Raw genomic sequence first — 60,948 nt, forward strand, 5'->3', positions numbered from 1 at the left:
AATCTAAATCAATAATAAAAAATAACAAATAAGATTATTATTAAGCATCAATTATAAAATTAAGAAATATAAAATGAATAATAGCTTTATTTTGTATATTATTATAGCTTTTGACTTTAATCAATAATTCGAGTAATATAAAGTAGAATTTGAATATAAGGAATAATAATAAAAGGAGTATCTTGTTGATAAAAGCAAAGCTATTTACTTTGGAATCTATAAGAGATTGAATATTATATGAATATCCATTCTTCGAAATATGCATAATAGGTTTATAAAATCATTTTCCATTAGTTTTATCAAATCGAGGAATCTTATATCCCGGATTGTACTTAGAAAGAAATTTCTATCTAAACGTGTTGATTTAAATGTTAATTTTCGATAATACAAGCGAACTCGACAATTTTCGTTTACACTTCTTGATTTATATCCTTTTTAGTATTCTTTTCTATATTATAAAACTCTTTGTCTTTTCCAATCTCTTGAATCTCGATTATAGTATTTACATTACCCATGTATAATATGAAACTATAATTCACTCCTGATGCGGGGGCGGTAGTACTACGATTGAAATTGTTTCCTGAAGATAGAATATTGTTTAGCTTAAAGGTTTCTGTATAGCTAATAGGAATACAAGGAGGATATTAGATATAAAACTGAGTAAATGGATTTGAATTATTTAATAAGCAGAGAGTACTTTTAGGGGTAGTTAACGAATTGATACTATTAGATAGTTTTCTAAAAGATATTTTTTAGTTATTCTATAATAATTGTATTCTCAAAGTGTAACTTCAAATTTGTCAATCTTTGTAAGCTTTTCAGTTAGATTCTTAGCAATATAATATTCTTTAATGTAAAGATTAATAGCTTATTAAAGAAAATCGGATATTTTTCTTTCTAAATTATGAAAAAGAGTTTTTTGATTAGTGATTTTCGTTTATATAGCTAATAATCTAAATTTGTAATATTATATTAGAAAGTTTTCTTGTTAAGTATTATTAAATATAATCTAGTATTCGTACTCAGTTTATGCATAATCGGTTTTGATTGGATTTTTATAAATGATTATAAGCTGATCAATCAATTACTGTTCTGTTAAGCAGAGGATTTGAATGTATAACGAGAATATATATTCTTATATCTCTTTTTTTGTTTGATTTATTATATAAAATCGCCATTGTGTTTTCGAGATAAACGAATTTTTGTAAAGTTCGAATCGTTTAATAACCAATAGTTATCAGAGGCTTGCTTTCAGTTTTATACTATCTTTAAGTTTAAATAAAAGATTAATAGGTTTTAGAATATATGAATATTCTACTATAATACTATATAAAAGAAAATAAAGTATTTAATGAATTTGTAGGTTGTAAGAAATTGCGATTAATAGCAAACAGGATTTATTACCAATATTCGAAAAAGATTTTTGTAAAGATTGGTTTTGTGATTATAGGGTTTTTTTATTCTTTCTTTTCCTGGTAGTAGGAAATATTCTTTCGATAAAATCGATAAAAACATCAAGAATTCGGATTTTACAATTCGCAAGGGAATCTATGTAATATTGTTGTTGGTGTTTTGAAGATTGAAATAGATAAATAATATTAAGACTATACTATAACAATTCGTTTTTGAATCTTGCAATTTCGTTTTGTAAATTCCTGAAATCTTTAAGGATTGATATTTGTTCTTCTTGTAATAGGAAAGTATACATCGGTATACTATTCTCAAAAATTAATGTTTCAATTAAGGAATCGTTTTGTCACGGCGCCAACTACATGATCTGTAGTTGCCTTCGTGCCTTAGGCACAGCATACTAGTGCGCCCTACTTCCTATAAATAGGGCTTCACTTTTTCATAGCTCTTCTACCCTTATGGTATAATATAAGTCTTTACCCGTACCTTGATAGTTTATACCATTTTCAAATAAGCTATCACAGCTTTATTTCTTATTTTATTTCCAAAGCCTCATCAATATCTTGTCCCGATCGCGTTGATTGTATTCACCGTTGATCCATTATACACCCTGTCGCCGATATTTTGAGCCTCAAAAAGTGCTGAAGATAGGTAAATAAGTATCTACATCAGAAGCGCCTGCATCTGGCTTATCTCCGCAATTCCTTTTCTTGAACCACATTCTCAACTCTGCTGAAACCAATATCTCTCCCTTTACAAATCTATTTAATAATCTAAATGCTATATACTTCATTGTTGCTCAAGCTGTGTTTGAATTGATCAAATCGATTGTAGGCTTATTACAAACTCAAGCTACTATTGTTCAGACCCAAGCCATTGATATTCAATTAAAGATTGTTGAATTGAAAGATACAATTGAAATATTGAAAATTGCTATTCGCAATAATTCGCAAGCTTCACCTTATCACAAATATCTCACTACTCCCGAAAAGTTCAGTGGTGATGAGTAAGATATCGTAAAGCGCTAAGATCAGTATATGACTTTTCGTAGCACAGTCAATTGCTGTTTGATCACAAATTACAAAAATAAATCAGAGTTTCAGAAAATCATATTTCTTGCTAGCCTACTTTCTGACCCTGCTTATACAAATAATCAGATACACTTTGATATAATCACAGATAATGCGTATGATTCCGACCTTTAGCCCTTTGGATAGTGTATTGTAGCAGGTATCTAGTGTGAATTAAACAAGCAATACCAGACTCTAGATCTCTCACACAAAGCTTTCATGGATTACAATAAATGTAAAATGAAGAAGACCCTATTTAGTAACTTTATTACTGAATTTAAGCAGCTTGCTATTAAATGCAAGAAGACTACCAAACAACAAATCGCTGATCTTAAACTCAAAGTCTCACAAAAACTAATTAATGCTTCAGTTAACCGCTCCAATAAATCTTCTGCCACCAACATCGACGCGTGGGTAGTCTAGTGGCAAAGTATCTACAATAACTTAGAGGAAAAGATTCATCTTGATAATCAATGTAAGAACTAAGGTATTAATTTTAGTGATTAGAAAAAACCTAATGAAAAAAAGCCTGCTATTGTTGTTGTAATACCTACGCCTGATCTCTCTGGAGATTCTATATAACTGGATGCTGCTCGCCAAGGCTAGCAACCCTTATTACGTTATAATAGAGAATAATGTCTAGATCTTGGCCTCTGTCTTTATTACAAAAAGCCTGATTATATCAAATTCAATTGCAAAGAAAAGCAATATAACAATGCAAAATATAATATCAATTCAGGAACTATACAATATCCCGATCGTCCCCCTGCTATAAACCAACACGCTTTGAATATCCACCGTTTTCCCGTTATCGATCATTATTACAACCCCGGACCCTATTGCAATGCTTATAGCCCTATTTATTAGAATATATTTCCGCCTACTAATTGTTTTTCGACTGCTGCGGTACTATTTCGATATGCCTTTTTAATCCCCATTGGCAATAGAAATCTGAGCGGATTCGTTGAAGGCTCCATATATTCAAATAATAGCGGAAATTCAATTCCCTAGTTAAACATATTAAAAGACTAACTTCGATTTATAATCACAAATCAAGATTTGTTGTGGAAAGTTTGCCTTTGTGGATTAAGAGATTGGTTATGTTTAGAGATCCTTTGTATCTTAGAATAATAAATAACAAATCTTTTAAAATCTCAATGGAAATTTTCCTTGCGCCTAACGTAATTATCCCATTTATTGGTTTAATAGATAGTGGAGCCGCGGGATATGGGTTTATAAATAGAACCCTTATATCCAAGCTTGGTATCCCTATATGTCCTCTTTTTACTACCCGCAACCTATTATTTGTAGACAGAAGGACTTCTGATATCCTATTTCAGTATGTATTATTAGATCTACGAATTAATAATTATAAAGAAATTGGCTTATTCTATATTACTAATCTTTCCAACGCGGACCCTATAATCCTTAGTCTTCCATAGCTTCAGCATTATAACTCTATTATTAATTGGGTAACAATGACTCTTAAGTTCACATCCATATACTGCTCCAGATATTGCTATTTAGTTAATTCTACTACAACTATCGTTCCTGATTATAACGATGTGCCGATCCCAGTAGATATAGCGCTTAATTCAATATTATATACATCTGTTAGGAAGTCTATTTTAAAATCTATTTTGAAGAAATCTATCTCAATCCTATATTATGCCTTTGCTGAAGAAGTTATTGATAAAAGTCTTCAGATTTTCTTTTTCTCATCTCAAGATTAATTGATACTTTTGGAATACAATTCTCCGACTTTAATTGTAGAGAAGAATACTAATAGAAACCTTTATAATATAAATCCTGCTGATCTAATATCACCCAACTCAAATCGCCATTACACTTATCGAATCAATAGAAAAACAGAAACTTGTATCAAGATGATATCAAATCGGCTAATCCTGAAATCAGCCCCAGCGCGGATTATTGCAGGCTCTAGGATATACAAAAAACCACTACGAAACCAAAATGTTTTACCTCTATTGAATCTTCTATTGTTATAGAAGCCCTTTGAGGAATTGATTGATGTTTTATGAAATATCCGATAGAAAATGAATGATATAAAGTTTCTCATAGCTAATAGCTTTGTTCAATTCTGTAAAGATCAGGAAGCTTATATTACAAAAATAATCTGGGATGAATTAGATAGAGCTTGTGAGTTACACTGTATAATAATAAATGATTTTATTCAATTATGTTGCAATATTATGGAAAGTAATATTAAGAAGTTTATGGAAAAGATTGACCAACCTGTACTATCTATAACAGAGATTTAGAGTAAGCTATTATTCTGGCTTTGCGATCTGTTTGCTAAATTCTTATTCTTTCTTATCAACAAGCTTCTGCCACAATGTTCTTGGGATTACAAGATCGAGATTATGCCAGGCAAAGAGTTTCTGTATAATAAAGGTTACCCAATATCCTCAGCCAAACTTTAAGTCGTTTGTAAATAGCTTGATAATAACCTAAATAAAGGATTTATTTGCAAATCCCGCTTCCGATCAGCCGCCCCACTCCTTCTAACTGCAAAGCCCAAGGAAAGCATTCGAATTTACCAGGATTACCATAAACTGAACAATATTACTATTAAAAATCGTTATCCGTTGTTATTAATCAAAGAAACCCTTGATACTTTATGTTATACTAAAGTTTATATTAAATTGAATATCATTACCATATTCAATAAACTATGGATCACGAAAGGTCATGAATGGAAGACTGCTTTTACAACTCGTTTCGGCTTATTCGAATTCCTGGTGATATCTTTCGGCCTTTGTAATACTCCTGTCTTGTTTCAGAACTATATTAATTATATTCTTTTTGATCTCCTGAATAAGAATTGTATAGCGTACCTAAACGATATCTTAATCTATTTTGAGAATGTTACAGATTATTGAAAACAAGTTCGCGAAGTTGTGCAGAGACTTATTGATACTGGATTACAAATTGATATTAATAAATACGAGTTCGAAACAAAAAGAATGAAATACCTCGGCCTAATTATTACTCCTAATAATATCGAGATGGACCCCGACAAGATTAAAACTATTCTCGAATAAAAATCATTAACTAAACTAAAAAATCTCCAACACTTTTTAGAATTCACTAATTTCTATTGACACTTCATTCACAACTTTTCTAAAATCACGAAACCTTTAAACCACCTATTGAAAAAAGAGAATATATAGAATTAGATTACTAATTAAAAGAATGCCTTTAAAAACCTAAAGTATACCTTTGCCTCCACTTCAATCCTTGCAATATTTGATTATCACCGCTACATAGTTATCGAGATAAATACTTCCAACTAGGCTACAGGCGGAGTACTCTCTCAGTATAACAATGAAAGCCGACTACACCCGATTACATACTTCTCCTCAAAACACAACGCTGCCGAATGCAACTACAAAATCTATAATAAGAAACTACTAGCTATCATCAAGTCCTTAAAAGAATAGAAACCCGAATTATATAAAACTCAAAAGCCGTTCAAGATTATTACTGATTATAAAAATCTAGAGTATTTCATATCAATAAAGATATTGAATTAAAGATAAGCTAAATAAACTAAATTTCTGGCTGATTTCAATTTTTGTATTATATATAGACTAGGTCTTAAAGTAGTTTATCTTAATGTATTGAATAGGAAAGCAGAAGATCGCCTTGTACACACCAACCCTAATAACAATTAAATTAAGAATCGCTTATAAATAATCCTCTCGAAAAGAGTATTCAATATTACTATATTCAAAAACCTCATTTAACAAACAAATAATAATATCAACCTTACTGTAACGCCTATAAATATGATTATCCCCAATATTGAGAAGCCAATTAACAATCTTATCAATAAAGCATACAAATCATCCAAATTAATTATTACTATGTATAAAACACTTCAGAACCCAACTACTCGCCATTAGCCACTATCAATCCGAAAAGACCTCTGAATTGCTTTTTAAGACTATAGATTAATCAATAATAAAATTTTCTATTGCGATCACCTCTTTGTTCCTTTTTCCACTAAGCTTTGCACCCAGATCATATACTAAACACATTTTACTAATCCGGCAGGACATTCCGATCGAATTAAAACTATTGATCTCGTTTCCTGCACATACTGGTAACCTAATATATCAAGGGAAATCGAAACTTACATACAAGCCTGTTAACTCTACTTTTGAATTAAAGCCTCCTGTCTTGCTGCACTCGGATTCCTAGAACCCTTACCAATATTATTCCGCCCCTAGTCCGATATCTCCATTGATTATATTACACTGCTATCAATCAGCAAATGCTATAGCAAAAAGCATTAACATATCGTTATAGTTGTTTGCCGCCTAACGAAAATACATTATTTCATCCCGATTATAGGATTATCCGCAAAGGAGCTTGCCAATCGATTTATCGAAAAAGTCTACTGTCTATACAGTGCACCTAACAATATAATATCCGATAGAGATTCACAATTTATATCAGAATTCTGAAAGTATTTATTCAAATGTTTATCGATCACTTTGAAATAATCCTTCTTATTCCACCCCGAATTCAATGGATAAATAGAGAGGATCAATATTATGGTAAAATAATATCTTCGGGCTTTTATAAACTTCTATTAAGATGACTAGTATAATTGGCTTTTTACTCACGGAGTTTGTGTTTAATAATACTATCTCAGAGACTATTGGCATATCCCCATTCTTTGCTAACTATGGTTTTCACCCATATCTCGGCGTTGAGCTCTCTTTATCTATTCCTTTAAATCTATTATATCAACGCAAACACGAATTCCTAAAGGCCAACAAGATTGCGGATCGATTTGATATTATCCTAATAAAATTGAAAGCCCTAGCCACTCAATTCATTCAGAGATATAAAGATTACGCTAACAAGACTTGCACCGACACCTTTTTATATAAAGAAGGTAACAAAATATAGGTTAGTACTAAGAATATGAAAATCAATTATCTAATAAAGAAAGGTAATAACAAATAAGATAGTCCCTATAAGATTCTAAAAGTTTATAAACAAGCCTGTCTACTTCAGCTCCCCATTAGTTTTAAGATCTTTCTAGTATTCCATAACTTATTACTCCGATCACTCCACCGCTCACCTAGACTAGCTAGTTAAGAAGTGATTAATGAAGCCGAATCCTATTGAAATCAAGGCTGTATCCTAAAAAGAGATAATAAAACGAATGAGGAAACTAAGTGGTAGAAATTCGATAAACTACTTAACTATTATAACAAGAACGGATTTCATTATCAAGTCAAATAGAAATATCACCCAGTATCTTAACAATTCGCTGAAGACCTTCGCGGTTAAGAAGATATAATCATCGCTTTTCATTTAGCAAATCCAGATAAGCTAGAACCATCTGCTTGGATAGGCTTCAAAAGATCTATTACTTCTGATCCCTTGTTAATACTTATACTAAACGCATCCCCAAATCGAGGCCGAGGTAGATCTAAAAAGCTTCAGTAATTGATTACTACTCCCAAGAAAGTTCATTTTAATTTAATAGTAGAAATTAGAGTATTTTAGTGTTATTTTGTTTTCTAAAAGGTTAATTGGTATTGCGATCGTAGACTGATCGCCTTGAGCAAAGGATACTGTCATGGTGCTAACTATATGATCTATAGTTGTCTTCGTGTCTCAGGTATAGTATACTAGCGCGTCTTACTTTCTATAAGTAGGGCTTCACTTTTCCATAGCTCTTCTACCCTTATGGTACAATATAAGTCTTTACCCGTACCTTGACACGTTTTCAGATTGTTTATTCTTTCTATATCTACCAGTATTTATATTAAAACTATAAGGATTATAATTATTACTCTATTGAGATTGATTATTGTTGGCTGGGGGTACTCGGCTAGTAAGAGGAAAAAAGCAATGGAATCTCTTTGAGGTAAATGGATTGAATATGATAACAGTACTTATAACTCTGTATATTGGGGGTTTGTTGTCTTTTATCAAATAAATTTATTCAAAATCAGCTTTCTTTCTATAAATAATATCGAATATTCTTGATATATCTAAGAAGATATTATAGTTATAAGGTATTATTTAATCGGCTACCAGATGGCTATGCGATTGTATAATGAGTTATAGATAATGTGATATTTTGCCTTAGAAGAACTACAAGAGTAGGGTATAATTTATTCTTAGAATCTACAATTACAGAATTGGGAGCAAAGCGCTTGTAAAGCGCTCCTATATACTAGCTATATACACATGATTGTATATATGCACAAGCACGCACGTGAGCGATCGCAGCTGCGATTGGGTGCGATCCGTGACACTGGGAGGTCGTAGCGAGCCCCTGCGGCTTGCCCCCTGGATGTAAATTAATATAAATAAATAAATAAATAAATAAATAAATAAATAAATAAATAAATAAATAAATAAATAAATAAATAAATAAATAAATAAATAAATAATAAATAAATAAATAATAAATAAATAAATAAATAAATAAATAAATAAATAAATAAATAAATAAATAAATAAATAAATAAATAAATAAATAAATAAATAAATAAATAAATAAATAAAATAAGAAAGTGAATATTAATATATAGATTCATACATATTACATGTTTTTATTGCTTTTTCGTTATTAAACTGAGCCAGCTTCCCATAATAGACTAATACTAGTCTATTCCCTCTTATATTCTATTTATACTAAATACTCATATACTAGCTCATGACCTACGATAGATTTAAAAGATTTAAAAGATTTAAAGATTTAAAAGATTTAAAAGATTTTAAAAGATTTAAAAGATTTAAAAGATTTAAAAGATTAAAAGATTTAAAAGATTTAAAGATTTAAAAGATTTAAAAGATTTAAAAGATTTAAAAGATTTAAAAATTTAAAGATTTAAAAGATTTAAAAGATTTAAAAAATTTAAAAGATTTAAAAGATTTAAAAGATTTAAAAATTTAAAAGATTTAAAAGATTTAAAAGATTTAAAAAATTTAAAAGATTTAAAGATTTAAAAGATTAGATTGTTATAGTATAGTCTTATAAAAGCTATTTGATATAAATATAAAACTAAATAATACTAAGAATAGATTATATTAAAGAATTAGAAAATGAATTTCAGATTCAAAAACGTTTTGGGTTGAAAAATCCGTATGAAGTGCTATAGGGTATACATTTGAATCGATGTAGCATATAGTACATCGTCAGATTAGAACGCACAGACGAAAGACTCTTCCTCCAACTCGACAAACAAATCAAGATAGAGTTGTCCTTATGGAGGATCAGATAGATGCTAGTAAAAGCAGTCCCAGAGATTACTATTCTAGGGGCTAAAGCTATTACAGCAATAACAATCATCCGAACTGGGTGGGCAATTACAGCTTTTCTAGAAGTCTGTATAATCCTTCTTGCGAATAAGCAACAGGCTATAGTAGCTATTAAAACTACAGATTTTGTGATTAGTAAGTTATAATATATATATATAGCATCAGGAATCCTGATAATCATTATTGATTTTCTGGAAATATTCACAGAGATTGGGGAAAAAACAAATGAGGAAAGAAATCTGGTATCAGATGGAACTATGTTCAGTACAGATAGCAAAATCTAAGTTCGAAGCAGATGAACAGAATTGGATTATTTGGATACTATCCTTCCAGAAGCAGTTATCTCGTTATAATCTATTCAATGAGATCCGAATGTTTCTAGCAAGTAAAAGACAAGCCTTAGGAAGATATGATCTAGGATATCAGTAATATTGTGAAAGCTGGAAATACAAAAGAGAAGCAGTATACAGAAAGTATATATATTTGTTATCTACTCATAAGTCAATTGGGGATTATAATCACCCAATACAATATGTAGGATACCGCGGGCCTTTCCCAATAGATTATGATAACTGCTTTATCAAATCTCAACAGATGAACAGTAAGATAGTGCGTTTGGATCGAAAGCAGATTCAGATTATTCAATGAGCAGGGGAGATCAGTATTATTATTGCTTCAGTATTAGTAGTAACAATTCAAATATTAGTGATAGTGCAAGGAAGGAAAAGGAAATCTAGAATAGATACAGTCTCCCGATACAAAGATGATAATAATTTGGAAAGCAATATTGAAAGAAAGTAAGTGAACAATATCTTAGGGAACTCAATGGATGAAGAGTGGAATATATAAGGCTAATGTATTATCTGTAGTAGGGTAGTAAAGATTAATAAGAATTTCAATTTTGAAGTTCTGAGTAATCAGGTTATGACTGGGGGATATGATATAATAATGGAAGATTTATATGAATAAATCAAAGCCGCTATCTATTGTTTGGATAAATATATGGAAAAGCCTTGTATTGTATACAGCAGTATTGTAGCGAGCGTTTGAGGAAAAGATTGATGTAATATGTATACAAGAGCTCTGGGTATTTAATATATATATTCAAATATATAATGGTATCACGGGGGCAGGCGGGCGGGATAGGGTTCTAGTAACTTTACCCTAATCTGGCAAAGTTATACTGATTCGGGTAATAGGTTCAGATTGAGGATTAAGACGTAGCTCAAAGAGCTACAATACAGGATCTTCTGAGTTGAAGATATACGGAATTTTCACAGCGAGCTAACCCGATCGGGCCCTAGCTCGCTTGCGCTCCGGTGTGAGCGCTCCTTTCGGTCCTCTCCGATAGGACTAGCATATCACGTGAGCTCACACCGTGACATTACCCCCCTCCTAAGGGTCGAGCTCCGTCGAGGCGGCACGTCACGGTTTACAATCTACAGGCAGGCGGGGCCCGGTCAAGCGGGACCGGGTTTGTCAGGGTATCTACGGTGGAAGTTGCGGATCAGTTCTTGTGCGTCTTCCAGGTAGCTCGCAGGTTCTTCGGTCGGCGTATCGTAGCCGACCCAACGGACAGTGTATTTCAGGCGAGGTCCTCCACGACCTCTTCTTTCCCAGCGGGAGTTCAGGATTTCGGCAACCTCAAAACGCTCGAGGCCGTCTACTTCTACAGGGGGTGGTGGCGGATTACGCTGCCCAGGAACAGGATCATCGTGTGCAGGATATAGCAGGTTGACATGGAAAACAGGATGAATCTTCATCGAGGCCGGGAGCTCCAGTTTATAGGCATAGGGGCCTACCGGATTCAAGATTTTGAAGGGCCCGAGGTTCTTCCAATCGAGCTTCTTTTGTGGGCGCAGGGTCTTGATATTTCTGGCGTTCAGCCAGACCAGGTCGCCGGGCAGGTATCTACGGGCAGGGGAACGGTGGGCGTCGGCATTCTTCGAATATCGAGCTTGACTAGCGGTCAGTTCGGTCTGTAAGTGCGAGGAGATGGTTTCCATTTTAGCAACGAATTCTTCGGCGTCTCGCACGGCAGGACGGTTACTCTGGGACGGTGCGGGCTCGAAGCCCAGGCGGGGGTGGAACCCGTAGTTCGAGAAGAACGGGGTCATCCGGGTGCTTTCGGACCAGGCGTTGTTGATGGAGAATTCGGCAAGTGGGAGCCACTCTGCCCAATCATCCTGTAGATATGCTACGTACGATCGGAGGTACTGCTCTAGCATCGCATTAGCCCTCTCGGTTTGTCCATCAGTTTCGGGGTGGTAAGCGGTCGAGAGCTTGGCGGCTACGCCCAAGCGCTTGCAGATATGTTTCCAGAATTCAGAGACAAATTGAGCTCCACGATCAGATATAATGGACAAGGGTAAGCCGTGGAGCTTCCAGATATTCTTCCGGAACAGGCGGGCGACCTCTTCGGAGTTGCAGGTACCATAGCAGGGCAAGAAATGTTTCATTTTTGTCAATCGGTCGACTACTACCATGATAGCATCGAAACCGGTACTTTCGGGCAGGTGTGTAATGAAATCTATCGAGATATCTTGCCAAGCTCTCTGCGGGATCGGGAGCGGGCGGAGAACTCCCTCCTGGCCTCTACGATTCGGGGCAGCGCGGTGGCAACTATGGCAGTTACGGACCCACTGCGTAACATAATCGTAGTATCCAGGCCAGTAGTAGTTTCGGGACAGTAATTCGAAGGTTCGGGTACGGTGCGGGTGACCGGCGGCGGGCGATTCGTGGTACAGGCGGAGCAGATAGGTTTTCAGGGGGTCGTGGTCGGGAACGTATAGTTTCCCTCGGTAATACAGCAGGTTGTTGTTTTCGGTACACTCGGCAAGAGTGATTTTCGGGTGTTTCGGGGATCCCTCTCGTAGGGATTTCAGGACAGATTCGGGTACAGGGTCGGCTTGGTAGCCTTCGTGGAACAGGGTAAGCAGGTCGGCAGGAAGGTTTAGAAGGGTTTCTGAGTCTTCTAGTCGTATCGCGGGGTCGGGTACAGATATAGCAAGTGGAATTGCAGGCTCTATAACTTTGCCATTTTCTGGCAAAGTTACGGTGTCGTCGGAATCTAAATGGTCGGTGGTGTCGGTAGGATCGGGGTTTCTCTGGCTGCGGGTGGTTACAGCGAAGCGTACTTTCTTGGCAATCTTGGGTTCGGTTAGAGTAACAGCGGCGGGAAACAGGTCGGGATCCAGGTTCTCTCGTTTCAGGATAGTACGGCTTTGGTGCAGGAGGCGTTCATCCCCCTCCTTAGGGAGATCTTCTGACCTCCTGGTCAGCGCGTCGGGTTTGGCACCTAGCTTCCCGGGGCGATAGGTGATTCGGAAATTAAATCGAGACAGAAATTCGGACCAGCGGGCTTGACGACGGTTCAGTAGCTTTGTAGTGGTGAAATACTCCAGATTTCGGTGGTCGGTGATGACTTGAATTGGGGAGGCGGCGCCTTCCAGCTCCGGGCGCCACTCTTCGAAACAGCGAATGATAGCTAACAGTTCTTTGTCGTAAATCTCGTAGTTACATTCAGCTGCCGAATGTTTTTTAGAGAAAAACGCAACAGGTCTCAGTACTCCCTCATCGTCGTATTGGGAGAGTACTCCGGCAGATACATAGTCGGAGGCATCAGTTTCTAAGATGACTTCCTTTTCCCAATCGAAGGAAGCCAGGACAGGGGCTTCGATGAACGCTCGCTTCAATCGGTCGAACGCTTTTTGACAGGCAGGGCTCCACAGGAACGGGGCATTCTTTCTGGTCAGGTCTACCATCGGGCTGATAATCTTCGAGAAATCTCTAATAAATCGTCGATAGAAGTTCGCAAACCCGATGAACGCTTGGACGTCAGTTACAGTAGCAGGCGGTTTCCAATCCATGATGGTTCTGATTTTCTCTGGGTCCATTCGGATACCATCCCTTCCTACAATAAGGCCTAGGAACTTGGTTTCGGATTTCAGGAATTCGCACTTTTCGAATTTAGCGAACAAACCGGCTTCCCGCAGTGCTTGCAGGACCTTCTGGACATGACGGACGTGTTCCTCTCGGGTTCGGCTGTATATCAGAATGTCATCCAGGTAAGCGGTGCAAAATACGTCCAAGTATCCTCGCAGGGAATCGTTGATAAACCTCTGAAAGGTTGCGGGTGCTCCTGTCAGCCCGAACGGCATAACCAGGGATTCAAACAGTCCAAATCGGGTACGGAACGCGGTCAGATACTCCTGCCCTTCTTTCACTCTTATATTGTTGAAGGCAGAGATGATATCAATCTTACTGAAATACTTCATTCCCTTCAGGTTGTTTAGAGATTCCTTTGTTAACGGCAAAGGGTATCGGTCCTTGACCGAAAGGTTGTTCAGAGCGCGGTAATCTACACAAAACCGGAGGCCTCCATCGGCCTTCTTGACAAACAGAACAGGGGAAGCGGCAGGGGAAGAGCTCGGCCGGATGAACCCTTTTCTAAGATTCTCTTCCAGCCATTCTTTCAGGGCTTCTAATTCGGGGCGGGACATGGAGTACAAGGCGCCGAAAGGAGGAACAGCTCCTTCTTTGAGACGGATCTCATGGTCGTACGGTCGATGAGGGGGTAGCTTCTCTGCGTTCTTTGGGGAGAAGACATCTTTCCAATTTCGGAACTCGGGTAATAGGTCTTTGGGGTCGAATACCTTCTTCTTCTTATTTAGAATATCATCGATTTGTTCGATCGATATCTGGAACATTTCATATTTCCGGCGGGCGTAAGCCGAACAGGCTCTCAGGGAGATCGCGGCTATATCCTTATTCTTTAACCCTTCGGGGCGGGCAGGCAGGTGTACAGGTCGGGCTTTTGGAGGAACATCTGGCAGAGCTTTTATGCGGGACGGGCGGGACGGAGTGTTACAAAATTCGTAGCAAAACGAGCTATCGAACTGGAACGAGTTTGTCGCGAAGTCGACACGGGGGTTGTGTTTCTTAAGCCAAGCTATCCCCAGCACAATAGGATAGTGGGCTAGCTCGGTTACATACAAAACGATCTTCTTCTCGATATGATCGTTGATTCTGAGTCCTACTCGGATGTAGGAGGTAACTCGATTGTCGGGCAGGGTGTTTCCATCGAATCCTATGACTTCGAACGCCGTAGACAGTTGGTGTACTGGTATTTTCTGGGAAGACACCCAGCTTCGATCTGCGAAGGCAATTCCTTCGCATCCGCTATCGACCATAGCGTATGTCGGGAGGGTGTCTTTTTCCAAGAGCAGGGTGACGGGTAGAATCATCAGATCCGCACGATTGTTTAGTTCATCTTCCAAAGGAAGGCCATGAGTAGCAGCAGTAGATAAGCGGAGGGTACGCGGAGGATCGTCCTGATCGCGGTTTAGGTCAGGCGTATCCCGTTTCCCGAATTGACTGAGCTGGTCGGCGAGCGGGGAGGAGAGCGAGGTGGGGAACGGATAGGGACTCGGCCCCTCGGAGGACTGTTCGGTACAGGGCTGGTTCTCGTAGGGCTGGTTGTAGTAGTGGTAACTCGGAGTTGAACAGGACGGGTATCGGGGTGCGGGCAGTCTCGTATCAGGTGGCTGGCAGAGCCGCAGCGATAGCATTCGCCGCGTTCCCGCCGCGAACCCAGGTTCCTAGCGGTGTATTCCTTTTTTCCTAAGCTCAGGTCCATTGGGTCTCCAGGAGTAGACTTCGGGCTAGCGAGTCGTAGAGGCGGAGCAGCGATTATTCTCCGGGGTGAAGTTTCGGAAGCGACAGGACGAATACGGTGGACTTGTTGTTGGTGTTGACGGAATCGGTTATCGAGTTGTTGTAGGTGGTTAGCGTATTGACGAAATTCACGGGTCGGAGCGGGGTTATGCAACAGCATGTCTTGTAGTTCGCGAGAGATTCCTTGAAATAGGAGCGGGGTTAGAGCATCATCAGGCATCTCTCCTTCTAGGGCGAGTCTCTGGAATTCCGCGAAGAAGGTGCTAAAATCGAGGTGTCTTTGCTTCAGTACATATAGTTTATTCTGTGCGTTTTGTGTTCGATCAGGATCCCCAAAGGCGTTTTCGAGATATTCGAGGAGTGCGGTATAGTCGGTGAACTGAGGAATTCCACGGGAGATCTTAGGTAGTATAAGCTCGTATGCCTTTCCAGTAAGTCTTCCAGCAGTGTAAGTCAAGCGGGCAGAAGTCGTCGGGAATCTATCATTATTCGCATTCAATTTTCCATGTATCTGTTGAACGAATCTACGCAGGTCGGAGCGGGTGCCATCAAACTCTTTCGGATCGGGGATGCGCTCACTCAATCGAGTGGTCGGAGCAGGTACAGTGGGTTCAGGGACAGAGTCAGCGGGAGTTTCGGGAGATACGGTTTCCAAACGAGCAGGTATAGTAGGCGTGGATTCGGCAAGGCGATCGAGTAGACGGGCGTTTTGAGTAGCAACCTGCTCGTGCAGAGCGGCTTGAATACGTTCGCGGACTAGGGATTCGGAAATTTCGCGTTCGAGCGATCTGTTGGTCTCCTCCAGCTCGGCATAATACGCAGATGCCGACTGGAGGTATTGGTACCAAACCTGGGGGTCCTCCGATACAGAAGCGCTAAATTCTGAGGAGTCCCCAGGCCGGCCAGGCGGGTGCGGAGCAGTCATCGCGAAAGCGATATTTTAATGGGTAGGAGCTACGTAGTATCACGGGGGCAGGCGGGCGGGATAGGGTTCTAGTAACTTTACCCTAATCTGGCAAAGTTATACTGATTCGGGTAATAGGTTCAGATTGAGGATTAAGACGTAGCTCAAAGAGCTACAATACAGGATCTTCTGAGTTGAAGATATACGGAATTTTCACAGCGAGCTAACCCGATCGGGCCCTAGCTCGCTTGCGCTCCGGTGTGAGCGCTCCTTTCGGTCCTCTCCGATAGGACTAGCATATCACGTGAGCTCACACCGTGACAAATGGATACTAATATCTATCCCCAATAATCTTCTGAAAAGAGAGCGGGATATACAAGAAAGGGTAGGGATACTCATGAGTAATAATATATATCAAAACTAAAACTAGATTATAAGTGTTATAATTAATAGGAAAGGAGTATAAAGATTATATATAGCTTTCTATAAATGAAATTAAATTATTAAATCTATATAAGGAATCGAATACCTTAGGAGTCCTGGAGATAATCCTTAATCTAATATCAACTAGGAATACGATTATTAGAAAAAACTTCAATGCTCACTATACACTATTCAAGCTAGGTATGAATACAGCGTATAATAATAATCAGCTTGTGGAATAATCTAGTAATAGAAATCTCAAGTTTATGAATATCCTGGGGCAAGCGATATATAGAATAGGATACATAATCAATCTAATCTTTTCCAATATTCCAAAAATATATATAAAAATCAGGGCTGATATGCATTACGGATCTAATCACAATACCCTCCTTATTATTATATAAAGAGCAAGCTTAGCATTAAGATTCTAATATATATATTGCATTAAGAAGAAAAATCTATCTTTATTTCAAAGAATAGTATCAGTTAATATAGTGGGAATCAAATAGGAGATATAGATAGCAGTTACAAGTATAGCCCTAGATTAAGCTATTGAAAATATGTAGAAAGTATTATAACAAGTAATCAGAACAATAGGAAGACTGGATCGGAAGACAGGAAAATCGGCCTCCTAGTGAATATCCGATTGTATGATTGCTTGAGATGTATATCTCCGGAGCTATACAACCAATAACGATTACTTTATAGAATGCAGAGCATTCTTATTGTGTATATGATAGGCCAAAAGAGGGTACTAAAGGAAATTCCTTAATAAAATAAAATCAGATCGAGATTTGTATAGAGTGATTGAATAGTATAATCTGAGCTCTATATATTGCTTTCCATTGATTATAGTAGGCAAACACATTATTATATCGAATAAAGAAAAGGCCGAGTTGCTATACTTGGAGATTCTGTAGCACTTCAAAGCTATCAATAATCTCCTGGATTCCGGATATAATCAAAATAAGAAAAAACTATTTTAAAAAGAGTTTATCTCTATAAAGGAAATAGAATATAATATTATAGGAATCTCGAATATATCCTTAGAGACAGATCGAATTATAATGAGATTACTAAAGACTATCTGAATGAAAATAGGCCTAATTCTATATATCATTTTCAATAAGTATTTATAGCTCAATCACTTTCCTATAGTATAGAAGTAAGCAGAAATAGTTATATTACCAAAAATAGGAAAAACAAACCGAATATCCCTACGATCATAGTGGTCTATCACTCTCCTCTCCTGTATTAGAAAGGGTCTTGAAAGGATTATAGCAAGATGTCTAGTGTGAATAGCCCTAATACAAGAAATACTCAGTCCATAATACTACAATACCCTTCCGAAATAATTGGCTATAGACTTAGTAGTATTGTTTGTTTACAATACAGAAATAGCGCTTAACAAAGACCACAAGATTATAATAATTATACTAGATATATAAGGAGCATTCAATACTCTACTTAAAAACAGACTCCTAAAACGAATAAAAGGATAAGAGTTCCTATAAAACCTAATTACTCTAATCAACTCCTTTTTAACCCAAAGGCAACTTAAGGTTAGACTTAACAAAGCAATAACTGATTATAATATAATAAAATATAATATCTCATAAAACTTATCCCTTTTGCTAGTTCTATATATACTTTATCTTATAGAACTACTCCAGTAAGATTCTAAACTCCGATTCGGGTATACAGATAATATCTGTCTATATCGATCATCGGCAAGCATTCAACAAAACATTATAATGCTAGTAAGAAATATAAAAAGTATATTCCGCTAAGAAGCTAGAAACAAAATAATCTTTGTATTCGAAAAAATGGAGATGATCTATATAATACGATACAAGTATTTTATCAATCCGATATGCGAAATAAATTGCGATTGTATCATTTCATTAATTGTATTAGGATCAGCTTTATAATAGCTAGATGTATAATTTGATCACAAGCTTATATTCAAATAGCATATCGAAATACGAGCAGCCAAAAACCGGAAATTGGCTTATCATATTTAAGGGCTAGCCCGAATCACAAACGGACCTCTAATAGCATCCTTACAGAAAGCAGTGATCACTTGCTTATACTTAGTTTTATTCTATAGGGTAAAAATATAATATACAGGATAAACAAAAATCATTGGATAGCATCAAGATGGGACACTAGTAATAATAAATGCCCGATTAGAAGAAGCGATTCTAACTATTAATAAGATCCTATAAATAACAATTAGAGGAGTCCTCCCAATCTAGCGAACAATCCCGAATATAGTGATAATAAGGGATAGCGCTTTCCCATTAATAGAAGTAATATTAAAATAAATAAAATGGAAAGCAGCTTTCTATACTCAAACTATTAATCCAAAACACTTGCTTTATTATTGAGGGATAAGAGCTATCTACTCTTTTAATAATAGGAAAGGCCAATTGCAGTCAGTTAGAATAAAGGTTCAGGTAATTAGTTAATGTTTTCTCTGAATCAAGGAGACAACTTTAGCAGAACCTTATTATATACTAGGATGTTAAACGGATCCTATTAGAGGCTTTACAAAAGAGATAGTGGCAGAGCAATTTCAGGAATAATAAAATAAGTGTATATATAATCAGATCATTATATTCTCTGATAGATTGGAACAGACCGATAAGGATGGTAGGCAAATAGAATATGGATATATTATATATAAAGGATAGATAGTAATATATAAAGGAAATAATGGATTGCATTATAACTCTCATATATTCGATACAAAAGCGATTAGGGTATATCGAGGTTTTTAAGTAGCGATTAGAAATATTATTGGTATAAAACAAATGGAAATCTGTATGTATATTGATAATATATTGGTGATATAGGGAATAAAAGGCATAGTCTTTATTATATTACAATGGGCTTTCCTCAAATACTATAAACTAATGTAAATACACTCGATCCAGATTAAATGATTGTTAGGTTATATAGAGATCAAAAGGAATAAGTATACAAATATACTCATTGATAAAAGAATAAGAAAATCAGCCTTAGGGTATATAAATCGATTTACAGCAAGTGATATCTGCTCTATAACAAAAACTGTTATAGAATCAGTAATACAGGCATAGTGAATCAAACAGATATTAATACTCTTTAAATAATACCAGAAATGGAACCCAAAGAGTACAAACAAATGCCCTAAGGAACTAGAATTCTTATAAACAATTCTTTACCGCATACTAGCGATTCGTTTAGTATATGGCGATTTCGAAAACTATTATTGATGATTTAAATACGAGGAAGCAACAATTTATTGCTTATACAAAGCATTCAAATCCTCTAAGCATATTATATATTACCACAAAGTCCTTGTGATCTATAAAACCTAGCCTCCAGATATTAAGCCCAAATATTCATTTTGTAATTAAGCAGCTCAAGAACGATTATTAAAATAATTAATATATATATTAGCTAAATTCGCTAAATTCATTACTATAACAAATTTCTATAAAAGTATATATTCTAAAACACTATCAGAAGAATAGAAAGAGAGAAGGAAAGGGATCGATTGATTTAGGTGAATATAAATAGGGAGTAGGAGGGGATAGATCTAGAAAAGCTATGTGAAAGAAAATTGAAGTATACAGTATACTATATTGTAATAGAATGTATATAAAAGCTATTTTTACAGGATAAAGTAGCTTTCAAACAAATACTATATAAAAGATCGGAAAATATATATAAAAGCATTCAGAGGATTGGAAACAAAGATGTAAGTGCACTAGCCATCGCTTGGGAGGTTACTGAGGGTATTGAGACTCTATCCCTAGGAAAGGGGGATTATATAAACTAGAAGATCATCCTGCAGTTAGCCCAACCGTAATGCCCCCTGGGAGGCTCGCCTATACGGCCCGGTTGAAAATTACTAATAATAATAATAATAATAATAGTACATCGTCATCAAGTAAAAGTTCGAAAGGTCTAGCGAATATAATGATATTGACCAAATTCTCGAGCTTGTATAGAAAAATAAGCACGAGAGAGAAATTATCGTCATCTCAAGGCGAAGTTATAAAGTCAAAAAGCGATACAGTGGCTAGCGGGATGTTGCTTAAAAGTAGTAATATTTGTATGTTGCCCAGCCGCTCGGGTTATGAATTTGTACTCCCCCGGATTCAATTCAGAAATATGATAGGCCACCATGGGTTTTGGTTATCCGAAGGGCGTTACCATGACCCTGGGAAGACTACCTTGGTGTTACCCCTCATGCAGGACTTTGTCATCTGGCTGACTGAATTGTTTTGTTTACATTTTGAATAGCTTCTCCAGCCTTATAAAATGCCGTCTGATGTTGATGTAATTATCCATTGTTGGCTCTGATAATCGTCATTCTCGAATTATCTCGGTCTTGTATACTCATACGAAAATTATATAAAACTATCAATAATCGAAACCTCAAATTGAAATTGTTGGCAGTGTCGTCAAAGCTTGCGGATTGATGGTCAGGATTTCTACCAATGTCAAGAACAGTACCCAATCACTTGGTGTTGAAGTACTTCTTCAATTGTATGAACAAAAATGCATTCCACTTGGAAATTTCCATTTCCTTCTATGTTATCTAACATTTTCTCTCAGTCACTCCGTGCTAATCGCAAATCGATTCCTCTCTCAATTCCTCGCAAACAACAGCTCCTCGCATCACCCTCGCGTACTCGACTTACAAACTCCTGCCGAATCTCGTACCACTCCTCACAAATCACAAAATGAAACAAAACGATGCAATAGCTCTCATCGTGATTCTCCTCGTATTCGCATTAATACTCGTTGCATTTTTTATATTTCGACTTTCGAGGAGGTCTGTTTATTATAGTGATTACTCTTCGAGTTCGATATCGGAATCAAATTCGACAAGTTCGCCACGGCCCCCTCTGCCGCCGCCGGGAATAGGGAGACCGGTTATTGGTGGAGCAGGAAGAGGTAGACCTGTTGTGGGAGTGGGGGGAGCGGGAAGACCTGTAGCTGGGGGTGCTGGACCTCCGCCAGGGGTTGGGCCAGGAAGACCAGTGGTGGGAGGGGGAATGGGAGGGTGGTTTGGTGGGGGAAGACCAGTTGTGGGGGCTGCTGGGGCGGGGAGACCGGTTGCTGGAGCTGGAGGAGGTGGAAGACCTGTTGTTGGAGATGATTGAGTGGTTTCTTTTGGTATGTTCTTCGATATGACACTATGTATGTGTATATATAGTTTTGCTTGGGATTTGGAATGGAATTGGAATTTTGTTACCAGAAGTGAACTTGGCGATTAGTTGATGTGTAGAGAAGCAGTCAGCTCCCAGAACGAAGAACTTATCGCTATGAAGAGCAAACAGGCTATACTCGTAGATTTATGGTAACATATGCTCGGCATTTGGGAAATACTCGTAAATAGTGAAATAACAAGGACAGTGTACTCGTAGTCTGTCAAAATGTATGATATCAAATGCTATTTTGCAGGTTAACTTCTGTAACCATCATTTTGATATGTTGATAGCTTTTTAAAGTCTTATTTATCATAAATCAGATTTCAAAGGAGCATCTAAATGAAATCAGACCCTTCGAGCTTGCCTTGAGTACATTAAGTAGGTCCCAACTAAAGACAGAATACATAGCTTGGGTGAACAATACTTCGCTTACATAATTTTTTTATTAGCTCACCAATCAAAAAGCTACCCGAATTTCAAAGATTTTTCACTCATCCCACTCTCGAGCAATATTTGATATGAGCTAAAACAGCGACCACTTTTCCATCAAACAGATCTAATCTGCTCAATGGTGAGATGGCCGAGTTGGTCTAAGGCGCCAGGTTAAGGTATTCAACTTTAACATAAGATTGTCACAATCTCCTGGTCTAGTAATAGGCGTGGGTTCGAATCCCACTCTCATCAATATTCTTTTGCTTTTTGTTTACATTTTTGCTGGATTTCTGGGAAAGTGCCTTTCAAGGTCGAAATGAATCTTTGAAGGACTTCTTTTATATCTTTTGACTCTGAGCGAGGAGGACTAGAGTGAACCTAAGGTCTCGACCCCCCTATCATATCCACTTATTTTCACGTGGAAAAACGGATAAAACGTTCCCGAAACATGCCTGAGGAAAAATGAACGGATCATGAAACATGCTTGGGTGAGACATACTAGGTACTGATGATCAAGTAATACAGCGCGTAGTTTTAGCCTATTGCGATTTGACGTTTGACATTTGACATATATATCTTCGAATAGGTATAGACATGGATCTGGGCACTGCTTTTCTTTATTTTGAGATGAATGGTGAATCATATCTCACCGATTTTGCTGAAGGGGTTTGTCATTAATAATGTTGACGATCATCGAGACGATCACAACATGACGGCGAAGTTTTAACGTCATTACAATATATATAGAACAGGACCACATATCAGCATGAAACACGCAATAAATCAGGTACACGTTGCATGGTACATCAGACGGTTAAGCTTTTTCATTTTAAGTAAAATGATATCTATAAGAAACACTTTTCCGGCTTCTTGTCAAAATTTCATTTTTCTAGTAAGACAAGCACACAACCATGTATTTTCCGATTTCCAAGTTAACTTTACTTGCTGTCGCGGCTCTTTTCACATCTTCTATTGCAGTTGATGTAGAGGTAAATATAAATCACCATTTCCATTCCAAAAATCATTAACAACCCCTCGCTAGGCCAGACAGACCCCTTCTCCGGATCCAGTTCCAACGCCCACTCCAACCCCAACACCCACCGCAAAAACTACCTTGAATGCTTCACAATCCGCATCCCAATCAATGGAAATACAAGTCGCACTCGCTTCCTATGCTTCATCTCTCTCTGTAGCCTCAGTATCAGCTGTCAAGGCTGGATCAACGGTAGCTTCGTTACCGGGCTATACACTAGCTGCTTCGGCGGTTGGTCCCGGATCTTCAAATGCAGCGAAAGCTGCTACAGGGAACTCGGGCTCTGGGAGAGGTGCAGAGGTGGATATGGTGTGGGTCAATGTTGGAGTGGGATTGGTGGTTTGTGCGGTGGGGTTGTTGTGAGGGGAATATTTTGTGGAAGGCTGGGGATGAAAAGAGATCCTCACTTTCAAATAGGGAGTGAAGCGTAGAAGGGGTGGAGACTTTCTAATCCTCCTTTGCTATCTCACTTGAGTTGGAGTCCGGGAGGAGTGTTAAGATGACTTGGAGGATGAAAAAGTCAAACTATGGCTCAATCATCGAACATTGTCAGTATGGTCAATGATCATCTGATAATCGAGTTCAAATGACGCTCAGAACTAATAAGTGTCGCATGAGATGAATAAGGCCGACGATATGGGACATGGCTGTCATCACAGTTTTGGCTATGTACGCAGAGTCAATTTGGTGGCAAAGGTATGATGGGTATGGACAAAAGTCGTGTTTTTTTGCCTAATGGCCGGATCAAAGTGAATGCGGGTACATTCATACGAATTGGATGATGAATTTATGAGGTTTTACGAATGGGTTTTTGGTGGATTACATTATTTAGTGTAAAATGGAGAGGATGTTACAGTACAGATGTCACATGTCCATCGCTAAATAGAAAGTTGAGTAAGGAAAGGAAGAGGAAGCAAAGTTGCTCTTTCCACTTCATTTAGAATAGAGATCGAATCAACTAGCTATTGCAAACCTTCTTTCTCCTTCTGTCTTCATACAAACGTAGGTACGCATTCATTCCACGTTCTCGACTTTCATCTCTCTATCTTCCATACCATAAAAATTTATTATACAATTCTCTTTTGGATTTCCCTTGACTCTTATTTCTAAATACACAATTCATTGATCCGTTTCATTCGTTTATTTCAAAAATTCAAGTCGGGAGATTTCAAGCCTCGTCTTGATAGCATTACCTATCTTTGACATTCATTATTATATCATACATGTCATACAATTCCAGATGTATAACACAATTATTCTTGCTTTAATAATCGGCTTCATTCATACATCCATATTCGCCCTTATCGCTTACTGCGTAATCACCATACAGGATAATTATCCTGTTGACACCACTCGTCGCCCTTGAGCGCCATACTGTACATTTTCAACCAGGGGAGTGCAGTCATGCCGACGCCAACTGAACTCTTTTTGGCCGAGAGGTGTTTAGAAAAGGAGCTGCAGTGTATCTATGGCAAAGTGATCCAGGACAATGAAGATTTTCGAGCAACCTATCTCTACGTCTTAACTGGACGTGGTGCTTCACCGGTAGACCACCCTGCTGCCTGGAGAGAGCCGAGATTACAATCAGTAAGCTCTCTCAGTGAGGTAATTAATAACATTCTATCTTCCAGTAGCCGTTTGCAATACTCATCATCGTTTTATCAGTCGAGCTCCTCCCGCAGATTTATAGGCTCATACATCGCTCACAACATTGATCTCATCAATCGGGTTCCATTTACTCCACCTCGTTTTGATTTGATTGATATGAGAACGAATTTACCGATAGCCGCAATTAACATGTCGAAGTTTGTGTACTTTCGCTACCATCATTTGCCCGCCAGAGAACTCAGAACAGCCTCTCCCCCTCGTATTGGAAGAAGGCCCGACCACCGAGATTTTGAAAACTACAGGAGATCTATTGAAATGTTTGTGAGCGACATTGGAGAGCGAACGATAGAACGAGCCCGAAGAATCACATCTATGATTGTGCTGGCAAACGTCATGAGCGAAGAGTTTAAACGAAGATGTAGAACGATAGCGAATCACTTCCAATTGGAGACGTTCTTCTACAACTCCGTGACCGATGACCAATTGTACTATGTCTTTACTGATTTTTGGTCGTCTATTGACTTTAGGTCCCTTCTAGTTAGCGATGAGCTCCCACAGTCTCCTACAGAGCAAGATAAATGGCGATTTCAATTGAGAAGGTTTACCAAAGTGACGTTTGCTTGTTTAGCACGTGATTACTTCAAATACTGCTTGCAGGTGACAAGGTTAAAGAAGGGCCATAATCGATGTGATTCGACGCAACCGTCAGAACGGGAGGAGAAGCTTAATGAGGAGAAGGCCACTTACGAACGATTGTGTCGGAACCTGAGGGACTATCCCAATATAACTAGGGGAAATGAATTTGTCAGAGATTTGCACATAGAGACTCTTGCGCCTCCCGACGAAGATACACAGCTCATTACAGAACTGCCAGCTATCGAGATACAAGAAGGTCATATTCCACGCGGTGGGATGATTTTTTTCGATGTAGAGAAAGAGAGAAAACGCTTCAGTACGGGTTTGCAGAAAGTAGCGGACGAGTGGCGGAAGCCGCCAGCGTTGGTGCTTTTGAAGGACGCTCGGGATTTTTATGCTACGCGGAATTTCCTCGTTGACTGCAATCCACCCATGTAATCATATTCACAAGGATAAAAATCAGCAGCTTTAGAAGCCACAGCTTTAAAAGCAGGAAAGAGTGTATATAGAATTGCCAGGAAATATAGACCATAGCGAGAGGGCATATTGTTTGTCTCTCATTAGCAAAGTAGGTACATGTAGCATTTTTGACTGATCTTTTGAAGTGAGCCTCAATTCTCCGTCAGTGCCTATGTTCTAGATGGTTGAGTAGGGCGGCAGGATTACAGTTTTGTGAGGTTGTGCGAGGTGACTATGCAAGAAGAATGCGATACCTAAGTTTCAAGAATAATATTGACCTTATTGACATATGTATGGAGGACGATTAGTCGTTGACTACCTAGCTCGAGCCTACTCGTAGGTAGGTATTAAATTATTATGAGGCATGATGAACGAAGAGGACAGCCCCATATAAACACCCAGATAACCAACCAATCATTAATGGATTAATTAGATTTGCTTACTACTTTCCCATTCCAGCTCGCCGCAGTATGATCAATGCAGAATCTAACCAATCGGAGCTCACATCTCGTCCGGGTGAGAATCTACTGTGGGTCAACGCGGCGCATGGCTCATGACAATGGAGGGCCTCCAATTTTGAAGGCAATACAAAACTACCTTGTCTGTCAGACCTCATCCCACAAAACTTTCTCTTCATTTTCGTGTTCACCTAACTTATCTCCTTTTTACTGTCGCTTGGAACCTCGATACCAAAACCACCTTTTGGCCTTGCTGCCCCAATGATTATTTCCCATCCAAGTTAATCGTATCGTAAGTTTTATAATACTCCTCAAGAATTAATGATACCTTAAATGGTTACCTTAAATGGCTTTTTGTATCCTAACTCCTCGTAGTACTGTTAATATGGAAGGCCTCAGTCCCGGAGTTTTTGGTTATAAACCAGCTCCATCCATCTGGCATAAAGACGCCGACATTAGCATAAATTTCTTGTTAAGCTACGTCGGGAATCAAATGGCTCATGCCGATGGCATCAAGATGGCAAAGTTCAATGTGGACAGCGCCGTCTACACTTCAAAGCGGATGATTCGTCTACCAGATGATGACCTTCAAAGCCTTTGCATTGACTGTATTCCCGATTGGAGCGCGCGGGGGGATACCGCTTTATAACTTTTCCACCCTTTTCGATAGCCGCGGGCACTGTCATATCAATATGTCGCTCCCAGAGCTACCACTGCCCGACTTTTCTTCTATTCGCTAAATTTTCTTTTACGGTCCTGGTTTTATACTTCGGCACTTTCTCTTCGATGCTGGGAGCCTTACTCTTCGACAGTTTGTCGCCTAAAGGTGCTACACCGTCGACTCCCTCGGAAAAAACCAATGACTTTTTATTTCATTCACCACATTTTGTTCTTGTTTTCACTGGAATTCATCTCTCGAAGCGAGTGTATCAGCATTTTATACTCCTCAGTGATATTGAACGAGTCACTTGGGAGTATCGAGTTAGTCGATGTCACAGGATTGATCAATGCTATGGCCAATTTCATCCTCGACTTTCGCAATTGACCTTGCGCTTTTGCTGCGAGTCACTGCAAAGATGTGACATCCTCATTATGGACGGGTTTGACAACAATTCGATGGTTCTTTTGGACATGACCGATGTACGTCTTAAAACTGCATATTTGACCGATAAACTCATTTCAAAATCGCTTGCTCCGTCTGCACAACTTTTCAAAGACCGACAAGCTGTCCAAAACGAACAGAATACAACCATCGACAAAAACCCCCATATTAACAATCATGGATGACGCAGAGGGCAGCTTAAGCTCGCCGTCTTGGTCTCCAAATGCTGACCAGATTCCATATGCTTACACCGACTTTGCGTGGGGGGCTGATATAGACACAAATGCTATTGGCTTGGAGTGGAGTCAAGCCTGGCTCGAGGAGACTTCATTAAACTCCGAGTCATTGCAGGAAACTCCCAATGCTAATGGAGATGACTTACAATACCAACCAGGGACTAACTTCAGTGAAGAATACTATAATAGTGGCGTTTATGCTGCGAACGAGCTACACGTGCTGCCTGTACCAAACTGGAATAATTTGAACGATCTCGATAATCTCTTGTCCATCTCACCTATAGATTTGGACGAGATCATTACAAATTCACTGTCTCCACTCGATTGTTTCATTGGCCCAATCTCTCAGACCACTAGTACCGAACTTCTCGCCAACGATATTTATTGCGATCCATTCCCAGAAACTTTCAACCACATGGAGGCCCAACAAGCTTATGGGTCTTATCCCATCAACTGGGCCGCTAATCTACCGATACTAGACAACACTGTCTGGGATCCAATGCAATCCTCGCTATATATAAGTCCGTCTACTGGAATTCACCTCCCTTCGATATCTTCCGCCACACGATCTCCTATTTCAAGCAACTCTGAAATTATGTCATCTCCCACGCAATATTCCAATACCAACACTTCCATCTCAACATCTCAATCCAATTCCAACTCAACTACACCCTCAAGTGATCGCTCCACATCCAATTCACCACCAAGTACCCAGAATGAATACACGTGCATAATTTGCTCCAAAACATTTTCTAAGCGATTCGAATTCAAGTATGCCCTTTCATTTACCATATCTCCTTCTTCAAATCTTCCGTCTTCATTCCTCTTCCCTCCAAACACTCACTAATTACTCCTTCAGTAAACACAAACCCCTCCACACCCTCCCCCACGCCTGCACCATCTGTCCACACCGCACAGCCCGACGCAGAGACATGACGCGCCACATCGCCGCCAAGCACAAGGACGTCGGTCCCTCGGGCCCTAAGCCGGTGTCAAAACCTATTTGTCCTGTGGAGGATTGCAAACAGGGGTTTGCGAGATCGGATCATTTGCTTAGACACTTGAGGAGAAAACATCCTGGATATGAGTTGAGATCTTGAGAATTCCGTTTCATTTTCGTTTTCGTTTACCGATGTTTGATTTAGCATGGCGTTAAAATTGTCTTTGGGATTGAAGTGAACAAATGAAATCATTTAAAAACTTAAAAACTTAACTGCATGACTTGATGTCACTAATCACTCGTCGCGTGCGTGTTCCATACCTCTGCTAAACCGCAATCCTCAAACACTTCAGAGAATAAACATTATTCATATTCATATAAAGTCGTAATTAACAAACATCTATCCGATATCATACTTTCAAATCCCCAACATAACGCCCAACCCCAACGCAGCCGGCATCGCAAAATTCGTAATTTGTGCCTGAAACCTCTCCGCCCCTCCTTTACTCGTACTCGTTGCCGTCGGACTCGCCGTCCTACTACTACTCACCCCAATACTCATATTAATATCCTTCATCTGCAACTCCACCGGCTCGCTCGCATGAACGGTCTCGGATCCAAATTGTATCAGCCCGAGATACATATCATTCGTAATATTTCCAATCGAGACCAATTCTTTGACAAGCTCAAAAACATCCGCATCGATCGATTCCTGATAGACAGTTGGAACCCACGAAAACACAGCTTGTTTTTGTCCTTGTTGATTGCGTCCGGTGAAGAGTTGATAAGTTACTCCAGATAGATTATACTCCGGAGCGCCGATAGGAGGATCGTAGTATCCGATTGGCCAGACGCCACCCCAGACGGATTGCCAGATCATCACTTCATGTGTTGCTTGGGATGCGTTGGTTGCGGATACGTTGTTCATGTCGAGGAACATGTCGAGGGCAATGTCGGCTTTGCAGGCGATAGCATTGAGGGCGGCGGTCATGTTTGAAGCGGTGGGGGAGGCGACGGGTAAGACGGACCAGCTGCCGCTGAGGTGGAAAGACTCGACGTTGCTCACTAGTGTGGGGAGTTGGATGGATTCGTAGCCGACGTTGGGGTAGGCGTGGACCTGAGGAATGTTAGGTTTGAAGTTCTCAGAGTGGCGACGAGGTTGGATGGGGTGGGGAACATACATATTCGATATTCTTTTCCCAAATCCAGGTCGCATTGAAACTTGCGCCATTGGTATCTGCCAGAAGAACCTATAAGAAGCCAACATCAATATCAAATCCTCGTAACATTCAATCGCAAACTTTGGATTGGAGATCGTAAACATACAGTCATATTCTGACTTCCACTCCCATCATCACCCCATTTATTCGACCCATACAGATAATCCCCGGAATCCGTCAACGCACCACCATACTGTTCATTCAAATCTTGAAACTGCGACGACTTCGCACTTGCATTCCTCGACTGTAATAACAGACACCAAAACCACAATCCCCATAAGGGAATACTCTGACGTTGAAACATGTGAAAAGAATAAAGATTACAAGTTGTGGAGTTCTACGGGGGGAACTGCATATCAAATGTATTTATTCCAAAAGACCAACCTCCTGAGATCCATATTTTCAAGTGGATCGATACGAGGTTGTTCGACCGTACACGCAATTTTGTTTGCTATCGCAAACATCATCTTCCTTGAAAATATCGATTTCCGAAATTGAAGGTGGGCCGCAAGCATCAAGGGTTGTGTTTTGGAATTCTGAGAGAAAATGCCAAGTTGAGGATCATTTCTCCATGATGTCCTGTCATGCATTTAAGCTTAGTCTACGAGCCAAGAGAATACATAAGAAGAAGATTCTTCGAAATAAGATTCTTTGAACACGCGTTGGATTGAGGGGTTTCTCTTCTTGGTTGATGAAGCCGTTAATCTCTACTTCGTGTTAATGTCAATCAATGTAAAAATAGATTTCAAACTAGTCTTGCTCTGAGCACTTCGGATGCTCGGGGCTCAACGGCCACTAATGTATCGATAAGCCCAGTTTGGTCCCACCTTTTGCTCAGGGGTAAAGTCGGTAGATATCATTCGCACGTGAGACAGGAAAGATTTGTCTTTGGCACGTGCACGGATTTGTGAGACGGTAGATTTGAAGATAACTTTTGCATCATTGCTTTGAAAGCTTTGAAAGCTTTGAGACTTTGTGGAGATACTCGTTATAAATCAAGTAATCGAATTATAGGTTTTTATTTAAATCAAAAAATATACGGTTTAATCGTGATTTTTCCGCTTTGAATAACGTCTCACGAATCCGTACACCCATTGTTGGTGCTCTAGTATTCGAATCGATAGATTGCATGAATATAACTCTAAGACTTTATACTAAAGAAGCAGATAGCCGACTGCATTTCTAAGCATGGCATGCATGTTCTCTCTTTTTCAGAAAATTCTATACAACCGGGGAGTTTGATCCATCATTGTTTCTTGAAATGTTGAGACGTGCAAACTACCTGTTCGAGGTAATTCCTCATCTCATAATACACAAGCTTGTCTAGAAGAATTTCAATCACCAATCTACAACAGAGTCGGAAACAATCAGAACATTACTCCATCGCAAGCAATCGTGAATAGTGCTTAGCTGCAACCGCTGAATCGGAAAAATTCACTCTCCAAACGTTGAGGTAGATTGGCTTGATTTGAGACGATAGGCAAGGTCTTGGGGTGTTGATAATGGGGGGAGTTGACCAGAATCTGAGATATCAGATTCTTCACCGTTAGATAAATCCTCGTCGAGAGATTCGTTGGTGGAATATTCGCTATAGTGAGATTCTGCACAAGAGTCATCGTTATCTCTCCCAGAAAATAAATCGACAATATCAGAACGGCCAATGATGGCGGCAAGATCCTCCGCAGTATTTCCGTAATCGTCTTTGTGGGAGGTATCGGCACCAGCAGAAAGCAGTGCCCATACAGCTTCTTCATTTCCTAGATGGCAGGCCAGAAGTAAGTAGGTCTGTCTGTGACTGAGAAGCGCTTCTATGTTTGCGCCCGAGATAAGTAGAGCATACATGGCTCGCAAATTCTTAGATCGAATGGCGATGGCAAGCGGTGTGAGATCCTGGTGATTACGAATTTCTAAATCGGGATGATGTGCTAACAATAATCGTAGCTTCCCAAAATCTGCTGAGTCGTGGCTGCCTGATAGTAAATGTAGATACGAATGTGTCTTTTCGTCTACGGCTAAGAATCCATCGCTTTCCGCTAAAGCTTTGTTTGTGGGCACGTTCTCTGTTTTAGCCACTGAACAAGCGTATTCGAATGATTCTACAGCAGGTAAATCACTCTCTTGAACCTTTTCCAAAAATGGAAAGGAGCCACGAATGTCTTTCGTGATGGAGGATTTACCTCTTCTAGTCAGCCCGTCCCTCGATGTGCCGATATCGCCATTTCCTTCCTCATCAGTTGTGGTGTAAGCTTCGTGCTCACCCACCACAGACGAACGATCACAACTGCCTTCTTCGTCACTGTCTTCTTCATCACTGTTTCCCTCGTAGCTGTCTTCTTCGTCGCTGCTTAGCTCATAGCTGACTTCTTCGTCGCCGCTTCCTTCGTCGCTGCCTCCTTCGTCAAGCATAAAAATGGGATAATTCTGTAGCCGCCCATCTTTAAAGAGTAGGCTGAATAGCTCCTTCATATAATCCACCGTGCAATAACGAGCCAATATATTTTGCATCATGAGGCTGCCCAAGTCCTTCCCCAATTGTCTGAAAATATATTCGACTTTTTTGGCCGAGTTTGCTGCGTCGAGCAACCTTTCAAGCAGACCGGGGTTCTTCTCACACGCGCTTGAAACATCCCCCGCTCGTCATATTTTGAGAATCGACAACATCTCATCCGAATCAGATTTGGTTCGAGATATCAGTAACTCTATTGGACTGATATTTAAATTGTTTGAGATGGTCAAATTCGCCTGAAATTTTAAAACGGCTATCAAGGTTACTCGATGCACCTGATACCAATAGCATTCCTGTCTTATGCTTTCCATGTATTCATGAAGAATCGCGTTGCCTGCTTTGTTCCGCGAGTTAAAATCCAGCACAATATTGTATTTCCTCAATCTAACGATGAAACGAAACACTTCGTCCAAATATAGAACGCAAAATACCTTTGAGACTACCCTTCCAAGGCACTCCAAATAATTTACTCTTGAATTTTGTATGAACTCCAATATCAAGGTGCTCATTTTTGTTATCCAATGCTCAGTATGCTCTTCTGAGATAGGATTTGTGTCTGTTCTGTCATTTCGTGATATTCCAAGAAAATCAATATGAAGGAAAAATTCCAGACTTGACGGCAAATAATCTGAAACTGCTAGATCATCATTAATGATTGCAAGAAATAACAGCAATGTATCCGGTGCGAAATGGACGAAATTCGTTCGTGTTCCCCATGTTAGGAATTCAACAAATAAGCAAGCATTATTATAAGTTTTGATTTCATTTGCGTAAGGCTCATGTGAGCGTCTTCCCAGAAGAGCGTGTTTAAGAAATGCAGAAAGACTTTCAACGGAAAAAGTCGGATTCTTGTCAAATATGAGTCGGAAAAGATCAGCATCCGACTCGTCATTATGAAATTTAAATGTATCTGAGTGTCGATAGAGGAGTCCTATGACATCGACATTGTCGAGACTTGCACCGGCCACGATCAAATGTTTGATAACCTTCTTTCTTGATTTCCATCGCCAACTTTCAGAAAACAGAAGTCGCGTCTCAGCTAATAGATGTGAGGTCTCAGCTATGGCGTTATTGCATAGTATCGCACACTCAAGTGGACTGCCAATAACGCTTGGCGCATTTAAATCAGCTCCACGATCGATGAGCGCGGTGCAAAGATCAGGCAAAGCAATCGTAGCAGCCCAGTGAAGGGTAGAAGGTCTTGATAACCCCATCACACAATTTAAGTGATCTGCTGGTAGAAAGCCATCTAAAGTTAACAACACAGAGCGTCTGGGATAACATAATATTGTGTAATGATAGTAGCCAAATGTCCACAATCTGTAACTGCTTCTCGTTTCATCAAAAAGAGGTAACACATAATTTGAAATTTCGCTCCATGTACTCTGGTGAACATGAACCAGCCAAAAATTAAGAACATATTTCATGAACGAGTAGTTGTCCTCGAATTCCTTCCAGGCTTTATTAAAATCTGTCAACTCCTGCCCGAAATTCGTCACTGGTAGCGGTATTCCATCGAATTCCGAAAGACTTAAGAAGTCATAACACATTCTCACAATCTCGGCATGATCCCCAGAAAGTCTGTATTGTGAAATCGCTGGACCACATTCTTCAGAAAGGCTAAGGAGGTATTCTTTCACTGTGAAGTGCGCAAGCTCTAGCTCATCCGATTGAGACTTTTGGCGTATGAGACTACTACACCAGTTGAGGAGTTCTTCCAATGTAGTCATGTTTTCCTTCTCGAAAGTCTCGTCACCAGGTCTTACTGCAAGTGCTTGGAGCAGTTGTGTTATCGTTAGCGGCTCTTCGGCGTATACCACCCAAAGGAGTGTATGCCTGACAAGGGTTTGATTCTCTTTACTGCTTCGATTGACCCTTTCAAGAATACGTTCATATGATTTGGGCAGATCTGGGGGTAATTTGCGCAAGGCCTCACGGCGATCTCGATCCGTACTGCATTCGCAAAGGTAGTCCATTTGACATGCAACCCACCGAAACCTAGATATACTCAGCTTCACATGTAGACTATTTGGAGTAAAGAAACATACATGCCATCAGAGCCTTCTGTAAGTACTTTGGCAATATGGTCTTTTAGGTTACCGTCTCTAATACGGAGCTTGCCTAGTTTCGTTCGCTTCTTTATCTCAGATTGCACATAAAGTCGCAAGTCACCACTTTCTGCCGCAATGGAAGCACTGGGACAATCTTCCAATACAATTCGGATATCCACCTCATTGCGACTCGCCAAGAGGGTTTTGATTGTTCCTGATGGCTTGTTCAAGGATTTCAAAAGTCTTGTGACCTCTGCGCGATCTTCAGCAATCTCATCTAGGCCATCTACTACGATACTGGTAGTGGAGAAATTCCTTGATAATTCGACGATAAATTCGCAAAAGTCTCCAGTAGTGGCCGAGCCTTGAGTGTTTTCCGTCATGTAGTGCTTCTCGCAGAAAGCTTCCAGTTGCGTAAAAGCATGTTCATGCTGAAGAATCAGTTGTCGCGCCAAAGCCCCCAGAATGGTCCGTGGATCGTGGGTCTGAGTATCCTTATAATCACAATAGAACATTGCAAGTCCTTTTCCAGAGTGTCAGTCCAAGAGCTTACCTCAGAGTATATGTTTTCCATACCATGAGATGAATCCTGAAGTTTTTCAATCTCTTCTATAGCAGATGCCCTATTCGCAATTCTTGATTAATACCTTTTGAACCTAACTTTGACCTCAAAATGGATATGCATATGACGTACATCAGAATCGTTTTCCCGGCTCCGGCTATGATTGTCAGAACTCATCTGGTACATTGAAGGGCTGGATTGTGACAAACGTATTCCATAGATCCATAACTTTGAATTGTCTGCAGATGCCCAATCCTTGAAGTCCTTGCTCTCGGTGAACCAGACGCCTGTTCCTGGTTGTCTCAATCTAATGTTTGAATTTTGCCATTTCATGACATCAATGGTACCTAGAAGATTGAGCTTCTTCCTTAATCTTTCGTCTTCATCATAATCAGCACAAACACAAGTATGTTCAATTACACCACAGAGAACTCACCCGCAGCCAATCTTTGCCGTTCTATTCGGGAAGCCTCTATCCTGTCGTTTATGGCAGTGACGCCTTTAATAAGTTGTTCTTGGTTGGCAAGTATCTCAATCAAGGCAGACCTGTGCAAGTCAGTCAAGCAAAAGACGACAATTTGGATGATGTGTGTCACATTTGTTGAGTGTTTAAAGCTAAATTCATGGTAATTTTGTGACTTTGAATCTCTTCCAACAACTCTGAAGTTACCGTCTTCTTAAATGGCCACTTCAACTTCTGAAATGTTGACTTTACTTCCGGTATAGCTTTCTGCAATTGGTCTGACATTTTCTCCAGGGTTTTTTGACAAGAATATAGATGCTTTATCTTGCTGGAGCCATGCACCGAAGTATCTTGCGCTTCTAGTGCCTGTGCCACATTTTCGAGACTGTGAAGCACGCCGGAAAGATTGTTGACTTCTTTAACGAGATTTTGGACAGATTGTTCAGCATCTTTGACATCTCTGATGTATTTGTAACCTAGTCGAACAACCGTATCAGCTAGCGATACCAAACCAGCAATGCTAGAGGCAACACCGAGAATCTCAGCCATTTTATGAATTTTTGGTCGGTCCTCTGGGAAACTGACAATATGAATTTTATATTTGGAAAACAAATTTGGGACAATGATACGCAGCGACACTAAAAAGGCATCGAAACCTGCGTCATGAATTGAGCATCCTGCTCAAAACGCGGAGTCATCGATGCTCTTATTAAACCACCTTGTGGCATTGACGTCCTTGATAATGTGCTTCGCCTCATGATATTGGTTTGATACATTCCTCTTTAGAATTTAATTGCATAATACAGCCTTGCTGTGCATGATATCGTGTGAGAGTTCGGAGTGACTGAGAAATGATTGGGCCTAAGAAATTGAGAAGAGAAGCGCGCGGGAGCTGTGCAAAATGGAAGACCAATGATAAATGATATGACGAGTCAGCATAGCATCCAAAAGATATGTTCTCTTATCCAGTGATGAATGATAAGACCCAGTTAAGGATGGGGATGATCGAAAATAGCCTTGCTTACTGCTTATCAGTCCATGTAAAAAAAACGTAGTATACTTTGGTCGCAATCCTGTGCTAAAGATTACCACCAAGACATACTCATAACATAGATAACAAGGGACTTATTATGAAGCACAGCTCAACGTTGAAAAAGGTATCCATTCATTATTCATAATATCAGCAATCGCATAGCTCTCCTTCCCATTTTCCAAACACCAGTAAAAGTCCAAGTCCACGTAAACAATCTCTCGTCACCAAATGGTATTCCAAAATCCTCCCCTTCCATCCCTAGCATCTTAGGAAAACATTGTCCTCCATCCTTCATCGATTTCCCATAATCTCAATCGTCTCCCAGCACCTCACATAACAGTACAAGGAATAGGAATGCAACAGCATTCATATCCATCACACTCCAAACACTTTGTCTTTCCAGTGGTACTGGTACCCTTCACGATATCGGAGATGGTAGATGAGGCTGCGGAGCCAGGACCGTTGCGGTTGACGAGGCCGGTGGAGGTTGAGGTGCACATTTTGAGTTGTTGTATTTGATTTAAATTTAGATTGAGGATGAGGATGAGTTTGTGTGGTTTGAGGTCTGCGGTGGAAATGTTTGTTAGTTTTGTCCCTGATTATTTACGATGACGATACAAGCTTGATAAGGTGAATGTCTTGAAATGTGATGGCTGTGGCGTCATATTTGTGGTACCAGCTAGCATTACAACCTCATCATACCTGTAAGAAATTCGGGGAGTCCACTATCTTAACTTACCTCAACGTTGTGATTGATAGCTGTTGATAAGATTTCTGAATGGGGTTTGAATCTTGAATGTATTTCTTGTGTCTGGAAAGGAAGGGCCGAGGAGGGAAGTGAATGATAATATATATAATTCTAGACGTGGCTTGATACAAAGAAAGTCAATTATTAGGCATGAATCTTGGAAGCTTGGAACTCGCCTAGCAATTGGCTCATCGTCATTTTGGACGATGTAATAGTGGAGGCGCAATTAGCGGACAATCATGATAACTTTTCTTGCAGAGAATGAATCTTGGTTAAGTTTCGGTTTGGTTTATCAATTTTAGATTGCTATCTGGCATTAAAAACATCCTAGTACCCCAGCATTTTTCAGTTGTCTCGTCCGACTACCTAGGTCTCAAGAGCTGCCAAGTGGCTGTAGATTCCCACCTCCGTGCTGGTCTACCTTCTTCTTCTTCTTATTGGGACGAACAGGGGAGCTTAGGTTCAACCAAGATACCAAGCCGTCTAACAATTGAGATCAACTCGTCGGTACCAGAAATAGTTATAGCCCGTGAGGCTATGGTGGCTAAGCCTTGCCTTTGTAGAATTCATATGCCGGTCTTTCACAGATGATATTTCGAGGGAATTGACAACGCCTCAGTAGACGCGTCTCATCCGATAATCTTCGTTTGGAACAGCGCAGCAACATCTAGACGCATGGCACTTGCAGATGGCTGTGTTCTATCCCGGGCTTCTGGAATCGTCTGGTCAATCATCTTTCAGCCAAATTCCAGGTCCAATTGCTCCCAAATATCTTTCCCTTCGTCCTCTATTACATTCTCATGATCTTGACTACTGGTATTCGCCTCGTCTCCTAGTTTGATCTCGACAAACCCTTCTAGCATTCCTTCGACCTTCTCCTTCATTTTCATGATGCCCGCAGTCTCCGCTCTGGATTTGTCTAATTGATCCTGCATCATTGCAATCAATGATTCTCGTGCTTGATATGGTCGATATTCGTTCAGCAAATGATGGAAATTGGCGAATATAGTATGCAAGTCCGCTATCTTTTCGTGGCTCTATGAATGTCTCAATTAGCATAGTTTTTGGCGAGAAAGAGAGATGGCTTCGCATACTTGTTCTGGATGAATACTCATTGTGCCAACCAATTCTAAAAAGTTCAATAGTAATGACTTTGCGAATCTTTTGAGAATCAATTTGCGATCCTCATGCTTTCCGGTTCCTGTTGGTGTGGTAGGTGGTGTATATATTTGCTCAATGCCCTCTTCAAGGGGAGGAAGTTCATTTTTAATCTGCCATAAAATATCAGTGCTTCTCATCCTCTATTTGACAGATCAATGTTCAGTAGCGTCCAACATACTTGTCGGATTTGTCCAAATGTTCTGTAAACTCCAGTCGCTGGTGGTTCTGGGGGTTGCAGAAATCGCAATTCGGCGGGGACATCATGAATACGAGGAGGGAGCTTGTAAGATAAGTTGTCGGCGACCTTGTAGTTTGGAAAATTCTCCGCGCGTAGCTTCTCTATCCGTTCAAGATTATCGGTAGTAAATTGCTTCCAAAATAATGGTGGACCGGGGGAAACCTGGGCTATCAAGTTTGGTTGCTGCTGCTGTTGTTCCGCCATGATTGATTTTGGTAGAGTTTATCTTTCCATGCAATTGAGGTAATTGGCTAAACCTGTGATAAGTTAAGCTCTCCCAATGTTGTGGAGTTGTCGAAAGTTGAATGCTTTTGTCTTTAAGAACAATGGTAGATGGACTTGGTAGACAATCATTGATTAGATAGAAGCTAATAACCGAAGATCCTCCGGTGCCAGACAAGGCTGAGGAAAGTGGGTCGCGTGCCTTTCAAGGGACGTCTTCTTACGAACTGCCCAGTCCATAACTCGAAACCAAACATTCTGGCACAATCATTCATTTTTTTGATATATACTCCTCAATGAGAAGAACCTGACTTTTACCGCTGCGCTGTGTCGCAAGAATGTCTCGAATCGGACGAAATAATGGAGGATTGACCTCAAAGCCCGGATGGATTGGTGCAGTAGCCCGTTTCTGGGAGGTAAAGCCATTCAAACACATTATTCTATTTGTGTTTTCACCCTCCTAACACTTCTATTCTAGAAAAGCTATGCGCCAGATTATGTTGGCTTTGTATTGCTGTTGACGGCATACATTTTGGTAATTTCCCTGGTTCATTTTCCCCTTGTTATATACCTCCGTACAACTTCTAATCAACCCCCTTTATTCAGATCGAATTTCTTCAAGAGCCATTCCACCGCATGTTTTTTATAAACAACATCAATATTCAATATCCACATGCTTTGGTGGAGAGAGTACCCGTTGGATGGAATTTGATATATGCAGGAGTTATTCCATGCATAACCTTGGCCGTTTGGCTTGGAATTTCGAGAGCGAACCTCCACAAATGCCATGTCACTATGTTAGGATTCTTTATAGGCCTGGTTCTCACATCATTCATTACTGATGTTATCAAAAATGCTGTTGGGAGACCTCGACCCGATCTTATCTCTCGCTGCAAGCCTACACCTGAAACACCAGAAAACAAGTTGGTAACCATTCATGTATGCTCGGAAAAAGATCACCATACATTACATGATGGATGGAGAAGTTTTCCCTCTGGTCATTCTTCCTTTGCATTTGCTGGACTTGGATACCTCGCATTTTTCTTTGCAGGACAAACACATGTGTTCAGACCTAGAACTGATCTCGGGAGGGTACTCTTAGCCCTCGCCCCATTGCTTGGAGCTGCCATGATTGCGATTAGTCGATGCGAAGATTACCGGTAAGTTGCGTCGTCGTTAATTTTCGATGACAAGTACTAACGCTTTTATAGTCATGATGTGTATGATGTAACATGTGGATCTATTCTTGGTATTTCTCTAGCATATTTCTCATATAGAAGGTATTTTCCAAGGCTGCATTCCTCCAAATGTCATGAGCCTTACCCGTCACGAGAAGCTGCATTCAACCAAGGGTTTGGAAAAATAAAAAACGATGAAGAAACGGAAGTGGGCAGGGCTAGAGAGTTTGATGTATCTGACAATGAGAGTGATGCATCCTAATTTTTTTTCTACAAAAAAAACTGGCAGTATGATCCCATTGCATAAGTCAAGCCTCGTTTCCATGTTCTTGAGCCTCTCAGACACTTTAATTCCATTCACTATTTACCGCATTTGGGGAAAATGACTTGCTTTACCTCTCTTTGTGTGTTTGGAAAATTTCTTCGAGACATCTCGTGGAAACCTTTGTGACCATTTTGACGGTAATTGTCCTTTGTTTCATAAATCTTAACTTCACGGCAAATCACGCGTTACTTTGCTACATCTGTTCAATTTCTATTTCACATCACTCACATATCACTCATACTATTTTTGTCTTTGATACATCATTTCTTCTGACATCGAGACTTGGGGGAAGGATCATTTCTTCTACTTTGTGTTGATTATATAAAATCCGGGCGCTAGGGATTCCAGTTTCTATTGTGCTATTATTCTCTATGTGCCTGATTCTGAGCTTGGAACAACATGGCCGACGCACTTCCTCCTGTCAGGCATGGTCGGCTGGTACATCTAGCTGGACTGTTAAAAACTGGGCGAATTGAGCTCAAGCTTGCTTCTCAGTGGGTGCAAAAGCATTTCTTGTTGCTATTAGCTTTTGGAGCATCCACAGTATATCGAACGTGGCTTACTACGCCACTGAATGGCTTATTGCGGTGGGTAGGCGGAATTTATTATTATTATCAAGCCTACTGGCTGGTGAACATTTACACGTTCAAAGACATACAAAAATGTAACTCAATCTTGGAAAACGTAAAAGGTTGGGAACCGGGGTATGATTTCTGGGAGATGCGTAACGATCAATGGTGGCTTTATATGTCCTGCCTAGGAAATGACGCTGGCTGGTCGAAGAGATTGTGGGATAATGTGGTAAGCAGCCCCGATACCGACTTACCCGTTGAAACTAACAGTCAAAGGATGCGATTTACGAATCAATCAATAGAATATCTGATATTTTCATGCCGGATTGGCGTACGGACCAACGGGTGTTAGCATACACAGTTGTTAGTTAAATGATCACTTTCCCGAAAGTCATATCAAAATTGTCTAACAGGGTGTCTACAGCCAATAAATGTAATTCTTGTGGGTTTGTATGGACTAATTGTATGTGATGATATTCATTCTTCCTTCTTCTTACTGAAACTCACAATATTGTAAAGGTTAGAGAAGGTTTGTCTGAGTGGATGTGGTATCCAACGATTCTTGCCACGAACGCACTCATAAACCACCTGCTTTACGGAGGCCTCCTTATGTACCTTGGCCACATTTTACCCAGCCTTGTTCCGTTAGTCTTTTGGCATGGGCTTCAATATGGCGTACCGGCTTTCTTGATAATTCATAGACTAGAATGGATACCTTTGCGTGCTGCATCAATGATCTTTGACCGTCAGAGAAGGTTGGCCGCTGCTGGACGTGATTTGGAAAACGTTCAGGATCAGCAAGATTTAGAAGAGTTGGCTCTTATTCTGTGGTGGCGAGGAGGTTTATTACGTCTTGCTCGTCTCGAAATTGCTAAAATGATTGTTCGATGTTCGAATGTATTAAAACTGCTTCTGGATGCGTGTCGGTCTCTTTGGGTCTTTTGCAAAACACGATTGAGTTTGAGGAAGCGAGTCGCAGATCTTGAACATCAAATAACCGTCATTGAACAGCGACTAAGTAACGCTATAGAGAGCCGAAATGGTTGGAGGAGGAGGTTTCTGCAAATGCTGAGATTGCGAAATGAATGTGTAGGACTTCATCACCATTTTGAAGTTCAAGATGAGAAAATACGTGGATTGGAGCGACAGAGGGATGAGAAACAGGTTGCATATGATGAACTGTTAGTAAAATTCAACGCATCACGTCAAGCTTCGAGTGCTTTGATATTAGCGGGGGGTCCAGCTAGAGCGACAGAAAAGTTGCTTGGAGTGGCTGTGTACACGAGAGATTTGCACCGTAAACAGATACAAAATCTTGTTTCTTCGTTCATAGAAGCTGGTGCTGAGATGGCCATACTCAAAGATAAAGTCAAAACGTTGGAAGAGGATCTCAAAATCGTCAACAATGGTAGGGCGACAATGTTGTGGCGAGAGACGGCGCAAGAAAATCTTGAATTGAGGAGACATGCACAGGAAGAGATTTTGGAACGAGATGTGACAATTAAACGTTTGAGGGACGATCGAGATGAAAGTGCTGTAACATCACTTGGTTTGGATTCTAGAGGACAACAAATCTTGCGAGAACTGCAAGAGAGGTTGATTAGTGCGGAGGTTGACCTCGCCCATTCCGAAATGATAGTTGAAAAATCGAAGTTTGATAAAGTCAAACATGAAGAAGAGATGGAACAAATCAAGAGAGATGCATTATATGGGGAGTCTGAGCGGTTGGGGGAGCTCTACACGGATGCAATCATCCAGGCTACTGAGCTGACCGAAGAGCTCAAGAGGTTTGAATTTTCTACAGATCCGGAATGTGATATCGAGGCTGTTCAACGTCACTGTAATCAAGAAAAGGAAAAATTGCAACGAGAGATTGCAATCAAGAACGTGCAGATATCTACATTCAAGGCACAAATTGACCACGCGATGGGCTCTATGAACTGGGCTGATAATAGGTTTGAGCCTCTGGACAAGTATTTTGGTTTTATACCTGGCGCAAAAGACGAGATCAGACGCTTGTCGATCGCACTTGAGAAGGCTCATTTCCAAAATATAGTACCTCAAGCACCCGAAATGGCGAATCAACTGCGTTACTTGGAAAATTTGACTGCCGAAAAGAACCATTTACTTGACGAAAGACAAAGTTTTCGAGTGATTCTAGCCGAGCTCTCGCAGGGTAAAACTCAGAATGAAGCGGAACTGGTCAGATTGAGAGATAGAGTGGCTCGGAGGAACACACAAGTGACAAATCTGAAGACACTAAATACGGAGCTGCAGCTCCAACTCAGAGAAGCACAAGCGGCAGCACCACCAGTAGGAGAAGCGCTGAATATTACTGGAATAGCGGCTCCCATTCTGGCAATTTATGCAAGAAACCTTCTAGCCTTGAGGAGAGAAATGCAAGAAAGGGGTAAAGAGATACCAGACATCCCAGATATTCCGGGAGCTCATGGCATTGCATGTGTAGAAGGAGAGCCTCTAGAAATCTCTATATTGAGGATTTCCAACCAGCTTACAGGCATATTCCACGATCTATCTAGGTTGGTAAGAGAGAGTGATCCTCCATGGCTAGGAGCGACAGATGACTGGGTGGATGATAATACAGACAGTCCGGAGAATTTGAATGCGCGTAGGCTCAGTTGGATATTGAAATTGAAAGACATTTGGGATTATATCGGAACATTAAATGACGACACCATTCTTTTCGTCCGCGAAATCTGCCAAAAATTTGGCATAGAACCTGGGTTTGAACTACCGGAGAGACCCCAGTCTCCATCGCCTCCACCTTCCCCAACTCCATCTCCGCCGCCTCTCCGTTCTAGGGATAGAGATCTATTTCCAGCACTATTCACACATTATGAGGTATTCGATATCGAGAGATGGAATGTACTTCCACACGATCAAGAAAATATTACTCCTGCTTTCAGTGTCATATCGGCGTTGCAACGATCCATCCAAGAACAATTACCAGATCATGATGCAGGCGACCTTGAGCCCATTGAATTTAAGCGTCACTTAGCAAGAACACTAGGTAGAGATGTCAACTTCCTGATCGACCCAATTCATGAACGCGACGTGGCTGAAGCTCTATATAAAATCAGTAATTCATTTGTTCTGAAGACTGTTACACAATTTCCTCGACGAGATGGTGGCTTCAAATATCTATCCCGGGAAATTCTGTATCCGAATACCTTGGAGGTGACTCTACCAAAAACGGTCGTTGTGTTGTATTTATCGGGTAATATTTGGCAGGGGATGAGCTTGAAGCCAGTTGAGTCTGAGCATGAGTCTGACAGCGGATCTGATCTTCAAGCCCCTCCACGGGATCCACGCTTATTTACGCTGATGGAATTCGATTTGACAGACTGGAAAGTAGATCATGTTGTCGACAGGTGGACAATTCCTGGACAGGCTGTTTTACGTGAAGGTCTATCTTCAATAAGTGCAGTGGCAAATTCCTTGCACTGGCAGTATCCAGGGATTTTATGGAATAATATAAGGGCAAACGAGGCCTATGAGGATCTCTTTGACAGATTCCAGAGAGCTCATCCACACCACGAGGAAGATTATTTTCAGGAGCATGTTCAAGTGGTGTTAGATGGTATACTAGGAAATGGAGCTAACAGACCACATTACAGGCTCGCAGCCATTACTCCACACGATGTAGCTGCTGGAGATTCTAGGTTTTTTGTGAGTATTTATGGGGGCGATTCAGAGAGTCCTTTGCTTTACGTAGTTTGCCAACCGCAAATTGGGTGGAGGGGTATGCGGAGGAGGCGGGATGGCGATTCTGAAGGCTTTCTTGAGGATTTAGAATGGGGCTTCTCAGTCCAGCAGCTACGAGCCGAAGAGATACGAGCCGTAGAGCTGCCAGTCGGAGAGCTACCAGCTGAGAGGCTACCAGCTGAGAGGCTACCTGCTGGGAGTCTACCAGCCAACCCTATTGTGATTGATGAGCCAGTCGAGGCACCACCAATACTACCAGCTGTCATTTTGCCCAGGATTGAGAATTATGGCAGAAATTCTATCAAAGCCCCATTTAACAGAGATGGATGGACTTTTAATGTCGATCTAGAACATTTCAACGAAGGCTTGAGACGTGGTGGTAATCGAACACCCTGGATACATAATTGCGCCCCACGAGCATTGTATTATTCAATCCGCCATCAACGTCCCAACTATTTGCGAGGTAATCTCACTCCAGAATCAGTATTGCAAGCGTTCGATGATGTTTTTCCCCGACACGAAAATTCTTGGAAAGACGAAGAAGTCGCTAGAATACTCAGAGGATATCCGACACTGGGGGGATATGAACTTGCCATTGTCAATTGTGTGACTCGTGCCGACGGTACTATCATTGTTTTAGCTTGGTCCCAACCAAGTGGATACAATCCTGCAAGTGACAACTTATTGTTTGTTGCGTCAGTCAGTGATCGACGAATAGGATACTGTCAGGAAGATGATAGACACCATTGGGTGGGTATGAGATATCGGGATGGCGAAGCAATTCCAAATCCTCGGTTGTTCAGACCCCAACCAGCCATCCCTCCTCCCAAGCCCCCAAAATCAAAATTCATGCCTCTGCTGAATGCAGCGACAAGCAGTCAAGGGTCAAAGAAAACCCCTGTGTTCAAGAGTAGTGCATCTACTTGGTCTAATTTCGATAGTTCGAAAAGCTTTGTGTCCCAGTCTGGTCAAAAATGGGTTCCACCGGCCACTCCACCCACGAATCTTCCTATAACCATGATACCCTCTGTTCAAACTGGGCAACACTTTGGTACTGCCGTGCAACAACAGAATCAGCCAGCACCACCAAGTTTACAACCCGCTCCATCATCCTTCAAAATGCAATATTGGTCACCATTTGGTACGGCTGCACAGCAACAGCAACAACTACCAGGTTTGAACCCTCATACATTGCCTGTTCCTTTTGGCGAACTGTTCGTTCATCCCACCCCGTTACAGCAACAGCCGCCACAGCAAGGTCAAAATGCACAGGAACAAGTAGGTTTTGGTATGAATATCGCTAGTAGGAATGAACAAATGGAACTCGCACGTAAAATTCAAGCGGAACAGGGCCGTGGAGGTAAACATTCAAAGAAGGATAAGGAGCCCAAGAAAGTACTTGGAATGGACAAGGAAACGGGAATAGGTAGGGGGAAGAAAGGAGGTAGAGGAAGAGATAGAAGTAGAGGGGAGGATGGAGGGAGCGGACAGAAAGAAGATGATAGCGGTGCTGGAGGAGGAGGAGGAGGCGGCGGAAGTAGTGGTGTTGCTGGTAATGATTGGGAGGATGAAATCTGAGATTGAATAAGTAATCATCAGCCATGACAAAGTACGCAGCAAAGAGGTCTTGACTCCTAGATATTTCTGATGATTTATATAATGATTTCGATTCCTCTACTGCAGGAGGGAGATTGAAAAGTTTGATGGGCCCAGGGGATGTATATTTGGTTTATCTCTTCGGACAGGAACATGGGGGAACAGATTGGATATCTAGTTCAAAATTGATATTTTCTTATTAAATGATAGCTTTTGTTTCAATATAAGTATTCGTAATTAATGCTGGCAAGCCGCGAAATATATTCTACGGAAGTGAATGTGATGTTATCTGAATGAAGTCACTTTCACTGCTTGCTTGAACTTTTTGTCTTTTCCTTCGATTAGTATGTTGAAGAACGGTTGGAAAAGCCTTGTGAAACTTTCAGCATGATTGGTTGATATCGTTTGATTGGATGAAATGTAACAATTTCCCATATAAAAGATTATACCAAACAGCGAAAACTGATTGACTTTTCCCACATATTATTCGCTTTCCAATCCACTCTAATTGTCTCAAACATTATAAATACCTCCAGGACCAAATCCCACCAGTCTTTCAGAAGCATCGCTAGGCCTAGATTTTTCGTCCGTCCCAGCAAGCTCGGACCCCTTCGCCTTATTTTGCACCTCTAGAAACTCAAAGCTCTCTGCAACTGTCTTTGATATCTCTGGGAGCAAATCCTATATAGCTCTAGAGTATTGTGAATCGATATTCCAAAGCTGGGCAAGATACCCTACTTTGATAACATAACCTTTGAGTCGACAAAACGCAACAGGCTTGCTGTATTCTGATGCAAATAATCTCTCTGCGTCTCGTTCATTCGCTTAAGTTTCTAATCCTCTCGAAGCTGAAACCGATGCTATAAACCTCAACAGTATATAAATGCTTCAAACCCGACAATTAGATAAAATTTGAGATGTTGAGCTGTTTTATTGTTTTATGTGAGAGAGAACGTACAGATAAATTGATGTTCACTGAAAGGAGCTAACATCCATGTATCAGAACTAGATTTTCTAAAGTCAAGAATGTATCATATCAGATGTAAAAAAAAGAGTGATCAAAGAGTGTGATTGTACAGACATCAAACAACAGATTGGTTTAAGGGCGGAATTCCATTCAAATAACGCTGAGAGATAAAATAATCTAATATTCTCGGCAATTGTTGGGATATGTTTTCTGGAAACACGCAACAGGAACCACTCGAAGGTTCTCTTAAACCAGAATATGTGATTGGGCTATCCCATAAAAATCCTGCCTAAAACAAGTTCTTTCAAAATAGTAAAGGTACTGATTTGAGCCAGCCTGTTGCCCAAGGTTCGAATCCTTGCCAGATACAAGGTATCCATCGAAACCTGAACCTCGTCCCCCGAAGCGAATGTATCTAATCTTTCCTTGACTTGGCCGTTTTCCCCCTTCGAATAATATACTTCGTTATTGTTCTTCTGTCAAATCTATGTTCACTACCTCTTCTTTTATCGTTCTTTTTGACGCTTGAATTCACTGCATCTCCATCATTTGTGTCGGATTTCGGAATCGGCAAGCTTGCCATTACGACAAGATGCATAATAGTTCTTTCGAGTGAGAGCTTCATATCGATAGCGAAGTACCTCGAAGAACGCCAGATGCCAGTATTGGGAAGCTTCTCAAGAAGTACCGATCTTAGTTCCAAATCGCAAATGGCACCTTTGCTCGTAGAAATCATCATTTGATGGCTCAGTAGGATATCGATGAATTGCCGTATTGTTTGAGTTTTTGGGTCGAAAGTCTCTTCAAAGAAGGTTTCGCGCACATTGGCAACATATGAGGGGTGTTGTGCAGGGTCCATTGCAACTAATTTATTCCAACTTCCCGTTATATCACCAGCTTGAATAAGCTCGACGATTGCAGCACGTTGAATATCGTTTATAGCGGAGTTGAGAATCGAGATCGCATAGCCTTTTCTTTTTATGTAGCTTTGGTATATTTTCCACTGTATATCGGAGTCTGTTTCTGCTGGTACCGCTACTATTGTTTCAGTGTCGTCGAGGAACCCCAGTGCGTTTGCTGCCGCCATAGCCATTACGACCGAGTTTTCGAAGAAGGGGTAGTTGGTGCCATTGAAAATTGCAACTGGACCCCACATCGTCGAAACCGTAGTTTCTTTCTCTGGTTGTTCCGAAGCCATCGAAATAGTTGTCTCAAAGTATTGTGATATCGATGATCAGGTCCTTATTGCTGGGCCATTGGAGTTTGCGGCAATGTGCTGATATCGTGAAAGAAGTTGAAGTGTAGAGTTCGAGGATACTGTCACTTCTTAATAAAAGTGTAGAAATTGTGCGTGAAGTGCATTTGTCATCATAAATTCACTATTTCTGAGAGAATAACCTTGGTGAATCACTTGATTTCAATATATTATGCTCATTACTCATTGATTGGAAAGGTTGAATGTACTGGCACTCCCATCACAAATGTAAAGAATTTGCAGCACGGAAAACACACTCGGACAAAATTCCCCACGGGAAGCGTCAACTCAAATATATGAATGAGAATCTTGATACCTATTAGCCATAGAATCAATTCAACTGAAAAAGGCAATTCATTCTGTTATTACTATACAATGTATCTGCGTATGTGAGATGCTTCTTGACCTCGTCCAGAATACCAATTCGTTCATACAAATAATATACATGAGCGTATATTGAAGCTTCTCACATGAAATCATAACTATATCTATCATGCGACCTAGCGATCGGATGGTGTTGGTGGTACAGGATGCATGAGCTTATCTTTGAGATGAGATAGAGCTTCTCTGACGCCGAGATGGTGTCCGTGATTGGAACTACTATTTCCGTCTTTTACATTTCTTTTTCCATGATAACTTGCTTCAGACTCAGAGTTACGTCGATGGCGGGGATTGGAATTAACTGAATCAGTTGAAGGGTGATAAGAGTTCTGTGAGTTGGACTCTTTGCGATAATATGTATCACTTGGGTGCGAAGATATAGATCGACGTCTACCAGTTGTAGAACTTGAAATTGGTACTGGAACTGGTTCAGCAGTCTGTGGTGGAAGAGGTTGACCGTTTGCCATAGTCGGAACGACTTGAGGATATTGAGGTACAGCCACTACCTGGGGAGGATTTACAGGTGGCATTACGTAACCTCCAGGTGGAAGAGCACCGACTGTTGGATAGATTGGTGGTGCTGCTGATGATAATTGAGGCAATGATGATCGTCGCGAATGACCTTGCTGAGCATGTATAGGTGGCTCCATGTACTCACCTACTCTAGCCTCATACATAGCTGGATTTGTTGTCTTGTTGGACAGCGGGTAATCTTCGAAAGACACATTTCTTTCACGGGGGCGTCTATGATCATAATAGTGCTGTCCTCTATGCCACGAACTTTTTCGAGATACTAAACGGGGACGTATAGGATTTCGGTGATGACGTTGCTGCCGATGATGATGATGATGATGATGCGGATGTTCTGAAAGTACACCTATAATCTTAAGGCTAGGTTTCGATTCAAAATCTACTATCTGAATATTTTCACCAGGTTGTACCCTCAGTATCGTCAAGTTGCTTGGTAACCCTCTATCTTGCACGGGCAGTTTCCTTTCGGCTTCTTGGATGGTTCTGAAAACTCCAGATGCATGAGCAGCTTTCAGTAAGTTAGTGACATATTACATAATTGTGTAGTGAGCCATTTCACTTACGAATGATTGGCTGGAACAGTAAATTTTTCTTATGACCTCCATGTAACATTTGCAAGAGACGTAATGATGCTTTTGAGGCAGTCCAATTGCCATGCTTATTGCTTACATACATTTGCTGTAGACGATTCAGCACTCTGTTATTGTTATTTGTTGGCATAATCTCCCAAAGAAAGAAACTTTGGGAACGGTGGCGAAGATTGACATCTCTAAACCTCACTGTTCTGTTGGTGGATAGTTTTGGGTTTATTGTACCCCAGCGTCCAACCCAGGGATCTTTTGAGCCGGATATATAAGCACTAACTTTCTACCACCACCAAACTGTTAGCAATTTACAACGTGGAATAAGATGAATAAGCAATTAATTACAGTATTGTTATTTCTTAAGGGACGTACAGGTGCGTCTCTCGTTTCTCTCGTTGTTCTCGTTTGGAAAATAATATATAATGTATTTGGTTTCAAAACCCGTAGTGAAGTCATGGTGTTGGTTGAATGAATTGATTGTCCAATTCTGATTCTCTCAAAGATTATTGATGAGGTATGATTGCACTATGTTGAGAATAAAATCTATTGGAGATGGGCATCTACTCCATTATAATTGATTGACCGAAGATATGACGCAACGCTTGAGGACAGGAATGGTAGGGTGTGGTCTAGTGTGTGCATTCAAACTGGATTTACTGACAGCCTGAGTGACGTAGAAAGGACAGATGGTCTAAGAAAGGGCCTCACAGCCTCTGAACGAGCAAATTAACAAGTGCCTATCATCAATTCCAACAAGCAGGCTGAAGGTAGTTTAGCAGCCATCGCTGCGACCAGAATCTAGACTGTAGATAAGCGAGCGACTGTATGAGGTCGGCCGGAACCACACCTTTGGTTTGAGATTGCCATTCCAGGGAGAAAACTGAGTTGCTGTGCTTGTTGGATTGAAATATGGAATCTGAAGGCTTGTATAAACCTCAAACCTGGAAAATTTGTGTACTGTTATACTAGAGTTTATTGTAGTCATAATTCAACTTTATGTAGTTCGCGAAAACACATGTATCAATCAAAATACTTGCTTGTTTGTTAGCGACACCAATTTACATGAACTGATTACATAGTGGATGATTGAGGTGATGGATTTTTCTTCAATGTTCTACTCTAACTCATGATGAGGGATGGGGACAAAAGAAGATGCTGCATTAAGCATTCGATTTTGGCAATTGAGGCAGGAGCTACCTGTCCTCATTCTCAGCTGACCCTTCCACGATACCGTCTCAAAACGTGATTTGAAGAAGGCAAGTTGGATGAGAAGATGGATATCTAGAACTGGAAATGTAACGAGGAAAAATTGAGAGCAATCGACTGTTCAAATTCTCTCAAGACTTGTAGCGCTTGCGAGAGATACTACTCTTTAGAAACTCTTGAAGTCATTATTTACCGTGTGCATAGAGTACTACTCTGAATTTTCTCCCATCCCTTAGCTCAGATACCTCTGGAGCGACGATGATACTATGTACACCAGGTGGTATATACCGTCGAGATTACGTCAAATTATCAATCCTTTCGTTTGTATACTCTTCTCGAAAGTGGGATGGAAAATCTGATATGCACGATAAACATGGTGATGTTACACTGCATATGCGGGGATGCCAGCCACAAACTTCGCCTCAACGACTTTTCCAGCTCTGAACTGAGGCAGTGCATCATACAGACATTCTTACCATCAATTGTACCGTAAGATTTTGGTTATTAAAAATCGTTCCTCATTGAATATTCGAAACCTATTGATTCCAAATCGTGGAATTCTGGAGCGGGAAGAGAGATAAACAAGCGCAATTGAATTGGCGACATCTAGGGCCCATATCACAATGGCGGGCGCAGTAGATGATGGATGGACAATGGTGATCGGACAACCCGCCAGTGAAATTCGCGAGGAAAAGCAAATTGAAGAATGGGAGCGCTCGAAAGGAGGATGGTCTGGATTTGGTAAACATCCTCAGAATTGGACGGATCATAAGAAATTACACCTATCATCAGAAAGAGAATTAGGCTCTGGAAGCTATGGGCTGGTGCAGCGCGTTACATATGGTGCCGTTACCATGGCCCGCAAACAGTGAGAAATGTCTCCAATACCCCGGTTCTATGACTCCGTAAAGCTGATTTGTATATCTCAGCGTGATACCTCGTGGTGGAATGACGGTCGAAAAGCTCCGAGAGGAAGCTAATGCCATGGAGGAATTGGCGCATAAACATATTTTGAAGCTGGTCGGCACATATACGTACAAGCGCAAAAATCTATATCTTCTTCTTTACCCGGCGGCAACATGCGATCTGAGCACTTTCCTCGATGATATAGATGGGATTCGTTCCGATACGTGTGCGGATAGAGATGATGCGATGAAACGGCTTTTTGCTCTCGGACTCAAGGATATTGGAAAAATTGACGATTTGTGCATGTTGAGACGACCGATTCTCCCTTCGGATCATCCGACGCATATAAAAAGGACGGAAACCGCGCTAGGATTTTTACAACAGCTTATGGGATGTGTTACAGAGGCATTGTTGTTTGTTCATGAAAAGGGTATTCGGCATCGGGATTTAAAGCCCAAGAACATTTTACTAAGTCCCGGCCGGGTATACCTCGCCGATTTCGGTATCGCGAGAGATGTCAAAGATTCGGACAACAGCATAACCTGTGGAAGATATGGTACTGCGTCTTGGATAGCTCCGGAGGTTTATGATGGGGAATATCATCACATGTCAAGTGCAGATGTCTTTTCCCTGGGTTGTATATTCCTCAATATTGCGACAGTATTGTATGGAGATTCAATTGAATTAGCGACATTTGACGAAGTAATGAAGGAGAAGGAATGGCCAATGAAGTATAAGATGTTATCGAAACATCTGAATAAATTAAAGGACAAGGCAATTAGAGCAGCCTTAGCTGATGAAAAAGAGCCTAATTTCGACGCCAAGAATATACTCGGCCTGGTGGAGAAAATATTGTTATATGAACCGGAACAACGACCTTCAGTAAAGGAAGTTAACGAACGGTTATGCGAGCTTGGGGGCCTAGATCAAATCTATCATCTATCTTGCTGTCACAAAAAGAATGACGTAATGTCTCGATCAATAAGTGAGTTTCTTCTATCTATCCCCCAACCAAAACCCACTAATCATATAACCAGATACAAAAATGAGAACCATCTCCGAAAGCAGTTTATCATCAAAAAGCAGAATCTCCGAACTAGAAACCGAAAACATCACCTTGAGAGAACGTCTCGCAACTCTCCAAAACAAAGACCAAACCTACGAATTACGAATCGAACACGAACGCAACCACGCAAAGAAACAAAACGACGTCCTCAAAGAACGCTATGAAAAACAATTAAAAGCACAAACCGAAGCCCTGACGCGCGCAGAAGAACGCATCCAAACCCTCGAATCAAATAACCCTCACAAACGCCGACCATCACACACCCGAGGCCGCGGTCGCAATGCGCCCTACGGGACACCCCATCCAACCAACACCCTCAATATCAACAATCTCGCCGTCCACACCAACTCCAGCATCTCCATGCAATCTTCATCTCCAACCCCCTCCCCCTCCTCCAATCCAAACTCCAACCCACCCCGCACCCCAGAAAGTTACTTCCCCCTCCCATCCCCAAACCCCAGTTTCACCAACCTGAAAGACCCCCCCCTCTCTCTCACCCTACACCGTCGTCCCTCCGGCATCCCCATCCCCACCCGCTCCCCAACCCCCATCACCACCCCACACAAATCACACTTCCCACCCCCCACCAGCAATGGTAGTCGACCCGGAAGCGGAAATTCCACACTAGTCAGTAGCACCCACTCCGTCTTTTCCATCAAGAGTAAAATGTCGGATACGGATGGGAGTGTGACGCCGGTGGAGAGTCCAGGGGAAACGATGAGTTTACCTGGGAGTCCGGTTTGTGGGGGAGGGGAAAGATGGGAGAGGGGGAGAAAAGAGAGGGGATGGGTGGAGGGTTGGGAGATAGTAGGAGGATGAAAATTGGAATTGATGGGAGGGAGAAGGAAATGGAAAAGGAAAAGGAGAAGGAAAAGGAAAAGGAAAAGGAAAAGGAAAAGGAAAAGGAAAAGGAAAAGGAAAAGGAAAAGGAAAAGGAAAAGGAAAAAGAAAGAACGATTAAACCGACATGGGCACGAATGGTGAGGGGGAAGACTTGAGAAATGGATATACCACATATATACAAATACGAATGAATAAAGAAAGACATTAAACAAAACTTCACAAAACTCCATGATAGATAATCTCTTCTAATATTGTAGAGCCTGTGAGGAAATCCTCGTTTCGAGAGTTTCGCGAAAGCCTTTTGCATGTCATCAAAGTTGCATGTTTTTTTTTCATTACACCCAAGCCTACCTAGGTACTAGACGCAATTATACCCGTGATTAGGTGTATAGCAATATATAGTCACAGTCACACATACATACATACAAACCCATACACTAACACTAACACAACCCCTTCCCGAAGAAAAACTCATCCAGGAATTGATCGCGACCGCCAGCGACCACATCATTTCATTGAACAACTTTTATATACATACATGAATAAATACAGAAACCCTTACCCTCACCCTCCACCCTAACCTTCCATACTTCGCACCCTTCATTTCGCATAATAGCCAGCAATATCATTAATCCATCTTCTTCTTCCCCTTTCATTTCGTTCCTAGCAAATTCAAAGCAATTTCCACCCATCTCTCAATTTTCACCTAGAACTTCACCACACCTGAATATAATTACATATCACCTCTCCTCTCTACTTCGTACTGCTCTTCTTCTTTCCCTTCTTCTTACTCTTCTTTTTACTATGACCCTTCGAACTACCAACACCACTTCCACTATCCGCCCCCGTATTATCTGTCTGACTAGATCTCTGACTCTTCCTCTCTCCATCAGCCAATTTATCCGTGCTTCCTGCATTACTCAAAAATTGCATAAACTTATTTTCTCCGCCATTAGCACTCTTGCTTCCACTACCAGTACTACTTGAGTGTAGTACTCTACCATCTTTATGATTTTCTTCTTCACTACTTGCGTTTGTCTCCAAGACCATCTTTCTAATACCACCAGCTTCTACCAAGTTTTCTGTGATGCTTCCACTTCTAGCTGTACTTCTCTTCTTGGATGGCTTGGATGGTTTGGTTGGAGGACTCGTACCGCTCTTTTGAGATGGTAGAGATCCGACGGTATCTGTGCTCTTATTTTTGTTGAAAAAGTTGGAAATCGAAAGATTGTTACCAGGCGATTGTGGTTGCCCTACTGGACTGAGTGGACCATCATATTGGGGTGGTTTGGTCGAGTCATCCTCGGCAAGTTTATTAGAAGGAAGGCGATTGCTTAAAGTGCCATAACCTTGTTGCAAAGCTTGAACTCCATCTTTGGCGTCTTGTCCGGCTGATCTGAGTAACCCTTCACCTTCACCACCATGAAGTTCTGGAGAGTCATGGTATGGCTCAAACTCAGGCTCCTCGACAATAGATCCACGATGAGGAATCGAGTCCGTTCTAGAATCGGTCCTATTACCAGCAAAGACATTTCCAGGCTTAATCTTGACAGACTGATACTTTGTCATCTTTGGTCGACTAGCAAGATTGGATGGGCCCAGGTGTTTCAAGTGTTCACGCATATCATTCATATTAGCTCTGACGGCAACGACATTTCTGTCGTTGTCACCTGTTGAGACTCTACGCATGAAAGTTGTCTTGGGGCTAGTACCGAAATGATTGGCAGGGCTGACGCTTCTGACCTCGGTTTGATTGCGTCTTCTACCGCCAGCATGCAAGTTACTTGGACGGTCTTCCGAGAGATCGATGAGACTGTCCTCGGCAGCTTTAAGAGAACCATTGGCCGGTTGTTCAACGACTTGATTTGGCTTGATTCTTGAAGATTTGGGAGCTGGGGCCATTCGTCTGATGGCTTTGTGAACATCAATATAAACATCAGACTCATCAATAATTTCCCTATCGTTTGTTAGATCTGTGCAAGTAGAGAACGACAATTTACACTTACTCTCCAATGAGCTCTTCAATGACATCTTCTAATGTAACCACACCGGTCGCACCAAAGTTCTCGCCAGGATATTCCGAAACAAGCACCATGTGAGATTTTCCTTCTTGGAAGAAATTTACAATGTCCAAGCAACTAGTTTCAGGTCGAGTCTCCGGTAAGGTAGCCAAGGCGAAATCACTGACACGTTTACAGTCTTCCGGATCGTATGTGATAAGAATCTTAACCAGAAGCATGCCGACAAAGTTCTTTTCATTTCCAGGTTCGTAAATAGGAATGCGAGAATAACCAGCACTCAAAATGACGTTCATGGTATCCTCATCAAGTATCGTGTCGGCACTCATAGTGAAGACATCATCCATTGGTGTCATGATATCTCCAACTGCTTTTTCTTTCAAGTCCAACACTGCACTGATGATTGTAACTTCATCTTGGTTCAATCGATCGCTAGGACTTGTTCCTAAAGTTTTGTGTAAAGTCACAAGTGTCTTTAGACCAGATTTCTTATATACGGTTCCGTGATCCTCTCCAAGTAGTTTGTCGAGAAGTTTCGCAGTTGGCCATGCAACAGGTGCTAATAGCCACATAAGACCCAGCACAGGTGGTGCCATAAATGCTCCGATGGATAGACCATATCGCACACAAATCGATTGAGGAATGACTTCTCCGAAGATAACTAAAGCAAATCAACACACACTCCATCAATGCGACAGCTACACAACATACCAATTAGGACTGTACTACCAAGAACCGCAGGCCATCCTCCACCGAGCGATCGATCGAGTATGATAGGAAGCGTTTCGTTGACGATGACATTGCTGAGTAGTAATGTCACAAGAACCCAATGTTTACCCTTTTGTAATAATCCATATACCCTTTGTGCATGTCTCTGTTCCTTTCCTTCTCCTGAAGTCGCGATGACTTGTAAATAAACGCCATCTTGTCCCATCAATCTGGATGAAAATTTCTATTAGTATTGAAACTTTGTGAACTTCCATTGAACACTCACGCAATCGTCAATCCGGCGAAAGCACCTCCAAGGAGAACCAGGACAGCCGCGACTGATAGATATAACCACAAACTTGCATCTTCGGCATCTTTTGGCGCATCCTCTTCACTGGCAATTCCAAGGAAAGCTGTAATAGGAGCGGCAGATACTGAAGTGATTTGGCAGATACTCAAGAACAGAATCTTCGCAAGGCCCAGGATGGCAGGTCTTGTCGAAGTGTAGCCATTGCTGATGAAGCTTGAGCGAGTACTTCCGACAATCGATTTCGAGGTCATCTCAACTCGATCTATAATTTGTGATGTATTCTCCAATGATCACTGTCCACGACAGTAATTCAATTGGGTCCAGCTCCCTGTATTTTACTCTGTAGTGTGGTTAAAAGAGGTGGAGCTTTTTTTTCGAGATCCTTTCGGGGTCTTGTTACTTATTCAAGACTGAGTACTGGGATGATCCGAAGGTTCCCGGCCGTTGATGTGGATACTACCCGGGCAAGCAATGAGGGATAAAAGTGGCAGGTTGGTGTAATTATCACGACATCAATGTGGAATGAGGTTTGTGAAGTGAAGGAGAAGGTCGAATTGTAATTAAGTACACGGCAGGTTAATATGGACAAGACTCATAACGTTACTCGTAAAGGATTCCTATATTAATGTACTGAAGTGTGGTTGTGGTTGGTGTTGCGTGAAGTTCAATCATTCAGCCAGTCAGTCTGGACAAACAAAACAAAGAAAAGATACCTCCAGCTACCTTCGTAATGTCCTAATTAGGGTTAAGGTGCTAGGGGGCTGTCCCTTCCAGCCAATCAGATCAGCTATTGACACATATGACGATGGTCAAGCTCCACATAAATCAGATATTCCTTGGTATCACTCTTCACTACAATTCACTAAAATCACGCTTCACTACAAAGTACGTATAGGGAGTATTCGCAGGAGAAAAAGAAGACCAGAATTGATTACTGACGAAACTCTTCAATACTTCAATTGTTCTATTTCAATGCAGGAATTCAAAGAACAAATAGGATTATAGCTAAACAATATCTAAGAATTTATTTAATACAATTAATCCTTAAAAGTTGATTTGTGGTTGATTTGTTATGGAATTTATCACGGTAATCAATTCTGATCTCTTTTTTCTCCTACGTACTCTGTATGTTCATATTCTACCCCGTATTTCGCATACAATTTCTCCTTTTTCCATTTCTGTCTTCTGCTTTTTTGAGGTTTCACTAGAAGCACACTACGCTATTCGATCAATTATATCATCACTACACAACCAACCAATCAGTCAGTGCTTACGTCATTAGCGTACATATCCTCAACGTCCATATGGTCGAAATCTTCCCCCAAGTAAAATCTTACATTCATCTGCGTACTTTCCCGATATGCTCTTTGATTCGTAGCAAAAGCTTTACATCACATCAGTTATCAAACATGTATTTGGATCTGACTGCATGTTATCTCTTGTTGTCCGTCATGAGTACATACCTGCTGCCTTCAAAGTTTGACATGAAGTGAGAAATCGATCAACCTGCATATCATCAATCCTCAACTGTTTCCCGGAATACTCTTGGATTGAGTTGATTATTAAAAGTTACTTATTTCTCTCTCTTGCACCAGGATGAAGACTAGGATGACAAGTTGAGATAATGCGCACACCGAAGAGTTGAAGAGAATATGAGCATATATTTTCGTCTTGGCAAAACCTCAATCTTCCTTCTGAGATAGGGAGATGGCAATATTAAGAGCTGAGGTTATTCCCGCGAGATCCTTATGTTGTATGAAATCTGATAGATCAGGTTTTACAAAGTCTCATCGGCCACAAAGATTCTCTGAAATCATAGCGACCTCGGGCTACACTAATATCAAAGCGTATGAAGTTTCATAGCACATGTGAATTTTGACACTTTGCCCACAATTCACATGGAAAGTCGTTCCATACAATGTGCCTAAAGTTTTGAATCATTCAAACACTTCTTCCGGATTAAAGTTGAGATAGCAAATCCTTTTATTTGAAACATCGGGGTACACTACTTTCACTCTGATTTTCTTCCTCGCATCCCCTTTGGATTTAACTTCTCTCACGTTATCGGAAAGCTCTGCGTTTCGGGACAAAATCACTACAATATTATAACATAATTCCTCGCCGAAGTTTCGGAGAATTTGATCATGCAAGACTATTTACGGCGAGAATAGACTCGGTCATCATGATCCTGGGACACAGAAACTCGTATCATGTTAACGTTTTAGTTTTCTCTCTCACTTTAAAGACTATCTCTCAGGCGACGCCCCTTGGAGATGTACAAGCATTTGGTAGCATTGGGAATACGCACGTTGTTCATGGCACCCGGTAAACTCATAAGCGTCGAGAGCCTCAATGTACCGTTTCTGTCCAATCAATCACAATATTGGCCACGACATTAATGTTCGCGCAACACTTTGTGTTCCACGCGGGATGTTACATATGTTCACGTTATCAATCATGCATTGTGCAACTGAGATAGCGATATCACTAAAGTCCCCATGGTTAAAGTTACATTCCGTGATGATTTAATATTTACACACAATTGACCACAAGTTTGATAGCTTTCTTCCTCACACGCGATTCAAGTATATCTCGTATTTGATTCTTTCCGACATAACTCGATTATCTCGTATATTCATTGCCATTAGTTTTCGCCAATCGAAAGATGCTTCTCGCGTGCTCCTAACGCCACCATTACTCCAAACCCCGCAAATATACAATATTTCCCATCACCAATCAATCAACGAAAGCATCATTGACCACTTTCTGGTCCCACCTCTCTTAGCTCTCAGGCTTCAGTTGTTATGATCTGCGGTTACAGAAAGATATCAAAAACGTGCTGGCTAAGATTAGTTTGATCCGGTGTTTGTCTTGTTGAGACTATTTGTTTCGGCAGTGTCCCTAGCCACTATTTCAGCCAAGATTTCGGCATGCGATGTCTGATCATCACTCAAAGTCAGTAATCGTCTCAATCCTTGCTCTCTTCGCATCATGAACTGGGCAGTTCGGGGATTGATATGCTTTGAGTTCTGGCCCCTTGAGATTGAATCACCATGTTCAAATCTAGCCTCTGACTCGTCCTGAAATTGGGATTGATAATTTCTTCGTCTCCTAAACAATGTCATAGGGGCTTTTTCCATGGTGCCTTTTCCTTCAAAAACTTCTTCACGTGTTTCTTTGATGGTGGGACTATCCACTACGTTGCTGGTCAACGTGCGTTGCTTGGTTTTAGCAACTTTCTTTGATTTGTTAGGACGGAAAAATGAGGAAACACGTTGTTTATATTTATCATTGGACTCCGTGATATCAGCAAGGCTGAAATCATAAAGAATGGTAGTCGCTGACTCGACGCTTTGGGATTGGTTTTCCGAAGGAGCCATTACTTCGATATCAAAATTGAAGGTATTGACTATTCGATTTGTCGTTGATGAATTGAGATAGATCTAGATATTAAGACTGGGAGTATCTTGTAGCTGAAAAACTGCTAACGTGAGAGAAAGTGTTGTGCTGTTGACTTCCTGGGAAGAAACTTTATAGATAATAACACTGACTGGCTGGACCGTATGAACGTCTAGCCTCATTGCCCGTACTAAAATCACGGCTCAAATTGTTTTGATTGTTCAAGTGTGCAGGTTATCAATGGGAAAAAAACAGT

General features: G+C 40.7%; 17 protein-coding genes across 17 annotated transcripts; 8 read left to right on the plus strand and 9 right to left on the minus strand.

Moving 5' to 3' along the window:
• Positions 1-21,542: 21,542 nt before the first annotated feature.
• EAF02_001531 (uncharacterized protein) lies at positions 21,543-21,965 on the plus strand (the record flags this gene model as incomplete). The annotated part of the gene is made up of 1 exon (XM_038897579.1): positions 21,543-21,965. The coding sequence occupies one exon, from the start codon at positions 21,543-21,545 to the stop codon at positions 21,963-21,965; it is 423 nt and encodes a 140-aa protein (XP_038762554.1).
• A 1,184-nt stretch (positions 21,966-23,149) lies between these two features.
• EAF02_001532 (uncharacterized protein) lies at positions 23,150-24,446 on the plus strand. The gene is made up of 2 exons (XM_038897580.1): positions 23,150-23,434; positions 23,488-24,446. The coding sequence occupies exons 1-2, from the start codon at positions 23,357-23,359 to the stop codon at positions 23,839-23,841; spliced, it is 432 nt and encodes a 143-aa protein (XP_038762555.1). The 5' UTR covers positions 23,150-23,356; the 3' UTR covers positions 23,842-24,446.
• A 436-nt stretch (positions 24,447-24,882) lies between these two features.
• On the plus strand, positions 24,883-26,160 carry EAF02_001533 (uncharacterized protein; the record flags this gene model as incomplete). Its single annotated transcript, XM_038897581.1, has 1 exon — positions 24,883-26,160. The coding sequence occupies one exon, from the start codon at positions 24,883-24,885 to the stop codon at positions 26,158-26,160; it is 1,278 nt and encodes a 425-aa protein (XP_038762556.1).
• Positions 26,161-27,024: 864 nt separating this feature from the next.
• EAF02_001534 (uncharacterized protein) lies at positions 27,025-27,288 on the plus strand (the record flags this gene model as incomplete). The annotated part of the gene is made up of 1 exon (XM_038897582.1): positions 27,025-27,288. The coding sequence occupies one exon, from the start codon at positions 27,025-27,027 to the stop codon at positions 27,286-27,288; it is 264 nt and encodes an 87-aa protein (XP_038762557.1).
• A 630-nt stretch (positions 27,289-27,918) lies between these two features.
• On the plus strand, positions 27,919-29,194 carry EAF02_001535 (uncharacterized protein; the record flags this gene model as incomplete). The annotated part of the gene is made up of 2 exons (XM_038897583.1): positions 27,919-28,748; positions 28,837-29,194. The coding sequence occupies 2 exons, from the start codon at positions 27,919-27,921 to the stop codon at positions 29,075-29,077; spliced, it is 1,071 nt and encodes a 356-aa protein (XP_038762558.1). The 3' UTR covers positions 29,078-29,194.
• A 141-nt stretch (positions 29,195-29,335) lies between these two features.
• EAF02_001536 (uncharacterized protein) lies at positions 29,336-30,441 on the minus strand (the record flags this gene model as incomplete). The annotated part of the gene is made up of 3 exons (XM_038897584.1): positions 29,336-30,034; positions 30,099-30,167; positions 30,244-30,441. 3 exons carry the CDS (start codon positions 30,439-30,441, stop codon positions 29,336-29,338), a joined length of 966 nt encoding a protein of 321 aa, XP_038762559.1.
• Positions 30,442-31,571: 1,130 nt separating this feature from the next.
• EAF02_001537 (uncharacterized protein) lies at positions 31,572-32,543 on the minus strand (the record flags this gene model as incomplete). Its single annotated transcript, XM_038897585.1, has 1 exon — positions 31,572-32,543. One exon carries the CDS (start codon positions 32,541-32,543, stop codon positions 31,572-31,574), a length of 972 nt encoding a protein of 323 aa, XP_038762560.1.
• A 231-nt stretch (positions 32,544-32,774) lies between these two features.
• EAF02_001538 (uncharacterized protein) lies at positions 32,775-36,268 on the minus strand (the record flags this gene model as incomplete). The annotated part of the gene is made up of 7 exons (XM_038897586.1): positions 32,775-34,641; positions 34,692-35,217; positions 35,271-35,317; positions 35,389-35,413; positions 35,466-35,636; positions 35,693-35,802; positions 35,853-36,268. The coding sequence occupies 7 exons, from the start codon at positions 36,266-36,268 to the stop codon at positions 32,775-32,777; spliced, it is 3,162 nt and encodes a 1,053-aa protein (XP_038762561.1).
• A 480-nt stretch (positions 36,269-36,748) lies between these two features.
• On the minus strand, positions 36,749-37,417 carry EAF02_001539 (uncharacterized protein; the record flags this gene model as incomplete). The annotated part of the gene is made up of 2 exons (XM_038897587.1): positions 36,749-37,317; positions 37,360-37,417. 2 exons carry the CDS (start codon positions 37,415-37,417, stop codon positions 37,082-37,084), a joined length of 294 nt encoding a protein of 97 aa, XP_038762562.1. The 3' UTR covers positions 36,749-37,081.
• An 820-nt stretch (positions 37,418-38,237) lies between these two features.
• EAF02_001540 (uncharacterized protein) lies at positions 38,238-39,103 on the minus strand (the record flags this gene model as incomplete). Its single annotated transcript, XM_038897588.1, has 3 exons — positions 38,238-38,537; positions 38,595-38,771; positions 38,840-39,103. 3 exons carry the CDS (start codon positions 39,101-39,103, stop codon positions 38,238-38,240), a joined length of 741 nt encoding a protein of 246 aa, XP_038762563.1.
• Positions 39,104-39,459: 356 nt separating this feature from the next.
• EAF02_001541 (uncharacterized protein) lies at positions 39,460-40,561 on the plus strand (the record flags this gene model as incomplete). Its single annotated transcript, XM_038897589.1, has 4 exons — positions 39,460-39,537; positions 39,600-39,656; positions 39,728-40,281; positions 40,333-40,561. The coding sequence occupies 4 exons, from the start codon at positions 39,460-39,462 to the stop codon at positions 40,559-40,561; spliced, it is 918 nt and encodes a 305-aa protein (XP_038762564.1).
• Positions 40,562-41,023: 462 nt separating this feature from the next.
• EAF02_001542 (uncharacterized protein) lies at positions 41,024-46,500 on the plus strand (the record flags this gene model as incomplete). The annotated part of the gene is made up of 4 exons (XM_038897590.1): positions 41,024-41,425; positions 41,473-41,559; positions 41,621-41,659; positions 41,716-46,500. The coding sequence occupies 4 exons, from the start codon at positions 41,024-41,026 to the stop codon at positions 46,498-46,500; spliced, it is 5,313 nt and encodes a 1,770-aa protein (XP_038762565.1).
• A 1,400-nt stretch (positions 46,501-47,900) lies between these two features.
• On the minus strand, positions 47,901-48,683 carry EAF02_001543 (uncharacterized protein; the record flags this gene model as incomplete). Its single annotated transcript, XM_038897591.1, has 1 exon — positions 47,901-48,683. The coding sequence occupies one exon, from the start codon at positions 48,681-48,683 to the stop codon at positions 47,901-47,903; it is 783 nt and encodes a 260-aa protein (XP_038762566.1).
• Positions 48,684-49,240: 557 nt separating this feature from the next.
• Positions 49,241-50,692, minus strand: EAF02_001544 (uncharacterized protein; the record flags this gene model as incomplete). Its single annotated transcript, XM_038897592.1, has 3 exons — positions 49,241-50,160; positions 50,216-50,519; positions 50,549-50,692. The coding sequence occupies 3 exons, from the start codon at positions 50,690-50,692 to the stop codon at positions 49,241-49,243; spliced, it is 1,368 nt and encodes a 455-aa protein (XP_038762567.1).
• Positions 50,693-51,948: 1,256 nt separating this feature from the next.
• On the plus strand, positions 51,949-54,412 carry EAF02_001545 (uncharacterized protein; the record flags this gene model as incomplete). Its single annotated transcript, XM_038897593.1, has 4 exons — positions 51,949-52,310; positions 52,372-53,333; positions 53,386-54,152; positions 54,173-54,412. Exons 1-4 carry the CDS (start codon positions 52,066-52,068, stop codon positions 54,410-54,412), a joined length of 2,214 nt encoding a protein of 737 aa, XP_038762568.1. The 5' UTR covers positions 51,949-52,065.
• Positions 54,413-55,010: 598 nt separating this feature from the next.
• EAF02_001546 (uncharacterized protein) lies at positions 55,011-57,544 on the minus strand (the record flags this gene model as incomplete). Its single annotated transcript, XM_038897594.1, has 4 exons — positions 55,011-56,214; positions 56,264-56,936; positions 56,987-57,213; positions 57,270-57,544. The coding sequence occupies 4 exons, from the start codon at positions 57,542-57,544 to the stop codon at positions 55,011-55,013; spliced, it is 2,379 nt and encodes a 792-aa protein (XP_038762569.1).
• A 2,598-nt stretch (positions 57,545-60,142) lies between these two features.
• EAF02_001547 (uncharacterized protein) lies at positions 60,143-60,673 on the minus strand (the record flags this gene model as incomplete). The annotated part of the gene is made up of 1 exon (XM_038897595.1): positions 60,143-60,673. One exon carries the CDS (start codon positions 60,671-60,673, stop codon positions 60,143-60,145), a length of 531 nt encoding a protein of 176 aa, XP_038762570.1.
• Between the last annotated feature and the right edge of the window lie 275 nt (positions 60,674-60,948).

The sequence above is a fragment of the Botrytis sinoallii genome (genome assembly GCF_014898435.1).
Source record: "Botrytis sinoallii strain Bc 23 chromosome Unknown BSIN_002, whole genome shotgun sequence".
NCBI lineage: Eukaryota > Fungi > Ascomycota > Leotiomycetes > Helotiales > Sclerotiniaceae > Botrytis > Botrytis sinoallii.

Coding starts and splice junctions, on each gene's coding strand:
- EAF02_001532 (XM_038897580.1), top strand. CDS start 23,357: ATGTATTTTCCGATTTCCAAGTTAACTTTACTTGCTGTCGCGGCTCTT. Junction 23,435..23,487: donor CTATTGCAGTTGATGTAGAG/GTAAATATAAAT, acceptor ACCCCTCGCTAG/GCCAGACAGACCCCTTCTCC.